This window comes from Nycticebus coucang, chromosome 19, assembly GCF_027406575.1.
Source record: "Nycticebus coucang isolate mNycCou1 chromosome 19, mNycCou1.pri, whole genome shotgun sequence".
NCBI lineage: Eukaryota > Metazoa > Chordata > Mammalia > Primates > Lorisidae > Nycticebus > Nycticebus coucang.
The window spans coordinates 12074114-12146202 of NC_069798.1; the positions used below are offsets into that span (position 1 = coordinate 12074114).

The window sequence follows — 72089 nt, forward strand, 5'->3', positions numbered from 1 at the left end:
AGGGCTGCAAGCTGTTATGATTATGTATAAAAATCATATAAACATATTATTATGTTATGATTATGATTACCTTATGGTGTAAGGGTCACAGAGGACGCAGGTAACAATTTGAGATGAGTCATCTCATGACTTAGTTACCAAGACAAAGAGGTAGTGTATTGGGACTGCCAACCATAAGGCCCTTCTCCCCTAGTCTAGAGGTAGACAAACATGACCCAGCTGAGCCAGATTTCTCCCTGCAAGTCAGATCTTGAGGGGTGACCTCACGACTAAAATCAACCTGTAAGCTGCAGCTGACCAGTGTGCTCTGAGGAGCTGTCCCTGGGTTCCCACATTCCAGACTGCTGAGCTACCTGGTTCCTGCCCTGCTCAGGCAAGGTTGCCCAGCTTCCCCTTTGATTTGGTGAGTTGGACAGTATTCCGAGCTCAACGGCCCCATAGAAGGCAGGAGCCAGTGGAGACCTAGACACACTGACTTTCTTACCCTATTTGCTCACACTCACCCCCACATTTCCTTCTTTCTTTCTTTTTTTTTCTTTTCTTTTCTTTCTTCTTTTTTTTTTTTTTGAGATAGAGTCTCACTTTGTCACCCTTGGTAGAGTGCCAGGGTGTCACAGCTCACAGCAACTTCAAACTCTTGGGCTCAAGTGATTCTCCTGCCTCAGCCTCCCAAGTAGCTGGGACTACAAGCTCCCACCATAATGCTTGGTTTTTAGAGATAAGGTCTTGCTCTGGCTTAGGCTGGTCTCAAACTCATGAGCTCAGGCGATCCACCCACCTCAGCCTCCCAGAGTGCTGGGATTACAGGTGTGAACCACTGTGCCTGGCTCCCCCCACCCACCCTTTTTTGAACACTCTTCTCTCCCACCTCCACACTTTGCGTGTGTGTGCGTGTATAGTTACATATATATGTTTTTAATTAACTGATGTATTTTTAGGAAAGGAAGGGAAAAGAGAGTGAGGGAGAAAGAAAGGAAAAGAGGAAAGGATGGGAGGAAATAGAAAATGGGTGAGATGCAGTATATCCAGCTCAGAAGTTTCTGTTCTAGGGGTCAGAGAGGACCCATCATCTATCCTAGAAAGAATTGCAGTAAATCCAGCTCAGAAAGTAAGTGGACCAGCCCCACCCCCAACTCCTAGAGCCTGCTCTTGTGCACTCACTAAATACTAAATCCTGCCTTGGGTTACACTTGAGTGTGTGTCTGTCTGTCTTGTGCCCCCTGCTGGGGAGGAAGCTCCTTTGGGACATGATTTTGTCCAATTTCTCCTCCATAGTACCTGGGTCTTGTCCCTTAACTTAGTAGAGGCTAAAAAGATATCTGTCACTTGACTGACATAACTAGAAGTAAAGGGTCCTCAAAATTCAGAGGTAAGGGGAGAGGTAGAAAATCTGGTAATATCTAGCTTATTGCATATTCATGGTGACCTACCAAGAAGGCTCCTTATGAATGACAACTTAGAATTAAAATTCAATTATTCTTTAAGATTGGTCATACACATGTTACCAACATTTTGTATCTTGCTTTTTTGACCAAATATCACAACAGGAAGCGGTTCAATGTGGTGATTACAAGTAAGAAAAAATTAGTTCACATTCTGGCTCTACCTCCTACTTAAGTAGTTCATTTGACCTTGGATCCTGAGCCTCAGGTTCTTTTTCCATAAAATTATGGTAACAATATCTCACAGACGAGTTTATAGTAAAGTTCTTGTTTGGCAAGGACTTTGCCTGGTTTGCAAGTTATTATTTAAATTTTATAAATATTTTTAATGGGTTCACTGAATGTACTGTATACACTTAGCCATAATCTACTGGTTATAGTTCTTGTTTCTAAACATTAAGATTTTTTTTTTTTAATTTTTACTATTTTAAGTAATTTTGCAAATATAGATCTTGGAGGGGGAACTTTTTTTTTTTTTTTGTAGAGACAGAGTCTCACTGTACCGCCCTCCGGTAGAGTGCCGTGGCGTCACACGGCTCACAGCAACCTCTAACTCTTGGGCTTATGCGATTCTCTTGCCTCAGCCTCCTGAGCAGCTGGGACTACAGGCCACAACGCCCAGCTATTTTTTTGTTGCATTTTGGCCGGGGCTGGGTTTGAACCTGCCACCTTCGGCATATGGGGCCGGCGCCCTACTCACTGAGCCACAGGCGCCGCCCCTGGAGGGGGAACTTTTAATCAATTTAGATTTATTCCTTAGGATTGATTCCAGAAGTGGAATTACTATATCATAAAGAAATTTTATGGCTGTTCATATGCATAATCAAATCGCTTTCAAACACAAAACTAGTTCACATTGCCATCAATATAGTAACATAAGAATTCCTATTTCATAATAGTATTGAGTACCTTGGATACTTTTCCTCCCAGTCTTGAGATACTTTACTGAGAAGAATGTGTTCCAACTCCATCCAGGTAAACATAAAAGATATAAAGTCTCCATGTTTTCTAAATGGCTGAATAGTATTATGAAACCAGTATATAAACACACACTCATACAAATGAGAAAACACAAACACAGTCTAGCCGGGGGAGGAGTTAGAAGGGGAGGGGAAGTGAGGAGGGAGATGGATGGCAGGAGGGAGTTCATTTGGTGAGATCTCACTTAATGTGCACAATGCAAAGATATATTTCAAAGTAACTTGGAGTAAATTTTAAATGGTCACTTACAAAAAATGAGTGAAGTGATGGCTATGTTAATCACGTTGATTTAAGCATTCCACATTATATATCAAATCACATTATACTCCATAAATGTATACTATTATGATTTTAATTAAAAATTAAGAAAGAATTCCTATTTCATTGCATTTCTATCAGGACATTGTGGGGACTTTTTAATTTGCAAATCAGAAAATGATACCTTGTTTGTTTTCATGTCTTTAATTATTAATGAAGTTGAACATTCTTCCTAGGTTATAAAAACTAGTTTTGTTTTTTTCCTTTTAGGAATCATCTATTACTATCCACAAAGCCCTCCTAATCAGGCACTCTGCTTACCAGTTTTTAAAATGTTTCTTAATATGAAGTAGAGCTTTCGCCACTAAGTAGCCAATGACGTTAGAACTCTCAGCACTTTCTTCCAAAGGGCTCTTAAGTGTGAAATTAGAAGAAGGCAGGATGCTTGTTGTTTCATTTTGTTTGGAAAAATTATCTTCACGAACACTTGGAACGACCTAGAGAAGAAGGATTATACAGTCAAAGATTTCCTAAGTCCCAGTACACGTTCACTGGTAATTGAATACCACATTAGTCAGGATAGGCTAAGTTATGCTGAGATAACAGATTAGCCCTAATATTCCAGGGGCTTCAAACAACAAAAATTTATTTCTCACTCATGTTCCAGGCCCATTATAAGGACTCCATACAAGTAGACGCTCCCAACAACCTCGGTTGACAGAGGCACATAATCGCATGGTTATAGCAGATAACTTATGGTTTGCTTTGTACCCTCTGCAGAGAAAGAGAACAGATGCACACACAGGTTCTTCACTATCTCAGTCCAGAAATCCCCTTGTCATTTTTTCCCACATTGCATTGGCCAGAATTTGCCACGTGACAACACTTCGCTACAGGGGAGCTGGAAAATGTGGATGAACAAGTAGAATGTGGGTGAGCACTATTCAGTTTTGTGTGGGGAGTGGGAAATGCTCAGGGAGCGACTCCCAACCACGTCTCCTCCCTTAACAACATTCTTTCCAAGTCCTGTAGCCCATGCATACTTTCCTTGTTATCGGCCAGCACAGTTCTTCCTCTTCAAGGTTGATCTGTACACGTGTTAAGATTTATACATCCTTGTCATAAATAAAGCTGTTTCCACGTTTCAGACACTGGCTGCAGCCATCAGCTGCGTCAGTCGTCCGCACCCCATCCTCTCTCTCGTCTCGTGTGTGTTTTATTCTCCTGTGTGTCCCTCTTCTTCATTTTCTACCTTTCCACTCAGGTCAACTCTCCCTCCTCACACCAGGTCGTGACAGGTCCCTCTCTCCTGCTGGTACGAGATGGTTTTGTACTGAGTTTTTCTAGGAAATTTACAATTTATGGTTGTATGTGTGACTTTAGCAAGAACTAATCGTGTGAAATGCAAGTTGGCTGCTCTTAATGAATTCTCAAGTGTAAATATCTATTCTTTGATTTTGGCCATTTATTTATTTATTTATTTTTTTTTTTTGATTTTTGATTTTTTTGATTTTGGCCATTTAAACACAACTGAGCTGGGTGGGTGCGATGGCTCATGCCTAGGATCCTAGCACTCTGAGAGACCGAGGCAGGTGGATTGCTTGAGCTCTTGAGTTTGAGAACAGGCTGGGCAAGAGTGAGACCCCATCACTACTAAAAATAGAAAAACTGAGGAAAGAGGATCACTTGAGCTCAATAGTTGGAGGTTGCTGTGAGCTATGACAGCACAGCACTCTACCCAGGGTGACAGCTTGAGACTTTATCTAAATAAATAAAAACAACTGAGCTGGCATATGACTTGATGTGATTTTAAGAGAACTATTTTGGGAATAAATCCCCTTATCAAACAACAACAACAACAAAACAACTAAAGCCAAAACATTAGGAGGCCAGATTAAAACTGGAAATTCTACAATTCTAGCTGATAAAGGAATAGCTAGAATAACCTTTTTCCTTCTCTTTTAGTGAATATAACACATGTAACTGTATAATGCATTTACGTCTAGTTTAATACAGTAATTTAAACCAAACACCCATGTAACTACAACTAGGGGCCACAACTTGCTAGAATTTGTGTATTTCTTTTCCTTTCTTTCTTTTTTTTTTTTTTTTTTTTTTTGAGACAGAGTCTCAAGCTGTTGCCCTGGGTAGAGTGCCATGACATCACAGCTCACAGCAACCTCCAACTCCTGGGCTCAAGCAATTCTCCTGCCTCCGCCTCCCAAGTACAGGCGCCCGCCACAATGCCCGGCTATTTTTTGGTTGCAGCGGCCATCATTGTTTGGAGGGCTCGGGCTGGATTCAAACCCACCAGCTCAGGAGTATGTGGCTGGCGCCTTAGCTGCTTGAACCACAGGCACCGAGCCAATTTGTGTATTTCTTACACAAGACTCCCCTTCAGTACATGCTCTTTTACAGGTTTGCATTACATGATGAAATAATAGCCACTTTGAGAAAAATAATTTTTACAGGTAGTTCAGCCAAGTGGTTAAGTCTGCTGATTCTGGAGAAAGGGTGCTTACATTTGAGTTGTGGTTCTAACCACTTACTAGCTGCTTGAACTCAGCTAGTTGCTTAAACTCCTTTGTTCCTCATTTGAAAGAATAGGAAAATATTTCTATTTACCTTATAGGGTCACTAAGGGGATTAAATGATCAGATGTATGAAAAAAGTTTTTAAAACATTGCCTGACATATAGTAAATTCTTTTTAGTAATGATTATTATAAAAATGTATAATGGGAAACCATAATTTTATTTCATATGGAGGATTTTTTGTTTGTTTATTTGTTTGTCTGAGACAGAGTCTCACTTTGTGGGTAGAGTGTTGTGGCATCATAGCTCACAGCAACTTCTAACTCTTGGACTCAAGCCATTCTCTTCCCTCAGTCTCCTGAGTAGTAGCTGGGACTGCAAGTGCCCCCCACAACACCCGGCTATTTTTAGAGACGGGGTCTCACTCTTGCTGAGGCTGGTCTAAAACCTGTGAGCTCAGGCAATCCACCCTCCACGGCCTCCCAGACTGCTGGGATTACAGGTGCGAGCTACCACTCCGGGCCTCACATGGAGGTTTTTATATAGAGGTGCCTTTGTTAAGAACATAAAGAATTTTAGATAGATCTGTTAGTGTTACTCAGAGATGCTAAAACAGAAGTAAATGGAAGCATAGAATGGTAAATAATGATAATGATAAAAACTATTATATATCCGCTGTAGCTTTCTAAAGTTTAAAAGCACTGCTAAAATTTTTCTTAAAATTTTATTCTTCACCAGGCGCAGTGGCCCACGCCTGTAATCCTAGCACTGTAGGAGGCTGAGGAGGGAGAATTTCTTGAGCTCAGGAGTTGGAGACTTGCCTGAGCAAGAGTGAGACCCTGATTCCTAAAAAAACGGAAAAACCCAGCTGGGTGCTGTGGCGAGTGCCTATAATCCCAGTGGCTTCCGGAGGCCGAGGCAGCAGGATGCCCACAGCCTGAGCCTGAGGTTGCAGGGAGCTATGACGCCACTGCACTCTGCTCAGGGCGTAGGGTGGGACTCTGTCTCAAAAAAAAAAACAAAAGCAAAGAAATAAAAATTTAAAAAAAGCAAGAAAATAAAAAAATTTATTCTTCAAGAAAAGAATTTTTCATTAAACTAAGTCTATATATGAGGATGATGAAATATATTGAATTATTTTACCCTCCTAGAATATGATCTAATGAAGTAATACACTTGGAATCAGAAAGCCAGCAAAGACTCGAACAGGGGCTTTCAAAACCCCTTGGCTATGGTCTACAGTAGCAAACATATTTTATATCACGACTCAAAACACCATGGACATGACATGCGTTTATCTTATTAAATACAATGCATGCTACCATTTTCTCTTCTAGTCTGTCCTGTTCTATTTTCGGGTGTTTATTGATTTGTTTTTTAACGTGCTTATGACCTTCTAAACTTAATTCTCAAACCATGCAAAAATTTTCAACTTTGTAATTTGGAAAGGAGCAAAATGATGGAATATCATAGGTCAAATTCCCTGGAAGCAGAGCCTGAGATTCTGACATAAGTGATTTATAAGGGAATCCTCTCAGGGGAAACTTTTAAGGGAATGAGGAAAGGAAACTAGAGAAGAGAAAGAAATGTAACCAGGATGTGGCTTCAGATGACCCTTAGCCTCAGCTGAGGAGCTGAGGAGCCTGGGGAGCTCTGGAGCACAAGTGCCTAGGGGCAATCCCTCAGAGAGGGTTGCAGGGATAAGCGGTTAGCACCAGCAACAACCTGGCAGGGGCTGGTAAGAGGGATCCCCAGGGGTCTGGGCAGGGCACCAACATCACATGATGTGCTGAATATGGCATCCTCCATTGCTCTGCCAGTAGTTTCTGTATCTGGGCCTGTTTTCCTCTTTAGGAATCACTACCCTGGTACCTTTGTCTATGATTGTAATGTCTCTCTCTCTCACTCAGGAGCACATCTCAGGAAAGAAAGTCACTGTTCATCGTTAGACAAAAAGAGTAATCGGGTGGTGCCCATGGCTCAAGGAGTAGGGAGCCAGCCCCGTTTGCTGAGGGTGGTGGGTTCAAGCTCAGCTCCGGCCAAAAACTACAACAGCAAAAAGAGTAATTGAACGTGGAAGTCATGATGTAGGTGCAATTTAAGATAACAGTATGTCTTTATGTGAAGATTCATGTATAAATATGCTTAATTCTCATGATTACTCATCAGCTTTATTGTGTCAAAAAATGAATAAGACTTATAACTGACAAGTCTCTCGTTTTGTATAAGGAACCTATACTATCTACCACTTAACAGACATACATTTTAAGATAGTTATTACTGTTCCCACTTTACAGGTGGAAAAACTGAGTCCTGGAATAGCTAAGGAACTTTCCCAAGCTTACTTAGCTGGCAAGTTTTGGAATCAAAAATTGAACTCAAATTACTTTACCTATAAGTCTTCTCTCTTAAAAACTAAGAAAGGAGTTTGGCCAGATTTCTTCAAGGTTACTTCTGTCAGGTATAGCCCTATAACTACAAGCAGAATTAGCAATCTCTGGATTAGAAAGTACTTTATGTTTTAAATTGATTTTATATATAGTTTATTTTTTCTAAAGACCATGACCTACATTAAGTAAATGAATACATTCATTCAGCCTGAATACAATCACAATAGAAATATGGAAACCACCCCACAGCTTGTTTTCAAATTCAGATGTAGGGGAAAAGAATCCCTATTCAATAAAAATGGTGCTGGGAGAACTGGATAACTACATGTAAAAGACTGAAACTGGACTTGCACCTCTTACCACTTACAAAAACTGATTCAAGATGAATAAAAGATTTAAATATAAGACATGAAATAATAAAAATCCTACAAAAAAGCATGGGAAACACTCTAGATGATGTTGGCCTAGGCAAAGATTTTATGAAGACGACTTCCATGGCAATTGCAACAATGACAAAAATAAACAAATTGGACTTAATTAAATTGAAAAGCTTCTGTACAGCTAAGGAAACCAAAGCAAACAGACAACCTTCAGAATGGGAAAAGATATTTGCATATTATGATTGGACAAAAGCTTGATAACTAGGATCTACAGATAATTTAATCAACAAAAAAAGTCCCAACAATCCCATATATCACTGAGCAAGAGATATGACTACAGCCTTCTCTAAAGAAGACAGACGAATGGCTAACAAACATGAAAAAATGCTCATCATCCCTAATCATCAGAGAAATGCAAATCAAAACCACTCTGAGGTATCACCTAACTCCAGTGAGAATGGCCCACATCACAGAGTCTCAAAGCTGTAGATGCTGGTGTGGATGTGGAGAGAAGGCAACACTTTTGCCCTGCTGGTGGGACTGCAAACTAATACAAGGAAGGAAGTATGGAGACTCCACAAAGAACTCCAATTAGACCTCCTGTTTGATCCTGCAAGCCCATTACTGGGCATTTACCCAGCAGAAAAAAATTCTTTGTTCATAAGGACATTTGCACTAGACTGTTTATTGCAGCTCAATTTACAATCGCCAAAATGTGGAAACAGCCTAAATGCCCACCAACCCAGGAATGCATTAACAAGCTGTGGTATATGTACACCATGGAATACTATTCAGCCATTTCAAAAGATGGAGACTTCGTATCTTTTGTATTAACCTGGGTGGAGGTGGAAGACATTCTTGTCAGTAAAGCATCACAAGAAGGGAGAAGCAAGAATCCAATGTAGTCAATGCTAATATGAAGGCAGCACATGAGCTAATACAAGGGGTAGGGTAGGGGAGTGAGGCAGTGCGGAGAGGGGAGGAGAAAGGGGGATGGGGGACACAAGAATAAGAGGGACTTTATCTAACAAAGGCAATCAGTGTAACCTAATTCTTTGTACCCTCAATGAATCCCATACAATAAAAAAAGACTCAGTTACAAAAAACAAATTCAGATGTAATTTCTTCTGTTAAGGAATTAATTCTTCCTTAACAGAAGAATCAAAGTATGCACAGATAATCTCCAGATCTTCCTGTGGGTCTCTCCCTCACCTTGATTGAATTAAAGATGATCTCAGTTTCTGGGATTTGGTTTGCCAGTTCAGACACCCAACCAAATTGCCATCTCATCCTCTCCATCAGATAGGTGGTGTCCTCCAAGTGCTGCTGGGTCATCCGCAGGACCTCGGTGTATTGCTGACTGGATACATTGACCAACCTGAGGGCCTCTTCTAATTCTGTGTATAGTTCAGGTACATCAGGACAGTCTAAGAAATAGAAGGGGACACAGTGAAGAAAATGTCCATGAATGGTGGGACTGCAAACTAGTACAACCTTTCTGGAAGGAAGTATGGAGAAACCTCAAAGCACTCAAGCTAGACCTCCCATTTGATCCTGCAACCCCATTACTGGGCATCTACCCAGAAGGAAAAAAATCCTTTTATCATAAGGACACTTGTACTAGACTGTTTATTGCAGCTCAATTTACAATCGCCAAAATGTGGAAACAGCCTAAATGCCCACCAACCCAGGAATGGATTAACAAGCTGTGGTATATGTATACCATGGAATACTATTCAGCCATTAAAAAAAATGGAGACTTTACATCCTTCGTATTAACCTGGATGGAAGTGGAAGACATTATTCTTAGTAAAGCATCACAAGAATGGAGAAGCATGAATCCTATGTACTCAATTTTGATATGAGGACAATTAATGACAATTATGGTTATGGGGGGGGAAGCAGAAAGAGGGAAGGAGGGATGGGGGTGGGGCCTTAGTGTGTGTCACACTTTATGGGAGCAAGACATGATTGCAAGAGGGACTTTACCTAACAATTGCAATCAGTGTAACCTGGCTTATTGTACCCTCAATGAATCCCCAACAATAAAAAAAAAAAAAAAAAAAGAAAAAATTCCTTATTGATAAAAAGCAAAAAAAAAAAAAAAGAAAAAAGAAAATGTCCATGAAACCTAGAGGTGGGGAGCAAGGGCTTAAATCTCAGCCTTTGCACTTTCTATTTTCCCCTTTGCCTATGAGAGTTCCTAATTTGTCACTGTTGTTCTGGAGTAATGACTAATATTGCCATGATCAGTTTCAAACAAGACCTAGTTTAATTAATTAAATGTTTTACATAACAGAAACTGGGCTGGAGACAGAACTTCTTGTTATGGACTCCAGGCACCTACCACCTATTCGTAGTATTAAAAATAAAAAACCAGATGAAGGACGGCGCCTGTGGCTCAGTGAGTAGGGCGCCGGCCCCATACTCCGAGAGTGGCGGGTTCAAGCCCATCCCCAGCCGAACTGCAACAACAATAAAATAGCCGGGCATTGTGGCAGGCGCCTATAGTCCCAGCTGTTCGGGAGGCTGAGGCAAGAGAATCACGTAAGCCCAAGAGCTGGAGGTTGCTGTGAGCCGTGTGACACCACGGCACTCTACAGAGGGCAGTAAAGCAAGACTCTGTCTCTACAAAAAACAAAACAAACCAGATGAAGCCCCTACCTTGCACCTTTCACTTCACATCTCCTTTATCCTCTCAAAAGGAAACTACTATTTTGAATTTGATGTATATGTCCAGTACCAGTCACTAGTACAAGAAAAAAGGAAAAGAACCACACTCTGTTTTGGAATATTTAATATTATATTTAAAAAATATGAGATTGTAACCGTAGCTATGTGCTTAGTATTAGGTGAAAGTAAATCAAATGTCAATTGAAGAGACAAAATTATTGTATGATAAAATGTACAAGGTTTGTTTGTAAGAACAAAACTTTGGAAACCAATGTACTTCAGCTAGAGAATGGATAAATTGTGATATGCTTACACAGACCAACATATACCAGTGAATTAATGAACTAGAAGAGCATGTATTCACCTGGCTAAACTCTCAAACTACAGAGTGAAAAACGAAGTTGCAAAAGAATACATGAGCAATAACATTTATATTATTAAGAAAAATTATCCAGAATTTGGAGAGAAAGCAAAAGAATGGCTGTATATCTTTCAACGTCATACTAAATCATTGCCTAAGATTTAGGCCCCTCCAAAGATCACTTACTTCTGTAGGGAAATGGTCCTTTCCTGGCCTTACTATTTACTGTTGATTAGGGCCAGATCCTAAGAAGTTATATATAAATTACAGTTGCAAATGTTTTTTGTTCAGTAGAGATGTAAATTATTTTGGTTTGATAGAGAAGATAACTGCAAAAGTTACAGTTTTTAATTAGTTTATTCACTAGTTTTGTAACTAATTTTGTCATCTTATTTTGGCATTCTGTCTGTCCTTGACTATAAATCCTCTAGTCTTTCATATATTCCTTTTGCCCAGCTCTAATGCCCTTCTTGTCCCTTCATTAATAAGTTAAATTAATTTTTGACATGTGCACATTTTATGTTCATATGAATCATGTTTTTAACTTTAAAAATTATAATTTGGCAATAGAAAAACATGTACAACATTTGCTCTGTATGGCTGGCATACACATATACTATTATATATGTATCGACGACATATGCAAAAATATTACATATGTGTAGTGTCAATTTTGACATCAGCTTTGTCACCTTACTCTTTGTCTAAAATGGAATCTTATACATGAACCAATGTATATAATGTCTGACGCAACAGTAATGATTAAGTATGCACATTTTTAATGTTTTTGTCATGATAAGCCTAAAATCATTGCAAACATAAAATTGTAATAATAGTAATTTAAATTTGCCTTTAGATACTTGACTTGAGGACTAAGAAAGTAAACATATTGATTTGTGAACACAAAGGGAAATGCCTCAGGAAAGATTCCTGGTGGATAGTTGAAAATATCTGGAGAATAAGGAGATCTAATACAGTTTCCTTCTTTGGCTCAGAAACTATTTTCAAACCAAACAAGGTAAATAAATTTCATTGGAGGTTGTACATCATTATTTTTGCAAATAAAATTAGGCACAACTTAAGGCCCTAGAGCCATTTTGGTGGTCAATTTTTCTCCAAATGACCCAATTTTCTTTTGTTCTTTATAGTTTCAAATTTGCATATAACATGAGCTAGCAATGTGTAATTTTAATGCTAAAAGTACTATTTCTGAAAACAATGATGTAGAAGTATAGGAGTTTCCATTTATGAGTATAGATAAATTATATCTGTATACTTATTTGCAAATGATTTTTAAATAATCCAGAAAAAAACTAAAAAAACCCATAAATTTATACCTTGGGGAATCACCTTAACGGGTACATACCAATGGAGGGGGGGAAGTTCAGAGTTATGATCTTTGAGTCATTCCCCCCCTTGGTATGCAGCCAATAACATGTACAAGAATTATAGATCAGTGGGTATGAGCTTGAGTTTGAGCTTTAGTCAGACTGATCCAGACTGAATTTCTGGTTGCAATCACCTGGGTGACCTTCAGCTGGTAATGAAGCTCTTGGAGTTTTGTCATATGTAAAGTGTGGGGAAAGGCTTACTGTTGTATGAAATGAAATATTATGCATGAACCAATTTATATAATGTCTCTAATCAGCTAAATCTGTTGCAAATCGCTCACTGTTAGAGGATGGAGGAGAGACAGCCTGTGCTCTTTGCTCTTTCTGTAAATCCTACTCCAGTGGTTGTGACTTTGAGGGATTTAAGGGTAAAAAGCTATTATTTTGCAGCTAACAAATTATAATCTGATCTTTTCTGAACTTTTTTTTTTTTTTTTGCAGTTTTTGGCCAGGGCTGGGTTTGAACTTACCACCTCCAGCATATGGGGCCAGCACCCTACTCCTTTGAGCCACAGGTGCTGCCCCCTGAACTTAATTTGTAGAATAATTTTGTTAGAATTCAAAGATTATCTTAGGTCCTTTATTTACAGATCTCTCAGCTGAGGCCTAGACGGCCAAGAAGACTTGCATCAAATCACAAGCTAGTGTGTTAGGATAATTATTGATATATTAATTTGTGTTCTTCCAACGGTATCTAGCAACCTCCTACTTCAAGCCATTAGCTACACTTTCTAAATTTGTATCCCCTAGGGTTTTAGTGAGATAAAGTGCAGAAGCATAGGAATTAAAAGCTCTTATTGTATTTTGTAAGAAAATTTACCAAATGACCCGGGTGAAGTAGGAGGAATAACTATAGTCAGGAGAAGGAAAGGGGGATGAGGGGAGAGATGAGGAAAAGGAGGGTGATTTCCTGGGGAAGGAAGGAGAAAGGTCACTCTTGGCCAACACTAGGAGGGACAGGGTTCTTGGGGCTTATGAAGAGAAGCCACTTTCCCTATTTAAATATAAATTAGATGATTAACCTGCCAATGAGAAAGAACACATGCCCCTTGCAAAACAAGATCTCACTTGGCTGAAGGTAGATTTACACACTGGAAAGATTTCCCTCATTGGTGAGTTTTTTTCCCCCTTGTAGTGAGAAGGGAGGAGTGGCCCTCCTTTGCCCATTGTTTCCCTCTTTTGCACATGTTGATGAGTTTTAAAAAATTTTTGGTCTTTAATTAATAAAATATTTCAGAGAAACAATTAGAGAATATAAGAAAGCGAAAAAATAACGTACTTTGCGATAATAAAAATGTACAAGCCTACACTGAACGCTGCCTGATGGAGACTAGTACGCGAAAAAAGTAGAAGAAAGGCTGGGGAATCCATCATGCTGGTAAAAGGGAGATTTTTGTCTTCTGTCCAGATTGCCACTGAAACCTTGAGAAAATAGTGGTTATTTACCTTCAGATAGGTAATCCTGACATTTTTGGCATCTTTCATGAAATTTGAAACATTCTGACGAATTCTGGCCAAGCTCCCCACACAATCTTCTGTCCTGTGCAGGTAACATCAAGTCTCCCTGGTCAGGGCCTGCAGGAAATGCAACATTTCCAGGTTAGGTCATTAGAGTTTGCACTTGAATGAAGTGGAGGTAATGTCACTGCTTTTTCTCACCAGTGTTTTCAAAATCTTTTGCCTGTTATTCAAACATAGGAGTGCTTATTTGTGCAACCATTTCCTAGGACAATTTGACATCTATGAATATTAAAAATTGCACATTTCCTTGACTCCAGGAATGTCGATACTAGGAATTAGTACACCACACACGGTCATATTAATGCACGTCATTTTATTTTCTAGAAGGAATCATGAAGATTATTAATAGCAACTATCTTTTGGAAGAGGAACTTGATGGGGTGGGAGAAGGTTGCTTTCATTTATTTTTTTTCCTTTACATATGTTAATTATTTTAAAGTTACTGGTCTTATTTTTATCATTAATATTTTTGATGTCAGTAGTGTTAAGTAAATAGGTGATTGTAATCCTTTTTTAGAGATTTCTCTCTATTAAAAAGAAACCTCTAATAATTATTTTAAATTTTTATTTTTGGCGGCACCTGCGGCTCAAAGGAGTAGGGCTCCGGCCCCATATGTCGGAGGTGGCAGGTTCAAACCCAGCCCCGGCCAAAAACTGCAAACAAAAAAATATATATAAATAATAATAATAAAAATAAAAATTTGACTTTCTTTTTTTTTTTTTTTGCAGTTTTTGGCAGGGGCTGGGTTTGAACCTGCCACCTCCGACATATGGAGCCAGCGCCCTACTCCTTTGAACCACAGGCACTGCCTGTTAAATTTATATTTTTTATAAATAAATAAATTTTTTATAAATTTTATTGAGATAGAGTCTCACTTTGTCGCCCTTGGTGGAGTGCTGTGGCATCATAGCTCACAGCAACCTCAAACTCTTGAGTTCAAATGATCCTCTTGCCTCAGCCTCCCAAGTAGCTGGGATTACAGGTGCGTCACAATGCCTGGCTATTTATTTTTTTGAGACTGGGTCTTGCTCTTGTTCAGACTGGTCTATGAACTCCTGAGCTTGGCGTGAGCTACTGCACATGGCCTTATTTTATATCTTTAATGTTATACTTGGGAAGTGCACTGGAGTTCCAAAGACATTAGAAATGTCTACTTTTTAATCTGAGTGATCAATATTTATGTTATTACTATTCTTTTTTACATTTCATATATGAGGTCAGACAATTAAGTTTGCGAACTCATCCTAGAAAAAGTGCTTTGAAAGATGGACGAGGGGCTAGCGTCAGTGCATAGCTTCCCAAGGGGAGTCCTTAGAAAGTGCCTATAGTGATATTCAGCAACAAAGTATTTAACATTTTATCTAGAATGAGTTCATGAACTTAATTGTCCAACAATTATGTATTTTTATACATAATAAATACTATGTTATGAACATGGGTCAAAGATTAAAGAAAATGCCTTAAAGCAAATCACATTTTGAGGACCCTATTTTTTTTAAGATTTTCTTTTCTTTTTTGCAGTTTCTGGCTGGGGCTGGGTTTGAACCCGCCACCTCTGGCATATGGGGCCGGTGCCCTACTCCTTTGAGCCACAGGCGCTGCCCCAGCACTCTGTTTTTTTCTAGGAGAAATAACTATACGCATAAAAAGAGAAGTTCATCCAAAAGAAAACTGGTAGTTCTCAGTGTAGTCTCTGACATTAGGAAAAAATTTACTGCTGATTTACAATCTGATAATTTCTATTATATTAAATCCTCAACATACAAAAATGAAATATTTTATTTTGAGATAAACTGTGAAGTCCATTGTTCAAAAACAATGAAGCACTGTTAGCAGGTCTGATATGTAAGGCAGCATCTCCTTTGGTGACTGGAACTTCAGTTCTTCCCAGCTGCCTTCCTGGACCCTCCTCTCTGCCCCACATAACTCCTTGTGACGGGTTCCACTGTAGAATTCATCCCAGATTTATGCAGTGTTTGACTTCTTTTTCTTTTTTTTTGCAGTTTTTGGCCGGGGCTGGGTTTGAACCTGCCACCTCTGCTATATGGGGCTGGTGCCCTACTCCTTTGAGCCACAGGCACCACGCCTGTAGTGTTTGCTTTCTTATCTTTCTTATTAGACTCTGAGCCACTAAGAGACTCAGTGTTGTCATTTCAATTTTGTCATTATTCTGTACCTTCTTCTGACATTTCACTTAGGATATGGTGATGGAATGGTCCACTAATCTGCCTTTTTCCTTTCTCTAGACTGAGCTCCCAGCAGTCAGGGTCTGTGTCATAATCATTGTTATATTCTCAGCATCTAGATTAACACCTGGTCAGCATGGCAAATTCCAGGTGGTTATGACACCAGTTCCCCATCCTGCATCTGTGGCATAATCTATCACTTCACTCAGACAAGCCAAGGCAGAACCTCAGCACCCTTCCAGGCAGCCACTTTAATTGTGTTAAATCTCCCGCTGTCCCCACTTGCCTATCTGTTTCACCTGTGGGAAAATTAAGGGCAGTAAACACTCCCTAAGGCAGGAGGAGGACCACATTTCCTGGCATTCAGCACTGTATGAAGCCACAGTAGAACCTGATCTCATCTGTTCTTTCCAGGGATTTATAAGACAAGTGAAGTCAATCACGAGTGCTATTCAGGAATTAAGGTCTTTCTAGACCAAGGTAGGGAAGAATTTCTTCCACGTGGAGACTACAATGAAAGCACACTCAATAAAATAAAAAATAACATTAAATATGAAGGTATTTCAGACTTTTTATCATTGCTCATTCTTCAGTTTTAGCATTTTTCTAATTTTGGCTCTTAGCACTGTCATGACCAGCAAGGCCCATCCACGAAGGCTGATGAACGCACAAAACGGACTCAGTAAACAGAAGTTGTGACGGACAAGAAGGGCGTGTTAGTTTCCTATTGCTTACTCTAACAGACTGCCATCAATTTATTGGTTTGAAACAACACAAATTCATTGTTTTACAGTCTTCTAGGGCAGAAGTCTGAAGTAGGTCTCACTGCAGACACCTGAAATCAAGATACCTTCAAATCAAGGTGTCGGCAGACCTGGTGTTTTGTGGAGATTCTAGAACAACCTTCCTAATGACGTGACCCTTTCATACAGTTCCTTATGTTGTGGTGACCCCCAAGCATAAAATTATCTTCCCTCCCTCCCTCCTTCCCTTCCTTCCTTCCTTCCTTCCTTCCTTCCTTCCTTCCTTCATTCGTTCCTGTCTTTCTTGAGTCTCACTCTGTTGCCCCAGGCTAGAGTGCTCCATGGCCCCAGCCTAGCTCACAGCAACTTCAAACTCCTGGGTTCAAGCCATCCTACTGCCTCAGCCTTCCAAGTGGCTGGGACCACTGGCACCCACCACCATGACCCACTCATTTTTCGATTTTTAGTAGAGCTGGAGGTCTCATTTTTGTTCAGACTTGATCTTGAACTCAAAGAGTCCCCTGCCTCAGCCTCCCAGAATGCTAGGATTACAGGCATGAGCCACTGTGACTGGCGAGGAGAATTCTTTTCCATTCCATTCCCAGCTTCTAGAGACCACCTACATTCCTTGACACGTGGTGCCTCCCTCTCCCTTCAAGGCCAGTAAAGTAGGGCCAAATCCTTCTCTCGCGGCAGTCTCTATTGATTCCTTTCTGCCTCTGTCGTCCACTTTACGGACCCTTATGATTACATTGAAACCACTCCAATAATCTAGTATCATCTCCCTATTACGAAGTCAGTGGATTAGCAACCTCAATTTCACCTACAACCTTACCTTCTCTTTGTCAGGTAACATAAATTCACAGGTCGTGGGGATCAGAGTGTGGGTATCTTTGGGTAGTCTTTATTTTGCCCACCTACCCACAAAGGGAAATACACAAAATGTCAACTCATTAGGCAGATTTTCCAGGGGCTTATTCCTCACTGACCACCTGTTCAGACAAGGAATGGAAACCACAGACAAATGCCCTATAGCCTCTGCCTGACTATTCTTGACAAATAGTCCACATTTGCTTGTATGGGAGCAGAGTGCTTCCTTGTACCCTCGGGCTAGGTAAGAGATACTGGAGAAAGGAGTGTAATAGTGTGATATATGCTTTGTTCGCTGTTTTTCTTTCTTTCTTTCTTTCTTTCTTTTTTTTTTTTAATATTTTCATTTACAAGGGATCTTGGCCATCTAGATTATCAGTGAGGTGGACACAGTGTGGAGGGGAAAGATGTGTTTGAGAAACTGAGAGTCGGAGCTGGTCCTGGCTGTGTGCCTGAGGACGAAGCTGAAGCAGATGGCAGAAACCCATGTTCTTGGTTGGTGGGTGGAAGGGAGTTGAGTGGCTGGGAAATTATTTACAATTTCAATCATTACCAGTCCCAGGCCCATCCAAATGTTAATCATGTGTGTAAAGTTGCTACACAGTATGAAGGAGGGGCACCATTTTGTTCTAATGAACACATTCTGAGTATTATTCCAAGACAATTGATATCTACATATTTAAAAGATCAGGCAAAAATTATCTGATACCACGGCAGCATGGCTAGAGTCAGTCTTACTGGCCTGATGCTTCTCCTGAATATATTTGATGATTTTGGAACCTCAGGAGGGAATATCAGACAAACCACCTGACTTATAAGAAAAGTCTACAGGACCCTAAAATAGAACCCACCAATTCCAGTAACGATGGCTCTTCTCTGTTCATGGAACAACGAGTCCGGACGGATATAGTGTACTGCTTCCTGGCTTCAGTTTCTGAAACATGTGAGGTAAGCCCCTCCCCTCTGGAGGCCAGTTGTGCAATGTCATGGCAATTTTGAGAACCTGATTTAGTTGTTGCCAGCTACAGATGATATAACTGGAGAATAGTCAACTGGAAGAAGCTCATTTTATTTTTTATCTCAGAAGTGATCAGCCTTTTACCTGGCTTAGTGGTCAATAACCAAGGAAAGGCACTTCATCCACACCGACAGCTCTCATTTCTGAAATGCTGTGTCTAGGATACTCCATAGAAGCCCAAAGATATATCTCCTACCTTAAAACATAAAGCCTCATTGCTTTACCAATATGGAATATTATAAGGCATGATTAGTATCGACAGAAGGTAATTCTTATGTAATATTTCTGTAGTTTCAGGTTCATGCATAAACTTTCTGAGTTAAAAAACAACAGTGATACAGAGAAGGGTATAGAGGTGCTAAATTGCTCTGGTTATGTGTGAAGCTAAGCTTCTTCACAAACTATGAGTTGAAGATTCAAGACCCATTTTTAAAGAAACCCCCTCAAGTTCAGGCAGGGTAGACCTGAATATCTACATAGCAATACAGGAAGGAATTGTGTTTTTCAAATTCTCACTATAATAGCATTCTTTTCTTTTGAGCTCTGAAAATTTGTTCCAAAAAGAGACAACAGCACTAGAGTTTTCAACAATGATGGGAGAGGAATGCTGTTTGGCAGACTTCAAAGCTTCTTGTAAGAGGCTCTGAAACTTTGATTATCCATAAATTGTCACTTTAAGAAACGCTATGGAATGACTCAGAAAGCAGCTACCATTTCCGAAGCTAAACACAACTTGACTTTAGTATAGATATCTAAGTAAAAGTAATCTTTCAATACTTGCCTTTGTCCTGTTTTGGTAAATCTTCTATTGCATTCAGTGTCTCAGTAATTGTTTCGCCGACACTTTCATAAATAGAGAGACTGAAATTATAGAACAGCTGGAAGAAGTTGGGAAGGTCCCAATTTTGCACAAAATCCTCCTTTTTTGTTGGCTCTTTGGATAAAGCCGGAGAAAAGTAAGACTCTATTACATCTGTATCTGACATGAAATATGATTGAAAAGCTTGGTCAAATTCTTGCTGCATCTGTTTGAAGACATTAAGACTCCTGTTAAAGAGAGATTTCACGTCCACAGTCAGCTGGCTGAACATGTCCTCCAAGTGGGTTAGCTGTGAGTCTTCCTCCAGGAACTGTTCACTGATGGGGAGATCTGTTTCATCATCTTCATGGAAGGGAAATAGAAACTGATATATCTTCCTGAAAAACTGTTCAATCTGTGGGGTGGGGAGCAGAAATAAAATAAATATTTATTTTCTTTCTGGATCATTTCTTATTGCAAATTTTAAAGTCAACTTACAGTAGTCATTTCAAATCAAGAACAATCCTGGGCAAGTAGGCATGGGTGATTAATTTTAAAATAATATAAATATTAACACTCTTGTACCTGGATTTGACTTTGTGGATCTGAAATTCTTTCTCGTTTACATTTGCCCATCAACAGCCTGAAAAGGTCAAGTTTTCATATTGTTGGCAAGTTATAGCCAGATGTGCTGGTGACAGCTGGCAATCCATTTTTTATATGGCACCATGGACACTGCCTAAAAACTATGAAGAAGACTCTTTTCACCTCCATCTTGGTTCTTTTTTAAAAAATATTTTTGAAAGACAGAGTCTCACTCTTTTGCCCAACTAGAGTGCCAGTGGCATCGGTCTAGCTCACTGCAACCTCAAACTCCTGGGTTCAAGTGATCCGGCTGCCTCGGCCTCCTGAGTACCTGGGACAATGCCCAGCTATTTTTTTCTATTTTTAGTAGAGACAGTGTCTTTCTCTTCCTTGGGTTAGTCTCAAACTCCTAAGCTCAAGAAATCCTCCCACCTTGGCCTCCCAGCATGCTAGGATTACAGGGGTGAGCCACCTTATCTGGCCTCTATAAATAATTTTTAGAGGAATGTCATTAGTGTCTTTACACTTTCCTCTTTCCCATCTCATTAATTAGTCTATGGACAGGAAACACATCTATGTTCAACTTACATGCCCAGTACAGCTTAATATGTTACTTAGGAAGGGTTACATGGTGATCAAAGCCCTCCTTGGTTATAGTCCAAGGAATGAAGCTTTAATTGCAGAATTTCTGGAATCACTCAGTGGAAGAAAATATTCCAGCAGCCATACTATGCTCTGCTTCATCTATGTGGCGATAGGTCTGGGAAGAGCAGAGGTGGCCTTATGTGGTAGTGATATGGATATGTCGAGTGTTACCAACTACTGAACATTGCTGCTCTATCATCATCCCTGTGCTTTTAAAAGAATTCTCCAGGAATTTTTAGAGGACTCATGCCTCTCTCAGAAAATGATCTGGATGGATTAATTGCCTCTCCCTCCACCAGCTTCTGTTTACTTGACTAAATCCGCAAAGACACTTTAAAGCCCCTGGAAAATTTTATAAGATCACACAAGTGGCCCAGATGAGAACAGCCCCCACATCTCCAGACTTCCAGCTGGCACACATTCCACCATATACTGGTGTATAAAAGAGTGACAGTGGCTCTAAAAATAGAGCAGATGCGATTAACCGTGGAGGCAAATTCACTTGGCACATCCATTACCACAGTGGCTGCTCCCTTTGTAATTGTGTATGGCTATTGCCAAGCCAGGCGCACACTCTAATTAGTGCCTGCTCTCACTAGGAGAGTGAAATTCCACTAATTCTTTTAACTCAGCTCACGTCTTGAAAGAAGAGAGAAATCCAGGCCAATTGGAGCCTTTTGTGGGGCACAGCTCATCCTATCGAGGTCATGACCATCTGTGATTTCTTCTGCCCAGAAGATAGCCAAAGGGGACAAAAAGAAAGCATGCCAGTCCCACAGGATGTACCTGGTTCTGGAAGAAGTGGGCACGAAGGGGTTGTGTCTGTGTGTGTGGGTGTACGTGCACGGGGGTATATGTGTGCATGGGTGTACGCACACATGTGTGCATGCTACATACGAGAGCAAGCACAGTGAAGGAGAGATTCAGGAGGCAGAGAATGTCTTCAAATATTTGGCCTCCAGGGTAAAAACTTAAAGCAGACTGAAATCAAAGACTACAATACTATGGTTCAAAATACAACTCCGTCAATGTTTATTGGATGCCTACAATGCTCAAATGAGGACAAGTAAGAAATGATGCCTGCCCTCAAAGCGCTTACAGTCTAGTCGGAACATGGTCATGAATAACAAATATAAGACAGAGAGTCAGGCTATTTCTAAGAGAGGTACGTAGAGCATCATTAAAAGGAAGGATAAACACTGAATGGATGTTCTAACTTATAAAGTACATATACTCAGGTGATGGTACATACGCATTAGTGGCAAATTCTAGAATGCAAAAGGCCAGTATTCTGTTGGCCTATCTACATGCATTCCAAATATTAATATAAATTAATAAAAAGTGAGCTATAGTAGGTGCCTTAAGAACTATGAAATCTTCATCTCTATTTTTCTCTTACCGTATTTTTCACAGAGGACCTACTAGGTTGGCAGTTCGTATAAAATCTCATGCAGTCGCTTTCTAGGCACGACCTGCATTCATCCCAGGAATCTGCCAAAGACACGTGGCAGAGCCTTTCTTCTTTTTCCAGGTGTTCTTGAACTTCATTCATAAGTTTCAAGGCCTCCTAATTAAAAGTAGAAACAGACGTCCCATTTCCATTTCGTGATTCATGCATGCCTTAATTGATTTCACCCTCTGAGATGCATGTATTCTGAACTCATTCAGAGCCCGGGCAGCTGGCAGATTTCCGCTAATGCTTTCTGTTTGATTAAGCACACTGATTGATCCCTAGCGGAGACTGTGAATCTTACTCATCTGTTCATTCTTTCAACAAATATGTATTGGGTGTTTGCTGTGAGTCCACAATGAAGACTCTGTCCCTACATGGGGAAAAATGGTGATTTTATTGTTTACGTGTCTGTCTTCACATTTAGTCCATGAAGGATTGGAAGGTGGGCTTTAAAGTTCAAAAAGCTGACACATTTTATTTCTTCCATTTATGCTAATTGCTATATGTTCTCAAACATTATAAGAAAGTACAATTCTTGTACATCCAATCAAATTTTCCCATTGAGTTATATTCTAATTGCAGAGATGCCGTCTTTGGATCATCTTTGGATTATCTTTGGACAGTCTTCATTTATCTTGTCCATATCCTGAGTACTCTGCCCTGGGGTGTTTGCTGAACTTGGCCAGGTCCTGCCTGGGGGATAAGGAACCTAGCCACAGTGGCACTTGCCTGTAGGGGCCTCAGCCTTCTCCTGGAATTCCCCACAGGCCGGCACCAGACATATCAGGTCTTTCCTCTTGTGCCCCTGCCTGACCCCTGGTCTCCCTGCAAATGTGGACTTCTGAAGCCCAGCCCCTTCCATGTCTGAGATACAGTTCAGGAAGAGTGAAGGAGTGTAATGGATGTGTCCATAAGACAACCTCAGAGCTAAAAGGACTCCTTTAAATAAAAACACATCAAGGAGAAGAGTTTCTGTACTTAAAACCACTTATTATGCATTTTTAGCCAAAGGAAAAGGGGGGAAAAAACCCTTTCTTGGCATATTAAGCCCAAAGAATTACTCAGGCACTGACAATCTTCCACATCTCTGCTGGCTGGGAGTTTTCAGCTGCCCTCATTGTAACGTTCTGGTGCTAAGCCAGGTAGCATTTGCTACAGACCACACATGAAAAAACTGGCAGGGCCCCAGCCTGCCAAAATGCACATTGTGACCCAGACAGGATTGTGTGTGTGTGTGTGCTTGAGCTTTGCAGAACAGTGTTGCAATCCTACATCTTCTTAAGGATGGTTGTTTCACCATGACAGGCAACAATGCCTCTGGGACTTAGCCCATCAGTCCCAATTCTAAATATTACACTCATTGTCCTCCTAAACTCATATCCTAATACTCTCAATTCCAAGCTACACTCACCGAGTACCCCTGGGCAAATTACTCAGAATGTCTAAGCCTCACTCTCCTCATTGCCAAGTAGGAATAATAGGACCTACTTCTCAAGATTTTTACATTAAATATGTAAGCAAGGTGCCTCGCTGTTGTTATAGTTAGTATGCTCAGACTTCCTTCCATTCATCTCCCAGAAGCATAACAAAAACCATTTACCAAATCAACATCCCAAGTTTTGGAAGTGAAATGTTGCCATAGAGGAAGTGGGTCTCTGGTTTAAGAATGTCCTCTTCATTCCTCCCATCTCCCACTAAATATTCCACCCACCCACAGAACCCAGGCTTGAAACTCTATTCCTGTAAATCACAGCTTATCAAAAGTGCCAGATAACCTCGGTGGGGAAGCATATCACCCTTAGCTACTGTAGGGCTTCCTATTTTAGGAATGTAAGTTTCAGGTGTTCTCACTTAAATAGTAACAGGGAGGGGATGAGAAAGGGGACAGTGAGGGCTCTGGGTCACCGGAGGATGGAGATGCCCAGGACCAGGAGACATGGTGGCGCCAGCACCCTGTCTGCCAATCATAATTTGTCTAATCTGACCTAGTTTTAAAGTAATTTTAGGGAGGGCGACTTAGGGCTAAACAGGTTTCTTATTAATTAACTTTCTAATTGAGTGACCCAAACTTGAAAGTACAGTTTCTCAAGTTTTTATACAATAAGTATGTTTTTAAGTATAAAGAAAAATCCTGCTGGTTCCTGGAATTCTTCAGAGCCAGAATGAACCCAACATTTGTTCACTTGACCTGCTCTGAACTGGAATATCCTTTTTACAGTTTTTTATCCTATTTCCCTTGCCAGGAGACTCCAGAAACTGAGAAAAACAGAAAGTTAGGGAGCCCTCCCGCAGAGGTCTGCTGACTTTCTCCCAGTTGGTTCCTTACAGTCTTGGAGGAGCATATGAATTAGTGCCTCAAATTCCAGTTTTCTTCACTGTAAAGTGAAAGTAATAGTTTACCAGATGCTTGAAGCATTCCGTGTGACAATGCATTCTGTAAAGGCTCTGTGTGTATTAACCGCATCTCCCGTTGGGATTCCCAGATGGCCAGGCTGGCAAGCCCACGAGGGAAGAACCCAGCTGAGGGGTTCTGCGTTTTTCTGATGAGGAGCTGCTTTAGATGTCCTCAAAATCTTTTGATTGTTGCCCCAAACCGGGGAGTGTTTGCAGCTGCTGGTCAGGCAACCTCCTTCCCTTGCCAGGAACCCTGCCTGACCCAGGGTGGTAGGTGTGGTAGTGACATCGACAAGTCTGGTGACAGGCTGACACACCGTTTTGGGAACAGCCTGTCATACCACCCTGGTCCAGTTGCATAATGGATTCCCAGAGGCCATGATAGGCAGAAGTGATGCAAGCAGCTATCTGGAATTTGGTGTCCCCAACTTGAGGCATATAGGCATAGGTACTATGTGTAGGTTGGAAATATTAGAACTTCTTTTTTTTTTTTTTTTTTTTGTAGAGACAGAGTCTCACTTTACCACCTTCAGTAGAGTGCCATGATGTCACAGGACTCACAGCAACCTCTAGCTCTTGGCCTTCCACGATTCTCCTGCCTCAGCCTCCCGAGCAGCTGGGACTACAGGCGCCCGCCACAACGCCCGGCTATTTTTTGGTTGCAGTTCAGCTGGGGCTGGGTTTGAACCCGCCACCCTTGGTATATGGGGCTGGTGCCCTACTCACTGAGCCACGGGCGCTGCTTTGTTTTTTATTTTCATTAAAAAGTTATCTGGCGGGCAATGGAGCATTATTTAATCTGTGTAGACTTTCGGTTTTTGCAAGACAAAAAGATTTTTGAAGATAGGTTACGGGACATTGTGAATGTATTTAACACTAATGAATAGTCCACTTAAAAATGGTTAAGATGGTAACTTTTATGTCATGTGTATTTTATCACAATTTAACGTTTTTTAAAAGATAAAAATAAAAAGTAATTTACCATCAACATGAAAATTTAAAATGTTTTCCAAATTGTTCTTTTTTCTTGATAGTTTTTGTTTCCTCTTTAATTTTAGGGTAATGTTAGAAAACAATTCTTTGATAAAATTTAATTGTTTTGAGTGTTGTGTTAGTTGTTAATGTTATTAAACTACGAGCTGTGTAATGTCTATGGTTTAGAAATTTAACGAACTTTATACTGTAGCATGGGAATAATATTTAATATCTATCCAAGGACATTTGAATACTCCACTGATAAAATGCATAGTTTGAGCTACTGCTATCAAGCTATTTGAATTTAAAAGCATGGATTAGGCTGATGTATGATTATTATTATTATTTTTGAGACAGTGTCACTTTGTTCCCCTGGGCAGAGTGTTCTGGCTTCATAGCACCCAGCAACTTCAGACTCTTGGGCTAAAGTGATCCTCTTGCCTGAGCCTCCCTAGTAGTTGGGACTATAGGTGCCCACCACAATGCGTGGCTATTTTTAGAAATGAGGTCTCGCTCTGGCTTAGGCTGGTCTCGCGCTCCTGAGCTTGGGCAATCCACCTGCCTCAGCCACCCCGAGTGCTGGGAGCGACTGCACCCGGCCTAGGCTGATGTATTATTTAATATCTACCTATACTTGCTTCAGGCGCTTAAGTTAGACATGTTTTGAATGTAGCCAACAGCAGGTGGGATTTGGGGGAAAAGAAGCCCCCTCCACATTCCAGAAGCATTCATTGGCCCATGGCTCCTCCTCTGCCTACAGCCAATTGCAATGAAATACCTTTTAAAAGGATTCAGGGAGACTCATAGATGTTATTATCTAGTTTTAATTAATCTTCACTAAATGGACAGGAGCTTAAAAGATTCTTAAAAAAAAACCCAGCAGATTAAAAACATAGGAATAATTTAAGTTCAAGTGGACAAAAAGCAAATGGCAGAGCTGACAGTTTGTCATGAGCTCTTTATTTGCCATGTGAAAGAGTGGAACTAGATGATCTAATAAGAGTTGGCAAATCCGCTAGAAGTTTCAAAATGTCTAGAAGATTATTAGAAATATGGATTTACCTGTAGTTCCAGCTACTCGGGAGGCGGAGGCAAGAGAATTGCTTAAGCCCAAGAGTTTGAGGTTGTTGTGAGCTGTGATGCCAAGACTCTACTGAGGGCGAAATAGTGAGACTCTGTCTCAAAAAAAAAAAGAAATATGGATTTATATCTATCCTGGCTAACGATGAGTCTCATCCTAAATGTATATTGTGCCTTGAGATAGTAATAATAGCAATTCATGTATCTAATTTATAAACAAATTAATAAGCATTTACTTAACGATAATGCTAACCATTTTTCGAGCGCTCATTTTTTTCCCTTATAGTGTTGAGAGATCAAAAGCTTTGTGAAGCCAGAAAAGTGACCTAGAAGATGGGAGTCTGAGAAGCTGAACTGAGGCAGCGCAGCTAATGCTGAGCTTCCCCATGATTATCTAGTTAAGGTTTCACTATGATTGTAAGATGCTTATCTCAGGTGAGGAGGCAGTCACCCAGAGACGATAGATGTTGTGATATTGGTAAAGGTTGCTTCGATAATGTTTTCTCTGATAATTCTCTTAGATATTTTGTTAAGTGAAAATCACCTTTAAACATTTTGCATTGTTAGAATGAAGACTGCTTTGCTGTTTCTTCTTATCAGATAAAGTTAACATTTTCTAGGTTGGTTTCCTTGTATTTCATTATAAAAATTACTAGCATTGTAACTGAGGCAACACAGAATTGAGAGGTTACTCTTGCTGTTCTCCAGAATTACTGGCCTTCTGATAAAGAAAGCTTGTCTCTGCATATTGGCTGACAGTGACAGGCAGCTGGACCCTCTCCATCCAGTAACATTTGGAAATCACTAATCCAGCCCCAAACTCCCTGAATACTTCTGATCCAACATGCTAACTCAGGAAGGATTAAGAATAAAGTATTTTTGAGAAAGCAGAACATGTCAGAGATGAATCCTCCAAATTCTTGGGTTTGGAGTCCTGCAGAGGCCTATTGTACAAGTAACATTTCTTCGAAGCAATGTGAAGTTTCCTTCAAACTTTTCCTCTAATAAAAGCAGCTCTCCAGAAAATATATTATTAGGGAAAAGAAGTAATTCATCAACTGTAGTAACAAGTACAGGTTTTACGATTCAGATCCGTTTGAGAATAGAGATTACTTTGAATGACTGTACCTGCTTTTCTTCTCTGCATTTCTTCAGGGTTTTCATTAGATTGGAATGTTCCTCCTCTTTCTTTCCCATCACAATTTTCATTTGCTTACTACCGATCAAGGCCTTTTTCACCTCTTCACCTACATTTATCTCCCCAGCCTCAGAAAAACCTAAAAGACACGTTACAGTTTTTATCTGTGATGTCTGACTGGATTACAGAACAATGAGCTCACCGATATTTCATATCCCCTAAACAGAGGCTTAATTGTTTTTATAGCCTCATATTCTGCAAGCAGATCAGAATGAATTGGCTGTCAGCTGCTGTGTGAACAGTCCCTTCTGTTCCTCACTTCCCAGCTCCTAAATAAGCAGAGTTCACTTAATCTCATTCTTGCCATTTTCCTCCAGTCCTGTTTTCAGATATGTTTTTTTCTTTAGACTCAAGTGTGTTTATATTAGAGACAATTTTGCATTGTCTTCACAAACCATTCATTATAAATGCCTGCCTGGGAATCTCAAATATACCGAACGGTTCCTATTTCTTTCAGCTTTAATTACCTTTCAAGGAAACATCAAACCTATAAAGTATCTCATATAATATGAGATGCCTTAATAACTCAGTGGGTGTCTGTCATATAGCTTTCTTTTTTTTTTTTTTATTGTTGGGGATTCATTGAGGGTACAATAAGCCAGGTTACACTGATTGCATTTGTTAGGTAAACCTTTCTTTCTTTTTTTTTTTTTTTTGGAAACAGAGTTTCACTTTGTCACCCTTGGTAGAGTGCCATGGCATCATAGATCACAGCAACCTCAAACTCTTGGGCTCAAGCAATTCTCTTGTCTCAGCCTCCCAAATAGCTGGGACTACAGGTGCTCACCACAACGCCCGGCTATTTTAAAGATGAGCCAGCTCTGGCTCAGGCTGGTGTGCAATCTTGAGCTCAGGCAATCCACCTGCCTCGGCCTCCCAGAATGCTAGAATTATAGGTCTGAGCCACTGTGCCTGGCCCCCATATACCTTTCTTTTTTCTATTTTTTAAGAGCTAGCTGGAGTATAGTAGTAGCAGGATCATAGGTTGCTGTAACCACAAACTCCTGGGTTCAAGTGATCCTCCCGCCTCAACATTTAGAGTAACTGGGACTATGGGCACATGCCACCATGCCCAATTACTTCTTAAATTTTTTGTAGTGATGGGGTCTTGCTATGTTGTGCAGGCTGGTCTCAATTGAACCTGCCATGGCCTCCTGAAGTGCTACGATTATAGGTGTGAATCACCACGCCTGGCCTTGTACACCTTTAATATAAAAAAAATCATTCTTATTCTCTCTTCACAATAGCCAATGTGGCCTCCTAAGTTTACTCTTGTCTCTGGATTTAACTATAGCTCCCAAGTGAGGTCCATTTTTGCTAAGTTGTCTTCTAAGTGTTAGGTACCCAAAACACATATCACCAAAAGTCACAAGTGAATGGCCACAGAACAATCAGATTTAATGAAATTATTTATAACCTTTTTTCCCCACTAACTTAAGAATAATTGCACAAATTACTCTAATTGTTCAAATTTTTCAAAGGCTAGAAAAGTATTTCACTGTTCGTTAAAGCCTCCCTGAGACATTGACCATCTGGCCAATCCCAAACAAAATGCAGTCGAAAAGCTGGCACGTTTTATCTACGGCAAAGCAAACATCTGGAAATGTGAATGCTTGCAGAAACTTGATTGGAATTTTCTATTTTTATCCAGATGTTTGGCATCATGACGACCTGATTTAAATGCCTGCGGAATGTGTTACCAGGAAACGTCGTGAATGTGGTTCTCTCTCAACTGCACCTCACTGTACACGCCAGCGGGAGATGCCAATGTGTAAACAGGACAAGGGACAGATAAGAAACCCACATACTCTTCAGGTTGCCACCGATCGCTGTTTTATCCTTCCACGTAGGTGCACAGTGACAATCTTTCAACCATAGCAGATAGACAGTAAACACCAGGAGTGGTGGCTTCATGTTCCTGCTGTTACTGCAAAGGAAAAATAAACCCACATCAACTGCCTCCCCTTAGGTTCGTCTCTGTCAGCATCAATTAAAAACACATGGGGCTCCAAAGCATTTTTACTGTCAATTTTTCTTTATGACTTTAGACACTTATGCGAGTGGGCCTGAGATATAAGGAAGCTTGAAATCTAAGTTAAGACAAACAAACAAACCCGGGCTTCTGTTTAGTTTACATTCTTGTCAGCGGTTAAATAAGCTTGCCATCTGAAGGCAAGTACTTGAAATTCAAGGTGATGGATAACATGGATCACAGCCCTATAGAATCCAAACTCCATTTTATTTCCTGTCAATAGTAAACATCTCTAAATACAGAATTAATTAAGACATGTGAGAGGCAATTTTTTTTCCTCCAAAATTCTTAGTACTCAAGAGAGCTTTTACCTACAGTGACTCACTACTTGTTTTTTTGTGAGTGCAAAAACAGCTTCACATGTTTCTCATATGCCTTATAAAACCCACACATATTTTTTTCTTCTCAGATAAATTTCTTTTCAAATTCAATTTGATATATGTTAGTCAAAAACACCCCAAATACAAAGGTTTAAAACGTGACTAAGAAAAGTTAAATAAATGACAGCAATTGTATACTTTAATAAAGTTAAATCTATAAAATAAGCTAGATGATCTTAACTTCCCCCCAAGGAGATATTTATTTGCTTTATGTATATTTGCTATTAACCCCCCCCCCCAGGAATCTCTGTTATTTAGCCAACATTTAGAATATCTTTGTAACACTATAACAAATTAACAGCTGAACTAGTACTTGTACAGTTCCCACATTTCATATATATCATTTCAACTAACGCCTCTTTGGCTTAATGCCCTACTTACCAAATGAAACTTTTAAATATTTACCACTAACTTTGCAATATCCCCAGTGAAGTTGCTAACAGCTTCTGGAAGAACCTTCACTTTTCCCTGCTTTAATTTTCATCCGTGTCAGGGATTTAGCTTTGTTCTATTAATTTGATGACACAGTTCCTAATCCTATTAACCCAACATTTTGAGATTAAGAGTGTGGTCTAAAATTTGGTAGGGTTTAAGCAAGAAACACTAGAGGGCAGACTGTGTACGTGATCAGGAATAATGACCTGGGGCTGCCTTATTTTACATAAATATGTTTTGATCAGACCATTAAAGCAGTGGTTCTCAACCTTCCTAATGCCATGACCCTTTAATACATTTCCTCATATTGTGGTGACCCCCAACCATAAAATTATTAAATAAATTTTATGGTTAATTAAATAATTTTATGCTTGGGGAGCCACCACAACATGAGGAAATGTATTAAAGGGTCTCGGCATTAGGAAGGTTGAGAACCACTGCATTAAAGGCTCAACACTTAAAAACATTTTTTTCCACGTAAAAGATTTATATTTCTATGTATATTTGAAGTACTATCAGAAGCAACGTGAAAGTGAGTAAACTTTCAGGTAAAACATTTTTTTTTTTTTTTTTTTGTAGAGACAGAGTGTCACTGTACTGCCCTCGGGTAGAGTGCCGTGGCGTCACATGGCTCACAGCAACCTCTAACTCTTGGGCTTACGCGATTCTCTTGCCTCAGCCTCCTGAGCAGCTGGGACTACAGGTGCCCGCCACAATGCCCAGCTATTTTTTTTTGTTGTTGCAGTTTGTCCGGGGCTGGGTTTGAACCCGCCACCCTTGGCATATGGGGCTGGCGCCCTACTCACTGAGCCACAGGCACCGCCCACAGGTAAAACATTTTAAAGAGTTATTTTTTTTTTTTTACATTAGTTGATTGGCATTTTTTACTATATGAAGTGATATAACTAGGTAAAGTGATAAAATCTATTATACAAGTCATGCAATAAGTGAGTATTTCAGGCCCACTACAATTTGTAATTGATTAGCTGAACTGAAATGTTGTCCCTAAATGCTTTAGAAACAACTTACAGAGCTGTTAGTCACCATGGCCAGCTCTAGAATCGACAGAGATGGGTCTCTCTCTGGTTACTGAAATCTCGCGATCACTGTGGTCCTGTTTGTAAGTTTTGAGAGGTTAGACAATCAATACTTAGTATGTGGTTAGTGCTTTTTTCTGAGAGTCAGACCTTGACAATTCTGAATTTCAGGCTCCCTTAAAAGTTGGTCCCTGTCTCTGAGCAACATGTAGGCCAGAGAGTCTCTGCCCTGCTCAGGAACAGAGAAAGAGTAATTCCAGGACACACATGCAGGGTCCAGCCCACAGTCCATTTCAGCTGTCTTCACTGCCCACTACTTCTCTGTTTTAGTTGGAAACCTCTTAGCTCTGTTGGAAAACAGAGCAGCTCAAAGCAAAACTTGAACTATTAGTATTATTAATATTATTAATATTATTATTTTAAATAGCCTAATGTCAGTTTTGAGCAACTGCAATCCACACCTCTAAACAGATGTGTCCTATCTGGGGGGATGACTGGCCAGAGTAGAAAGCAGCCTTTGGGGTATTTTTCTCAAGGAGAGAAGAGCAGCATTCTGGAAAAGTCAGTAGTGAGAAATTATCCAGCTCTACTCCAGCTCCATCATTAGTTTGCTGCTGTCTGAGCTGGGGCTCTTTGAAGTCATGGTTGACATCCGTACATTCTTTTTCAACGAACACAGATTTCATTGTAAAGGGAACCAGTTTTTAGGAAGTCCAGTGGCTCACCCTCTAGGAGCAGATTTTTTTCCTTAATTCATGTTTCTCCTTTAAGTGCAATTTCTGAGGACAGAATTTTATTGCTAGGTCTTGAAGCTTCCAAAGAGTTTCTTCCTCTAATTACTTCATCTGTTTTCACAGTTGCCATTTTGTTCTTAAGAATAAGTAATTACTTCATGCGAATCTGGTCCCTTTCATAAGTATGACATCATTATGCTTAAGATTTAAGTGGATTATAAAACATTATAGAGAACTGGTTGGTAATTAGGGAGACCTAGAAATGAGGTCATCTTAATTAATAAAGTGGCAAGAGGAGGAGTGTGATAGCAATTGAGGAATCAGACAGATGGGCTTCGAAATGTCCAGTTTATTGTTGTTGAGCTCAGATTTAGCAAGAGTGTCTTAGATAGGTGACCATAACATACTCAGGAGTATGTCACCCATGAGTTACATTTGCCCACTCTGCCATTGGCATAGCCGGACAATGTCTAGGGTTCCAAATGGGATTCTTGGCTGGCAGCAGAGCAGGAAACCTGCACCACTCATGCTGTGTCCTCTGTGGGGCCAACTCCAGGATACAATGTCAATGGTCCCAAAGGTCGTGCAACCTAGGAGTCCTGCATGTGACCTATGGACAAGTTAGGATTTGCTGTCTTGTAAGGTCGGGAAGGGAGGGAAAGAGAAAATCCCTAGTGAGTTCTCCACAACTGAGATCCACAGACCAATAACATGAATCAAATAACACTTGTGCTTTGCAGGGTGAGAAATGGAAAGGTGAGAGCCCAGGAGGGTTACCCTGGTGGAGGAAATCCCTCCACAGTAGCAAAAGGCGGTCCTCCTCCCCCAACCCACGGGGGGAAAAAGTTGAGGAGAATGTTCATAAGAGAAGTAAAATAAAGGACAAGTGCATAAAGATCTAAATAAATTACTCACGTAGATGATAATAGTAAGCAATTCATTTCGTCAGATATATTCCCTCCCTCTTTGCCTCCTCCCTTCCGATCTTTCTTTCTTCCCTCCCTCCCTTTCTTCTTCCTTCCTCCCTTCTTCCCTTCCTGCTTTTATTCCTTCTTTCCTTATCCTCATTCATTCAGCAATTTATTTAATAAGCTTAAAGGAGATGATTTACAATAATAAACAAAATTTTAGAAGTGGAGTGTAAATTCTCATTTAAAAATTGCTCCCTGCTCAGATAAAGGTTGGATAACTCACTTGCTGGGAAGGTCCAATGGAAAGAGCTCACTGATATAAGGGATCAAGTTCCATCAAAACCCCTACCACACTGTTGTCTCATGGTCCTGTGCCCTCAGACCTCAACGTCCTCATCTATAAATGAGAGCGTGGGAAGGAATAATCTCAGCCGTAACTTTCAGCTGACATTCTGTGATTATCAATCACTTATTCTTGCCAAGGTCCAATAGCTGGAGTGTACTGAGATGAAGGGACCTGTAAAGTATGAAATCAAAGCTACGTTTATCTCTTTTATAGAGTTGCTGACCAGGTCAAACTAGTGAATATAAATGAAAAAGTTTTATTGAGCCATGGAGTGCAAGGCAGTTGTAAGGTACACCGATGACCTCTTTAAAAAATTCAGACTAAACTAAAATTATTATTTTAGGCTCATATAACATAGGTAGCAAAAGTAGGCATGGAATCCAGACTTTGAAATCTTTCATGAAAAAGATCCTCATGGCGAAGATAGAATTTATCTGTTTAAGCCCGCAGCCCACAAATCTAATTATTGATCAGGAGGCATGTAAATATCAAATACATTCTAATCTCCGTTACACTCAGCATCGTGACTCTCTTGCTTCCATCAGGTTCTGCTCTCCGAATAGTTTATTCAGCAAATATATCCAGGGTTTATTGATGTTTCACGCACTGAGGATGCACTGGCCTTTCTAGGTATTTATGTTGCATTCCAACAGGAAGGGACCGAATGATACACAGATAAACACATAAATGAAAATGTACGAAAGAATGAAAACTGTTATAAAGAAAATTGAATGGGAGTAATGTGATAGTGACTTCTGGGGGAGGGTTTGCTTTAGAACATGTGGCCAGGAGAGGCCTCCCTGACGAGAGGACTTCCAGTATGATCCCTGAAAGCAGAACCAGCTACATACTTTGCAAGGGCCCATGGCAGAATGAAATTGCAGGCCCAGCATTGGAAAATGACCAAGAATTTCAAGACAGCAACAGCAAAGCATTAAACCGAGGAATGAACCCTTCTGAGGGAGGGGTGCAGGCAGCACATGCATGAAGCCGGCCCCACCTGAAAGATGAGGAGCTGCCCTTCTCCCGGGCTCTGAGGAAGAGCGTTCCTTGGCAGACAGTAGAGCAAGTGCAAGTGTAGGAGACGGAAAAGAGGCCAACGTGGCAGAGTGCGGTGGGAGGGGAACTGGAATGTCAGGTGAAGAGGCAGAAAAGACAGACCATGTGGGAGGACAGGGTAAGGGATGGAAATGTTTATTTTACAGTGAGGTGGGATCAGCCTCAATCCTCTTTTGTACCGCCTTTCATTGACTGCTGTTACCCAGAACCACAGAGAGGCAAGGCCAACCTTCTGCTGGCCGTCTCTTTGTTGGTGTGACCCATAGCGATTCCAGGGTCAACAGCTCCTAATCCAGCTTTTTCTCCTCAAGCTCGCTCTGCCATAGCTCCCTGTCACCAGATCTAGACATCTGGGAATCATCCCAGACTTCTCTCTTTCCTTCAATCCAGTGGCCAACCCAACCTGACCGCCAGATGTGTTGCATCTGGGCCATGCAACATACAGGCTCATGGGAGTCAGTAGCTTCAGAAGTGCTGAGCTTTGTTATTGATACGGAGTAGGCTAAAGCATGTCAAAATTGGTAGATTAAACAACTGGAATGATACGTAATCAAAAATCACGTTTTTCTTGAAATTCTGGCTACATTCCTATGACCCTGCCAAATGTGTTTTGACTTTTAATCTCCATGACAACAGGAAAAGTAAAACATCGTAAACATTTGATGGTAACTGTAGCCCGTCCAGAAGACCTGTGGAGGAAGGACTCCCACTATCAGTTGTACAGTGACATTTAAGTCTCACCTTCTGATCCATAGCCAGCTAAGTAAATGCAAATCAAATTAACTGAAAATGCACACGGGAGCATATAAGCAATGTCCGAACACATCACTTGACTTGTGAAATTTATCCTAAGCAAATCAGATTTTCTTTTCAGGTTGAATATTCCTAATACAAAAATCAGAAGCGCTCCACAGTCTGAAACTTTCTGTGCACTAATAACAGGGCACCATCGAACCGAAAAACCCACACCTGACTGCATGGGTTGGATCACGGTCAAAACCAAGCCCACAACACACAGTTTTTTCAGTGTCCCCAAGGGGAAAAAAGATCTCCCAGCCCTCTTCAGCTGCAGCGTAACTTTTCTGCATGTGCCAGATACAAGTGTCATATTTTTTACTCTTACCTGCTTATGTGTGAATAAGTGTAAGAAAATGACTGCTGATCAGTAGCTTGTAAAAGCAGAGTCAGAAATGATGGGTGATGCTACACGACTCCACCTCGGTGGCTGAGATAATGACACTTCAAATTTCTTTCTTTCTTTTTTTTGCAGTTTTTGGCCAGGGCTGGGTTTGAACCCGCCACCTCTGGCATATGGGGCTGGTGCCCTACTCCTTTGAGCCACAGGTGCCACCAGACACTTTGCTTTCTGATGGGTCAGTGTACACAAACTTTGTTTCATGCATGATATTATTAAAAATATGGTATAAAATTTTTCATACCACGTGTATAAATGTGTATAGGAAACATAAATTAATTTCATATTTAGACTTGAGTCCTATCCCCATGATATCTCATTAGATATATGCAAAAATCAGAAAAAAAAAATCTAGAATCTGAAATATTCCTGGTCTCAGGCTTTTCAGGTAAGGGATACCAACCCATACATACAGGAAAAGAATTCTGCGTACTGACTGTAGATTTTTGGAAGATGAAGACAACAGACTTAGATTATTATAATGGCCAAAGAAATTATATGTATGTAATTGTATGCATGTTTATAATTTATATCCGTAACTAGATCAGAGGCCTTATGAAAGCTCTTTGGTCATTGCCAGATTTTCATCTGAAAGGCAGTAAGAGACGTGTTAGGTTAACAGGGACAGATAACTCTTCATCTTCTACAAAGCTTTCTTTTTTACTTTTAGTTTAGTTGAGGGTATCAACAAAGCTTTAATATTGGGCCACTTGGTAGACAAAATGTCATGGAAGTTTTTTGTTTGTTCATTTCATCAAAATTATGAATTCATATGACTTTCTTATAGTAGGTAAAAATGAGTATGGGTCTACATTAAGAAACAAAACAAGGATGGGTGCAGTGGCTCACACCTGTAATCCTAGCACTCTGGGAAGCCGAGGTATGTGGATTGCTTGAGCTCAAGAGTTCAAGACTATCACCTAAGTCCCAGAGCTGGAGGTTGCTGTGAGCTGTGATGCCACAGCACTCTACTGAGGGTGACAAAGTGAAACTCTGTCTCTAAAAAAAAAGAGTTCAAGACCAGACTGAGCAATAGTGAGGCCCTGTCTCTAAAAATAGCCAGGTATTGTGGTGCTGCCTGTAGTCCCAGCTACTTAGGAGGCTGAAGCAAGAGGATTGCTTGAGCCCAAGAGTTTGAGGTTGCTGTGAGCTATGACACTCTACCCAGGTGCAAAAAAGAAACAAAAAAACTGAAACAAACAAAATATCTCCTTGATCACCAAGATCAAATAATATTTAGGTGACTTTTGTATCACCTACTTTGGCCTGTGGATTTGGTGGGATCGTAGAATAAAATTCATCAAGTAAGGTTCAGATGAAGATGGGGCTACTTACTAGCTACGAGAGGGCAAGGGAAGGAAACGATGATTCTGGAGCCCACTGACAGCCAGAGCCAGGCCTTGGGGGGAAAACCAGGAAACCAGCAGGCCCAGGCCTGCTGTTGCTGACTCCAGGGTCAGCCTCCCCAGGCCACAGAGCAAAACACAGAGTGAGGCCCGGGGCAGTCATGAACAGAATACTCAGCACAGCCTCACCCTGTTTTGGTCTGGCACTTGAGCAGTTGTTCCCTGGTCTTTACCAGTGTTTTCTAGGTAAAGAGACTGCAGTCCACCATTCTGAACTACGCAATTGGTAAACTATTTAAATGCACACAAAATTTCAAGGACTAGATATTGCTGTTGACTTGCATTCGTTTTTTCCTTACATATAATTATTTTTCACAGACGAAGAAGCAATTGGATGAAGCCCACAAATAGTACAAAAGAAGTTTTAGGAGACCTACTAAAATGATTACGCATCGTCTATTAACATTGCAAAGTAGTGGGACTGAAGGTGAGCTGGCCTTGCCATGGTGGGGGTTGGATGGGGGAAGGATGAGGAGAGATGCCCAAGAATATCCCTGCTCTAAACACTCTGGGAGCAAACATACCTCAGGTTAATTTATTTTTGTTTCTCTGTGTGTGTTGTTTCATTTTTTATTATAATGTTTTTTCTTTTAATCTCTAAACCTTTGATAAGATGTTTTTCATTTGAGAAAAGACTCCAAAAGCCTTTTGGCTATATAAAAAGAAGGCCTGTGGTTAGTCTGGTGCGAGCCCAAGGGAAGAAGCCAAAGGTGTAGAGTCCTGTGATGTTGACTGGTGTTTGGGCTTCTCCTCCTCCAGGGGTGTGGATGAGGAAGAGAAGGGAGGAATGAGGGGGTTGGTGGGGAGAGTGACCAGAGGCTTAGAGTTGTGGGCCCTGGGACTTTGGAAAGACGTGTCATGAAGAAAGGACTCAGATTTGAGAGGAAGCTGGATTCCTGCACTGTGGATGGTGGTCTGAGGCCTAACAGGTCCATAGGTTCCCTCAGAGAGAAGGTGGTGATATCAGACATTTTCTCCTGTTTTGTCCTGTTTCCCCCCTAGAGTCAAGCCCAGGGTGGGGAGTTGGAAGTGGTCTGAGCACACTCTGGGGCTGGGGAGAGCGGGATGGTGGCCTTTCTTCTTCCCCTTCTGGGTCTGTTCAATGGTAGTAGCACCATTCCACGGGAGGACCCTGAGGTAGGAGCATTCAGGAAGCAGTTCACAGACAGAGGTGCCAAATGCCAGCCGGGGAAGGGGACTGTTCTTCCAACAACCCCATCAGCAAGGTTAGGACTTGAATTATTCTTATTTGCATATTAAAGGCCAGTGTGATCCCAGAAGGCAGAAAACCTAGGAAACATTTGGGTTCCGTTTAAATTCATTAAAACGTAGAATAAGAAAGAAATTAAAAAGACCGTATGGTGGAATTATTCTTAGGTAGCTGATATAAATATCTTGTGCATTTTCCAGATATGTGTCCTCCGTCATTTTCATTTTTCACTTTCCATGACTGCACAGAATATTCTTTCTTCAAATTTATCTTCCATCCTCCTATCAGAGTGACTATTTTAAACCAATGCTGCTTCTTTCTTTTTTTTTTTTTTTTAGACAAAGTCTCACTCTGGGTAGAGTGCCACAGCAACGTTAAACTCTTGAGCACAAGTAATCCTCTTGCCTCAGCCTCCCAAGTTGCTAGGACTACAGGCACCTGCCCACAATGCCCATCTGGTTTTTCTATCTTTAGTAGAGACAGAGTCTTGCTCTTGCTCAGGCTGGTCTCAAACTCCTGAGCTCAGGCAATCCACCTGCCTCAGCCTCCCAGCATGCTAAGATTACAGGCATGAGCCACTATGCCTGGCTAAACCAATGATTCTTAGACTCTACTATGCAAATAAATAAACCACCTAGGATCTTGTTAAAGTGCAGATTCTGACTCAGTTTGTCTTGGAGGCTTGTGATTCTGCATTTCTGGCAAGTTCCCAGTGGATAGCAATGCCGCTGGTCCGGGACCACACTTTGATTTTTCTCACAGTATACCCATATTTACATCCATTCAGCTGATTCTTATTGTCCACAGAATTAGATTCAGTCAGAGCATGTAACTACTTGCTCACAAGTCTCTAATGACTCCCTCAGAATAAAGTCCAAAAGCTCTATGATGGCCCACAAGGCCCTTCAAGACCTTCCCCACCCTGACCCTCCCTGACCTCATCTGTTGTTACTCTGTACTTTTCCACCCCCATCTCTAACTTAACTGGTCTTACTAATGCCCATGGAATATTCCAGAAGTGATATTACCATGATGGGGCCTTTGCATTGGCTGATGCCTGAAATGTTCCTTCTCTAGATATCTTCATTCTTAACTCCCTCAATTCCTTCAACTGTGTGCACCAATTATCTTTTCTTTTTTTTTTTGCAGTTTTTTTTGGCCAAGGCCGGTTTGAACCCACCACCTCTGGTATATGGGGCTGGTGCCCTACACCTTTGAGCCACAGGCGCTGCCCCTCACAAATTATCTTTTCAACATAGTCTTTCCAATGAGGCCTATTCCTTTCCTTAAAATCGCAGCATGCTTTGCCCCAACCCATTCCTAGTCTCTCTTGTGCTCTCCACTGATTCTTTTACTGCAATGCTTGTCACCTCCTAACATACTACATAATGTATTTGTGTGTTGTTATCTATTGCTTATCATTTGTATTTTCCAAACGGCAGCTATCTGTATTTTGCACAGATTGTCTAATACATCTCAGGGGCCTAGAATAGTGTTTGGCACACGGTGTGTGTAATGATCAATTGCTTACCATACTTACAGGCCTATAGCTGGCTTATTTCTCTGCACGATCTCCCACTATCTCCTTCCACACACTGTGTGCTCCAGATGCCCCAAACTGCTAACCGTTGCATGACTGCACCATGGTTTATTTTCCCTCCATGCCGTACACTCTTGCTTCCAGGTCTTTCTCCTCCTCGTTACCTATCCCTCAGTGTTCAGCATTTCCTTGTCTCCATTCTCTGGCCACCATTTATCGCACCCTTCTACTTGTGTGTACCTCGACATTGCACTTAACTTTTTTATTTCAATAGTTTGCTTTCCCATTGAATCAGTTGTGGTCTGCTCAGGAAACTTAAGGACACTCAGAGGAAAATAATTTTAGGAAGAGACTATCTTCAGAAGTGGTCAGAATTACGAAATCACTTATTAGATACAGGAGTCCACTGGGTGCTGGAGCCTTAGAGAAGGAAATTACAATCGCAGAGGCACTGCCAGAGCTGTCCTGCCAAACTGAGACCTCCCGTTGGCTGAACTCAATCAGAAGCCACAGAGCATGTGGGTCTGTGATGCAGCTCGCAGAGGTCAATCCTTGGGGCACGGAGTAGGGCAGAGAAAGGTGGAGGATAGATCTGGTGGCACACAAGAGATCACCTTGCACGAATGTTTATCTCCTACTAAACACAACGTTTCTGAGAGCGGGACCATTTCTCATTCATCCTTGTAGCCCCAGCACCTAGCACAGGATTTAACCCAGAGTAAGCACTGAATAAATCTTTGTTGGCAGCAAACTACAATGTTAGAGTAGATATTACATTTAATTTAGTATTTAGATAGAAGTCAGGAAGGCAAGTAAGCTGCTTATTATCTATCTTTGGCCATTTTTTATTCACGTTCAACAAATTTATTTTCTTTTTGTGAGATGAGGTCTTGCTCTGGAGTGCAGTTACATAATTATAGCTCATTTCAGCCTAGAACTCCTGGGCTTAAGCAATTTTCTTGCCTCACCCTCCTGAGCAATTTTTTTGCCTCGCTCTCCTGAGCTATAACTATAGGCATGCACCATCTCTGGCTAATTTTGTTTGTTTTGTTTTGCAGAGAATGGGGTCCTCACTAAGTTGCCCAGGCTGGTCTCAAACTTCTGGGTTTAAGCAGTCATCACACCTTGGCCTCTCAAAGTGTTGAAATTACAGGTATGAGCCACTGTGCCCAGCCCACAACTGTTTTGATATGTTTTTTGGTATATCTAATCGAGATGACAACATTATGACCAGGACAGAATTAACAGAAAAGTTTAATTTGGATCATCCTGTCTTGCTGCGTCCAGGCTAATAGCTCCAGAAGCCATGGAAACCTGGAAATAGAAGTATCCATATGGGGCTACCAGCACAAGATACAAAGCGTGAGAACCACAAAATATTTCAATTAGTGATGATTGCCTAGCAGTTGAACAACATCATCTCCAGTCACTGGTGCATAGTAGGCAATTAATCAAAGCTTTTGACTATCTAGAGTCAGTAAGCCAGGCAGATTTTTTGAGGCATGAAATAATCTAGATACTTTCATGAGACAGATGATGTCATTGAGTAGGGTGACCAACCGACTGGGTTTGCCTGAGACTGTCCTGATTTTATCACCGGTAATCCTCAGCCAGATAAACTCTCAGTCTCTGGGAAACAAGGACAACAGCTGGTCACCCTATGATTAGGGTCAATTTCAGAACGTAGATTTGAAGTCAGGCACCGTGGCTCACACCTATAATCCTAGTACTCTGGGAGGCCAAGGCAGGAGGATAGCTGAAGCTTGGGAGTTCAAGACCAGCCTGAGCAAGAGCAAAAGCCTGTCTCTACTAACAATAAAAACATTAGCCCAACATGATGGCAGGGGATCATAGTTCCAGCTACTCAGGAGGCTGAAGCAGGAGGATCACTTGAGTCCAGGAGTTTGACGTTGCTGTGAGTGATGTTGACTTCATGGCACTGTAGCCTGGGCAACTGAGGGAGAGTGTCTCAAAATAAAAATGTAGATTTTAATTCTTTATAATAATAGCCTCACTGAGAAGTATTATTCAAAGATGGTTAAGCCATGAAAGCTCTTTGACAGTTACCTTGAGTTTTATAAAACTTAGAACCTTCTCTACCTGGGATCTGATAACTTCACAGATGAACCAATGAAGAAGTCCTCTAAGATAGACCCTTCATTACCAGTTTTTTCTTAACTCCAAATCTTATAAAACTACTTAATGTAGTTCCTCATATACAAAATCAAAACATACTCTAGCATACTTCTAGAAATAACAAACCTGTCTTTCCACTAATTTCTTCAGCTTTCTGAACCTATTGCCAAATACCTTGTCGGCCTTCTCATCTGTGAACTTCAAGTCCCTTTTCCTCATATTCTACAAGAGAAATATACAGACACAACAATTGCACCACTGATCATTTTATTTTATTTTTTATTTTTATTTTTATTAAATCATAGCTGTGTACATTAATGTGATCGTGGGGCACCATACCTGGTTTCATAGACCGTTTGACACATTTTCATCACACTGGTTAACATAGCCTTCCTGGCATTTTCTTAGTTATTGTGCTAAGACATTTACATTCCACATTTACTAAGTTTCAAATATACCCTTGTAAGATGCATCGGAGGTGTAATCCCGCCAATCTCCCTCCCTCTGCCCACCTCCCCCCTCCCTCCCCTCCCTTTCCCCCTTCCCCCTATTCTTAGGTTGTAACTGGGTTACCGCTTTCATGTGAAAGCCATAAATTAGTTTCATAGTAGGGCTGAGTACATTGGATACTTTTTCTTCCATTCTTGAGATACTTTACTAAGAAGAATATGTTCCAGCTCCATCCATGTAAACATGAAAGAGGTAAAGTCTCCATCTTTCTTTAAGGCTGCATAATATTTCATGGTGTGCATATACCACAATTTATTAATCCATTCGTGGATCAGTGGGCACTTGGGCTTTTCCCATGACTTAGCAATTATGAATAGGGCTGCAATAAACATTCTGGTACAAATACCCACTGATCATTTTAAATCTCTGCATATATTAAGCAAGAAAATTGTTGAGAAAAATATAAGATGTTTTGCAGTGGCCAGGTGTGGTGGCTCATACCTGTAATCCTAGTACTCCGGGAGGCCGCGGCTGGTGGATCCCATGAACGCAGGACACAGGAGTTTGAGACAAGCCTAAGCAAAAGCAAGACCCCATCTCTAATAAAAATAGCTGGGGCTTGTAGCAGGCACTGTAGTCCCAGCTACTGCAAAGGCTGAGGCAGGAGGATCACTTGAATCCAATAGTTTGAGGTCGATGCTATGGAACTCTACCCAGCACAAGAGAGTGAAGCTCTGTCTCAATTAAAAAAAAAAAAAGACTTTTTACAGCACGTCTTTATCATCAAACTTTTGCCTGAACTATGGAAAGTTGATCAATAAAACTGCCTGGTTCTTCAACCAGATAAACTCCTTTTATAGCAAGAAACATGACATAGAGACTGATTTGTGTTTTCTTTATGTTAGCCAGGAAATATTTACCTAGTATATAATATTTAGAATTTCTGAGAGATTCTAGAAAAAAACTGAAGAATAGATTGTGTGAATCTTGGTAGGAAAGACTAAAGCCATTGAAGCAAATAAAAAATAAAATCCAACTACTGAGTTCGGTGACAACATGAAAGTGATAACCCACCAAACAACAGTCCCCCAGACCAACCCGTCCCCCAAATTAAGATTCATCTATCAATGTGATATTAAAGAAAATAATTTAGTTAATACTTATGATTAAAATAATTATGTATTTTATATTTATGTCAGTTATTAATATTTTTAATGATTAAAAATAAATTTTGGTGGTACAAATACATGATTAAAATAAATTATTTGACCTTTTCTTTTAAATTTTTGTTTTGGGTGTTGCTGTGTTGCCCAGGCTAGCCTTGAATGAGTGGGCTGCAGTGACCCTCCCACCTCAGCCTTTCAAGTAGCTAGGACACATGCCCCCTCACCTAGCTCATTTTAATTATTTGAAAATCAACTATTTGTAAAATTTTTAAAAAATTCCTATACATTTTAAATCACCATCACTCAAAAGAAAAAAAAAAACTACTAGTAACAAGAGCTGCCTTTTTTGAGCACCTTGCTCTGTATCAGGTACCATGTTGGACATTTTACATTTAGGCTCATTTAATCCTTCAGCCCTATGACATGAGTATCACCAACCCTGTTTTATACATAAATAAAACAAGGAATCAGAGATGTTAAGTGATTTGCCCTATATCACAAAGCTGTTAAAGGGAGAAATCCAGAATTCTATCTAATCCAAAGTTATTCTTCCTACTATAGCCCATGATTACCTTAAAAGCAAAAATGCTTAAAGAACTGTAAAAATACTATTCTGGAAACTATATTAATTTGCCACTCTCTATATAATTTCTTTATATTTTGCTAATCAAAAGTGAAGTCAATAAGAAATTTTATGTGGCATTATAATATCCAGTATTGTGCTTTTTTTGTATATGGTAGAGTATTTGAACTATTAGCACTCGCTGAATGGTACTTGCTAATCATCGTGCTTATTTTGCTAATTTGCTCATATATTTCAATTTCTGACAAAGTTGCCAAAAGCTGTTAAAAGAGAACAATGGACATATTTTTCAAGTTTAATAAATCAGAACAACATGGGCATATGCTAAAAATTAATTTGGGATCATTTACATACATGGCATTTTGAAAAAAAAGGAGGTGCTTTTTTTTAAGCATCGAAGAAGGAATGTAATCTATTTCTTGCGGGGGCATAGGAGAGGATTTCATAATTCTCACACATGGCTCTGTGGCTTTGTTTTCAAATTCTTGAAAGTGCAGAAATTCTTTTAATTTAAAGGTGAGCCCATGGAAAATCTGGACCAGCTGTAGAAAGCCATCCAAGAAGGCAGTGCCACAGCCACTTTTTCAGTTGTGACACCACCCCAGGGAGATCTGACCCTCACTCACCACTGTTCTGAATTATCAGAGAGAGGTATGTCCGTACCCACTGCCACCAGCAAGAAGACGCCATGGAATTAATTGTTTCATAGCTGAGACTGCCTAAAGGAAGTTGAGTACAAAGAGCAACTCGGCAACCTTTAGACTCAAGAGAGGCTCTGTCCAAGAAAGGAAGACTCAGAAAGTGTCTCAGTTCAGTTCACTGGATAGTAAGACTTGGGAAAACAGCCGTACCTTGTGCATATTGGAGGGACCTGGAGAAACAGATCATCGTGACTTTCTTCAAGGTCACACAAAGTTTAAGCGATTTTTACTGGCCCGCATTCCGACGTGTCCTTTTCTATGGGTTCATGTCCCATGGTAGTTCATCATTCCGTATTTATGGCATTTTTATTAGGTAACACCAGCTCATCTCTTCCTGGTAATTGTGCTGCAGCATAGTTTTAGAAATTCTCCCACGCTTGGCTGTCGGGAACTGAGGGGTTGCATCAGTGTTGAGTTTGAAAATCTTGTTTTTTGCCTGAGACAGGTAAATAGCTTTATTAGTATTTCTGTTTGCAATGTCCAGAGAAAAGTTCCAGGGAGAGAAAAACAGATAACAGCACCGTGCTGTCCAGTGGAAAGATCCGTATGTTGAAAGTAGGCTAAGCTTAGAGTAATCGGCTTAATGTAGCTGCGAATAGTGGAGACAGCTCTTCACTTCATTAACCTCCGTTAACCAGGGCCTAACAAGACTGGATAGAAGTCAGGGGGCCCATCATGGTTTCCCGAATGTTGAATTTATCAAGTTGGGCTGAGAATTCCAGGAACATTGGAATTCTCATTGTCAGAGTGATTCTTTTTTGGATTTTTTTTTTTTTTTTTTTGCCAGCGGTTCAGTAGGGGGGATGGCTTATCTCTGTGTATTTACCTTCTCCTCCTGGCTGTTTTGAAAAAGTAAAGGAATGGATTGCAATAGCCCAGGAGATTGCCTGAGTTTTGCTGGCATCCTCTAAAGCTGCCAACAGTATTTCCACTCTCCCTGGAAAGAACAGGGAGTGGCCTTGCTCCGCCCACGCCGGACAGACTGGGCTTTGGTGGAGCGGCCCTTGCTTGCCTTGAGAGCGGAGTTCTCTGGCTCCAGGAGAGGAGAAATGGGCCAGAGAGGTGAGGGGAGAAATCTCTGTGTCCTGAAGGATGTTGTCCCCCACCTGTCATTCACGAGATGTGCTAGGGTCCTGCCACCCTATAGGCACCTGTGCCACCGGTTGGAAGTCAGAGCAGATAGCTCAGGGTGTTTGCAAGCCCCAGGGTGGGAAACCCACCACGCGTTAGGGCACCGGCAGGTAGAGTGGGCGGGGCCTACGGGGAGCGCTCCGCCCGCAGGTAGCGGAGTGGGCGGGGTCTGCGGAGAATCTGCTCGCTCTGGAGTGAGCAGAGAGAGACCGTCCCACTCAGCTAAATGCAGATCTTTTGTCAGGAAGGGAGGTGGGCTTATTGTGGCAAAACATCCATTTCTTCCAAAAGAAGCCAGAAATATAGATGCATATATGAAATTCCTGACTTTTCGAGGTTGGCCACCTAACCCAATAAACAAAAACAAGCAAAAAACCCCCAAAACATTGCTGGGGCACAGGTATTATACACACCGACTTGTGCCCCCTAGATAAAACAAGAGAGGAAAACAGCAGTTGGTGCTTATGTGCCGAGTGAAAGGTACCTCTGAGCACTCGCTTCCCTGGCTCAGGTGCTGGGCTTAACGTGTGGGTTTGCGGATGGATTTCAGCCTCCACGTGCTGGCTGGCTGGGGCCTTCACATGGTGCTGCGATGGAGCTTCCAAGTGCTTCTGTATATGCCAGATTCTTCTCCCCAAAGTTATTATGGACACATAATAGTTGTATATATTTATAGGATACATGTGATGTTTTGATACAGGCTTACAATGTGAATTAATCAAAGTAGGGTAATTGGGGTGTCCCTTGTACGTGCCAGATTTTGTTCCTGGACCCCAGGTCTACAAACTCTGAAACATGGAAGAGGTGGCTAGCCAGCCGGAAGCCAATACAAATTGCAAGTCTGTTTTTGCTAAGGGGCCATAACATTTAAAAATACTTTTTCCCCTGCTGGGTCCCAAACCTTCTCCCCAGTAGTCCTGGATGGTGACTGTTGGATCACCAGGCAGGTATATTTTGGTGAATGTTTTTCTGAAATTATTGGACTCTTATGTGTGAGAAGACTACTTCCCCTTTTGGGAGTAGATTACACCTATTATTATTTTTAATATCTTCCCTTTATTGGCCTGCTATGTGCTGGACTCCTTTGTATGAATTCTTTCTAATTTTGGCAACATCCTGACAGGGTAATATTTCACAGACAAAGGCACTGAGGCTCTAGAAGTCATTTTTCCCACGACCAGCTGGGAAATGGTTGTGTGGACCTTCACTAAGAAGCTGAGGACTTTTTTACGTCTACCTGAGATGGCAAAGTCTTTGTCTTTTCTCCATAATGTCACCTATTTTCCATAATGTCACCTAATGAAGGTCTATGCTATCTGAGAACTTAATGCATGAGAGTCTCTACATGGAGCCTTCTCTCGCCCCTTTTTATGTCTTAATAAATGCAAGAACAGTTCCCTTACAGTAAAGAATACACCTGTGCAGTATATAACTTTGAAAATAGCAACATCATCAGATGCACATGTTAAGTAAATGTGGTTCCTTCAAAATGCTGGGTAGCTTTGGTGGTTATAAACTTATTCCAATGCTGCTGCTGCCAGCCACCACCTTTGTGAAGCTCCTCTTTTGAAAGTGCCTTCAAAGTCAGTTCACAAACCGCTCAAAGAATTAGGTTCATCGTTTAGGTGGCATTTTACTGTTTTAAACCACAAATGACAAATAATACTACCCAGCTTTTCCAGACATTTGACTACAAACAACTTGATGCTATTTCATAAAAGTAAGCCCAGTGTCAGTGGAGAAAGATTTGTCTCTTGAGCAAGTTCAGAAGAATGTACTAGAGATTTTCAAGTTGTCTCCAAAAGAAGAGTTCTAAAAATGTTCTGAGACCAGCAGCATTATTTGTTAAGTAACTTTTGAAGAGGATATTTATTGAACTTGATGCGTCTGACATGTTGGCTAAGTTAAAGAAAGAATTATGATAGTGGACAGTATATTGTTTGTTTTTGTTTGTTTGTTTGTTTGTTTTGATACAGAATTTCATTCTATTGCTAAAGCTGGAGTGCAATGGCATAATCACAGCTCACTGCAGCCTCCAATTCCTTTACTCAAGCTATCCTCTCACCTCAGCCTCCTAAGTAGCTAGAACTATAAGCATGCACCACTATGTCCCACTAATTTTTTCTACTTTTTTGTAGAAATGGGGGTCACACTCCTACTGAGGCTGGTATGGAATTCCTGTCATCAAGCAAACCTCTGCCTTGGCCTCCCAATCTGCTCAGTTTACAGACATGAGCCACCTGGTTCAGCCCAGTATATTGGTTTTGAACTTGGACCCTGGAACCAGACAGATGAGGTTCAGATGCTTCCTCTAGCACTCTCTAGCTATGTAACCTTGTACAAATTACTTAATTTATCCATGCATTAGTTTGCTCTTTTGTAAAATGGAGATAATAGAATATGTAGATGCTCCTAGACAGTGCATAGTATGGAGTAAGTGCTATTGAAAGTACTATTGTTTAAATCACATATATTACCACCTTGAATTATAGATCTATTAGGTGAGATACCTAATAAGGCAGACAAATTTTCTGTAAGTAGCCATTATCAACATAGTAATAAAATGTTCTTATGAAGGAAAAGTAATTTCTATGGTTGTTAACATCAAAATGAAATCCGAGACTAAAGACTCTTTATCTAAATACATTCCATTTCATTTTATATTCTTTGAAACACATACTGAAATGGAGTTCCCTGAGGGCATGGCACCGCAACATCAATGCCTAAAATACCTGTGACATTTTGACAAAATATTTATCCAACCCATGGATAAACCCTGAACCCCTAATGACAGGCACATAATCTTTATGCAGCACAGTCCATCTTTGGGCAAGTTTGGTTGTTGAAAAGTTTTCCTGATACTAAGCTGAAATCTCTTTCCCTTACTATTCTCTCTCATAGAAACCCCTGGAGCCTTATGGAACAAGTCCTATTTCTTTGGAGGTCATATTCCTCCAAAGTATTTTCTTTTCTGGAGAAACGACCTTAGTTTCTTCAAATCCTTTCTCTTCAGACATGGTTTTATATCCTCTCCCCATATTTATCTCATTCCTGTTAGCAGACCTTTATTTCCCCAACTCCTTTTCAGATATACCCAGAAGTGAGCACAAACCTCCAGATTACAGAGTCAGGTCTCCTTCCTCACTCAGTGAATAGCATTTACATGAATATGGCCTAGAAGCACATTTATTTTGATCTAATTTGAGTTTTTATTTTGACAGCACATTGTACACTTACAAAAATAGCAAAAGAAAAGAACCAGTAGTGCAGAATCTGATATCCAGTGAAGATATCCTTCAAGAATAAAAGGGGAAATGAAAACACTCTCAGAGAAAGAAAACTAAGAGAATTTGTCACTAACGTATCTATTCTAAAATAATAGTTAGGGAAGTTCCTTAAACAAAACTAAAATGATAAAAGAAGGAACTATGGGACATGAAGAAGAAAGAAATAACTTGGTAGGCAAAAATATGGGTAAATACAAAAAGCTTTCCTTCTCCTTTTGAGTTTCCTAAATTATTTGATGGCTAAAGCAAAAATTATAACATTAATCTCACTCTAAATTGATGTAGAAGATATATTTAAAGATATATTTAAGAGATCATATTATAAATGGAGTAAAGGGAGGAAAGGTTTTATATATTTCACTTGATAAAATGATGAAACGAGCATACTGTGTAAGTTATGTATACATAATGAATCACTTAGAGTACCACTAAAAACCTGCGCAAAGAACTGCACCCAAAAACAGAATAGTAAATAAAAAATAATGGTTAATAAAAATGGAATGATAGGGCCAGGTGCAGTGGCTCACGCCCGTAATCCTAGCACTCTGGGAGGCCAAGGTGGGTGCATGGCCTGAGCTCACAGGTTTGAGACCAGCTTGAGTCAGAGCAAGACCTCATCTCTAAATATAGCTGGGCATGGCAGTGCCTGTGGCTCAAAGGAGTAGGGCGCTGGCCCCATATGCCAGAGGTGGTAGGTTCAAACCCAGCCCCAGCCAAAAACTGCAAAAAAAAAAAAAAAAGAAAAGAAAAAGAAAAAGAAAAGGGCAGCACCTGTGGCTCAAGGAGTAGGGCGCTGGTCCCATATGTCGGAGGTGGTGGGTTCAAACCCAGCCCTGGCCAAAAAAAAAAAAGCTGGGCATTGTGGTGGTTGTCTGTAGTCCCAGCTACTTGGGAGACTGAGGCAAGAGAATTGCTTGAGCCCAAAGAGTATGAGGTTGCTCTGGGCTATGACACTGCAACACTCTACCAAGGGAGACAAAGTGAGACTCTGTCTCAAAAAAGGAAAAAAGTGTTCATGTAGCCAATATGAAGACAGGAAAAAGAAAAGAGAAATGAAAAATGAAGAGAGCAAAGAAAGCAAAAAATAAAATAGCCGATTTAAGCCTTTACATATAAATATTTACATTAAATACATACGGTCTAAGTTCACCAATTGAAAGACAAATCGACAGAATGGATTAAAAATATGACCTACTAATAATGTCTACAAGAAACTCACTTCAAGTATAATGATACAGACAAGTTGAAAGTAAAAGGATAGAAAAAGATGTATTGTGTAAACATCAATCAAAGGAAAGCAGAGTAGCTATATTTATATCAGAATAACATAGATGTCAGAACAATTAAAATTGCCAGGGGATAAAAGACACATTATATAATGATAAAGAAGCCAATTCACCAAGAAGAGGTAGCAATCATAAATGTGTATGCACCAAACAACAGAGCTTCACAGTGTTTGAAGGAAAAACCACTAGAACTGAAAGAAGAAACAGACAAAGCTACAATTGTAATTGAAGGCGTCAATACTTTCTTCTCAATAATGGATAGACTAATTAGAAAATCAGCAAGGTTATAAAAAAAATTCAACAACACCATCAACCAATAGAATCTACCATCTTTTATAGAATGCTCCACCCAACAGCAAAATACACTTTCTTTTCAAGAGCCCATGGGATATATAGACTAAGATAAACCACCTCCCAGCCATGTAACAAACCTCAAGAAATATGAAAGCACTGCAATTACACAGAGCATGTGGTCTAACTGCAACAGAATCAAGCTGGAAATCAAAAACAGAAAGACAAGAGGAAAGTCTAAACACTTGGAAAATAAACAACACACATCTAAATAACAGAAGAAATGAAGATCAAAGAAATGGTATGCATAGAATTTTAAAAACTATATTGAACTGAATAAAAATTTAAAAGCAACATGTCAAACTTTGTGAGACATAGATGAAGCAGTAGGGAGAGGTAAATTTACAATGTTAAGCACAGGCTGGGGCATGGCTCATACCTGTAGTCCTAGTACTCCAGGAAACCCAGGCTGGAGGATCCTTTGAGCTCAGAAGTTTGAGACCAGCTTGAGCAAGAGCAAGACCCGTATTTACTAAAAATAGAAAAAATGAATTTTATACCTCACATAAAATGTATTAATTCCTCATAAACTACAAACTATTACAACTCATCCAATAGGAAATAGATTACCTGAATAGCCTATTATATTAAGGAAATTGAGTGTGTAATTTAAAACTCCCCCTAAAAAAAATCTCCAGGCTCATACAGTTTCACTGGAAAATTCTAGAAAACTTTTAAAGAAGAATTAACACCGATTATCCATGGTCTTTTCCATAAATTACAAGTAGGAATACATCTTAATTCATTTTATGATGCTAATATTACCTTAATACCAAAACCAGACAAAAACATCATAAGAAAAGAAAACTATGGATCCAAATCCCTCATGAACATAAATATAAAAATCCTTAGCAAAATGTTAGCAAATAGAATTCAGCAATATAAAAAATGTTTTACATCATTACCAAGTGGAGTTTATTCCAGGACTGCAGGCTGTTTTAATAATGGAAAATCAATCAATGTAACCCATCATAGTAACTAAGGAAGAAAAAAAAAATCACATAATCATATCAATCCATGTAAAAATATTTAACAAAATTCAGCACCCATTCATGATAGAACTCTCAGAAAAACAGGTATAGAGGACAACTTCCTCGACTGGATAAACAAGATTTACCAAAAAATCTGCAGCTAACATTATTGTCAATGGTAAAAGACTAAATACTTCCCCTAAGATCAGCAACAACACTCTTATTCAACATAGTCTTAGAAATTCCAGCTTGTGTGATAAGGCAAGAAAAAAACTAAATAAATATAGTCTAGAAAAAAAGAGACCAAACTGTCCTTATGTGCAGATGACATGGTTGTGTACATAGACTATCCAAAAGTATCTATAAAACCTCCTAGAACTAATAAGTGAATTCCACAAGGTAGCAGAAAACAAGGTATACATGTAAAAATCAATTATACTTCTATATATGCGGTGTACAATTGCTATGTGGAATTGGTGACTGAAATTAAAATAACAATTTAGTTTGGGTCTAACACATAAAGAGCTTGGAAATTGTCACTTCTGTCCTTAAAACAAGAAGAAAACTGAACAAGCTGGAAATCAACAACTCTTCTTACATCCACCAGAGAACTGAGGTCATGGGACAAACTACTTTCCCCAAAACTAGAGAGAATGACGGGCAGAGACAGAGAATCACAGATTACTGGGAGCAGAAGCCCAGGAGGAGAAACCTGTAGCCAAAGCCAGTGTCGGTAGAAACACTTCAATTATAACTGACAATTTTTTAAACACTCAGTGTAGACTAGCTTGAAAGTTAAAAAATATCCAGGTTACCCTGTGTGGGGATGCCCTCACACTTCCCGGAGTTTTACCTTCAGGAGTCCCATCAGATTCTTGGGGTGAAGATCAAGAAAAATCCCCCTTTGAATTACTCCCAAAGCTCTTTATTCTCCTTAACAAGGCCTGACCACGGAGAAACCATTTACCAGTGCAGTGCTCAACAGATTGGGGTTTTACCAAAGCCTAACCCACCCGAGCAAATGGATATACCTAACTCCAGGATACTCTAGTGTGGGGGAAGGGAAAGGGAAATATGGAAATATTCAACTCATGCTAAGGACTGAGATCTAACCGAGGGACTGCTGAGCACTTACTCTCATACCCCCACCTTCTCACCACATGAAGAGGGCTCTTGTACAGTAAAAGGATTGCAGATAAAAGAACTGCAAGCCTCATACCCATACAACAGAGGAGATAACAAGAACACCAAAAGAAATTTAACCTCTGATGCCAAATACACAGTAAACACAAAACACAGCCTAACTCCAAGCCAGATGAATATAAAACATCAGATTAAAGGTCTGTTTATCTCAGTTACTTTTATCTGATGCATCTTATCTGGCTTTCAACAAAAAATTATAAGGCATGTTCAAAAGGCAAAAACACAGTCCAAGGAGATAAATCAAGCGTACAGAACTAAACTTGGATATCACCGAGGTTTTAGAATTATCAGGCCAGGAATTTAATAATCATGATTATGATTGATTAATATGCTGAGGGCTATAATGGAAAAAGTGAAAAAACATGAAAGAAAAGATGTATTTATAAGCAAATATGGAAACTCTAAGAAAGAATTAAAAGGAAAGTCTAGAAATAAAAAGCACTGTAACAGGCCAGGCACAGTGGCTTACACCTGTGATCCTAGCACTCTGGGAGACCGAGGTGGGTGGATTGGTTGAGCTCAGGAGTTTGAGACCAGCCTAAGCAAGAACTAGACTCTGCCTCTTCTAAAATTGAAAAATTAGCTAGGCATCGTGGTGGGCACCCGTAGTCCCAGCTACCTGGGAGGCTGAGGCAGGAGGATCACTTGAACCTTGGCATCTGAGGTTTCTGTGAGCTAGGATGACACCACAGCACTCTAGCCTAGGCAGAGCAAGACTCTGTCTCAAAAACAAGAATACAAAAATACAAAAAACAAAACAAAACAGTGCAACAGAATGAAGATGTCTTTGATGAGATCATTAACAGATGAACACAGCCAGAGGAAGAATCAATGAGCTTGAAGACATATTAATAGAAATTTCCAAAAGCTGAATGCAAAGAGAATGAATAGAGAAGGCAGAATGTGCAAGGACTGTGGAATAATTACAAAAGTTACAACGTATGTGCGAGGGAATACCAGAGCATGAAGAACAAGACAAAGGAACACAAAAAGTGGGCAAAGGACGTGAATAGATATTTCTCAAAAGAAGACACATCAATGGCCAACAGGTATATGAAAAAGTACTCGACATCACTGATCATCAGGAAAATGCAAAGCAAAACCACAATGAGATATCATTTTATCCCAGTTAGAATGGCTATTAGTAAAAAGACAAAAAAAGAGGGTGGCACCTGTGGCTCAAAGGAGTTGGGCACTGGCCCCATCTGCCGGAGGTGGCAGGTTCAAACCCAGCCAAGGCCAAAAACTGCAAAAAAAAAGAGAAATGTTGGTAGCAATATGGTGAAAAGGGACGTCTGGGATTAATACACTGGGAATGTAAATTAGGATAGCCACTACAGAAAACAGCATGGAGATTTCTCAAAACACTAAAAATAGATTCACCATTAATACACCATTCCACCACTCGGTGTTTATTTAAAGGAAAAGAAATCAGTATGTCAAAGGGATACCTGCATCCCATGTTTATTACAGCACCGTTCACAAGAGCAAAGTTACAGGATCAACCTATGTCCATCAACGGATGAAAGGATAAACAAAATGTGGTGTATGAGTATGTACACAATGGAATACTAGTCAGCCATAAAAAGAACGAAATTATGTCATTTGCAATAACATGGATGGAACTTACGTTAAGTGAAATAAGCCAGGCACAGATGGACAAAAATTACATGTTCACATTCATATGTGAGAGATGAAAAAGTTGATCTCTTTAGGGAAAGAGTTGAATGATGGATACTAGAGGTTGGGAAAGGTGTGTGGGTTGGGAGAGGGATGAAGAGAGATAGGGTAGTGGGGGCAAACATACAGTTAGATGGAAGGAATAAGTTCTAATGTCAGATAGCTGAGTAAGGTGACTATAGCTAACAACGATGTGTATTTCAAAATACCCGGAAGACTTGAAATGTTCCCAACACATAGAAATGATAAACACTTGAAGAAATGGATACATTAAAGATCCTGACTTGATCATTACACATTATATATATGTAACAAAATATCACATTTGCCCCATAAATACGCATAAATATTATGTATTGATAAAGAGTTGGCATAATACAAAAAAGGCAAAGGAACAAAAAAAAAATAGTGGAAGTAATAAGGGCTGAAAATTTTCCAAAATTAATAGCAGAAACCGTACCACAGGTCCAGGAAGTTTAGACCATACCAGACAGGATAATTACCCGTAAATCTACACATAGTTACATCATATTCGAACTGTAGAAAATCAAAGACAAAGAGAAATTCGTAAAGGGAGCCAGAGGTGTGGACACACATTACCTGTAGAGAAACAAGGATAAGAATTACATTAAACTTCTCTTCAGAAACCATGCAAGCAAGAAGAGAGAGGAATGGAATATTTTAAGTGTTGAAAGAAAAACAATATTTACAATTTTGCATCCAGCGAAATTATCCTTTAAAAGCGAAGAAGAAACAGACTTTTTCAGACAAGCAAAAGTTAGGGAATTTGTCACTAGTAAACCTGCCTTGAAAAAATGTTTTATAAGAAATTCTTCAAGAGAAAAGAAAAATTATGTATGTCAAACACTCAGATCTAGGTCAGGCAGGGTGGCTCGCATCTGTAATTCTAGCATTCTGGGACGCTCAGGTGAGAGGATCCCTTGAGTTCAGGAGTTCGAGACTAGCTTGAGCAAAAGTGAGACCCCTCTATCTCTACAAAAAATAGAAAAATTAGCTGGGCATTGTGGTGGGCAACTATAATACCAGCTTCTCTGGAGGCTGAGACAGGAGGACGGCTTGAACCCAGGAGTTTGAGGTTGCTGTGACCTAGGCTGATACCACAGCACTCTAATTTATGCAACAGAAGGAGACCTTGACTCAAAAAAAAAAAAAAGTTGAGAAAAGGAAAAGAAAAGAAACTCAGATCTATGTATCTACATAAAGAAGTGTTAGAGATGGAGTAAAGATAAAATAAAATCTCTTGTTTTTTCTTTCTTTCTTTTTTTCTAAGACAGAGTCTCACTACATTGCCCTCAGTAGAGTGCTCTAGCATCACAGCTCACAGCAACCTCAAACTCTTGGGCTTACGTCTCAGCCTCCCAAGTAGCTAGGACTACAGGTGCCCAGCACAATGCCTGGCTATTTTTTTGTTGTAGTTGTCATTGTTGTTTAGCAGGTCTGGGACAGATTAGAACCCACCAGCCCCAGTGTATATGGCCGGCACCCTAACCACTGAGTTATGGGTGCCAAGCTAAATCTCTTATTTTTTCTTAGTTTTAATTGCTCTAACACCGAGGCCCCCAAACCCTGGCCTGTTAGGAGCTGCCCCTCAATCCCCCCACCCAACACACACCATCAGTGGAAAAATTGTCTTCCATAAAACTTAGGAACTGGGGCTGCCCAGCAGGAAGTGGTGAGCAGTATGGGATCCAGGGAAGTAGCTTCACCTGTACTTACAGCTGCCCCTCATTGCTCGCATCACTGCCTGAGCTCCACCCTCCCCACCACTTCCCCCACCTCACTGACCCCCATCTGTGGAAAAACTTTCTTCCATGAAATTGGTCCCTGTCACCAAAAAAGGTTGGGGACTGATGCTCTAACAGATAACAATTTGTTCAAAACAATAGTAACAACAAGGTGTTCAGTGATTATAACCATCCTAGTGTGGGCACAACTGGCACGTGAATGGAGCTGTCCCTGCATGTGAGCCCAACAGGAAGGCTCTTAGTCCCCAAGGATGATGAATGCAGAACCTTATGTCCCTCCAGGAAATCAACCAGCCTCTTGGTGTCAAATGGTCTTCACTAGATCCCTTCTGTCCTGGCAAGAGAAGTGACTCGTCTTGATTGGACTTGACACTTATTTCAGTCATGGACTTGTGTTTCCTGCTTCCAGAACTTCAGCCAGCACCTTGTCTGAGTATTTATTCTATTGACACAAGATAAAATGTAACATGACGTTGAACCAAAGGACCCACTTTACAGGCGAGCGTGACGTATGCAGCACGTCACCAGGCATAAGACCATGAAACCCACTGATCCTGCACTGTGCTCATAGAGCTATGGAAAACCCTGTTGAACACGTCCCTGAGGGCCCAGCTTTGACATGATAGCCAGTGAGGATGGTGTGCCAGCACTCCAGGAGGCAGCATTTATCAATGACCGTTCTACGGTGGGAGATCTCATAGGTAGAACACAGGAGTCCAGAAACCCAGGGGTGGAAGTGGTTCTTACCAGAACTCCAGTCATCTGCTCTTTAATTTGTGTGCTTTCCATGCCCACAAGTTCGGACTCAGTGCATTTAGATATTTTGTCCCCAGAGTGGCAATACTCCCACCAGTGGGCACAATGAGATTCCTATTAAATTTCAAGCGGTGTCCTACCCAATCATGATGGGTTTCTCATGTTTGAGAGAGCAACAGTCAGGAAAAGAAATTACCACCTGTGATCACATGCAAAATAAGGAGAGGTGGGGCTGCTGGAAGGGCATGGGAAGAGCGTGTCTCTCTGTACCCCTTCATTCAAGTTTGAGGGTAAAGGGGATATGTGCAGCAGCTGCAGCCTGAGAAGGCATGCTGCCGGGCTTCATGTGACATTTGCAGCACATCACCGGGCATAAGGCTGAGGCTCTGGGTCATTCCACCTGGTCAGCTGCCTGTGTCAGCAGAGGTGCCAGCTCACGGGGAAGGGGAATCTAGATCGGATAATCATGGGAGTTGATGAGCACCGTTTGTGTCCTGGAGACCAGCTACGGTGGCAGAGGCTGTAGTTTGTCCCTCTAACTTTCCTTTCAGAAGTTACCCTCAGGAAGCAGGTTCATTAGGTTCCTGAATTAGGTTCTCCCAGAATTTCGTTACAAAGCTGGTGGATCTAAGAGGTGCAAGGGGTGGATTGTGGTGGAAGCTGGGGAGCACTGCCCAGATTCTGCTGCACACACCACAGTCTCCTGGCACTGCACTTTAGAACCAAAGCACTCATGCTCCCCAAGTGCTGGGAGTGTGGACACCTGGCCCTTTGTAGGTGGCTTCACCTTCTGATTGCCAAAGAGTGTCAAAGGTCATTTCCCTTTCTGGGGACAGCTCATTCCCAGTGACTGTCAGTCTGTGAAAAGTTTTAAAGGCTCAACTTCCTTGTCCCAATTTGGGACATCTTGGGGCCAGCCATCCTAGCTTCAGACCTCCCCAAGGATCAGCTGCGACTTTAGTCATAACTTGGTCATAGCTCAGCTGCTTCCTCGTTTCTTCCCTCCGCCACCCAGATGAGCTGAGAAGCACCTCAAATTAATTCCTGCACACTTGTCTGCTTCCCACAGAAACCCACCTGCCACAAGCTTGAGAGTTGGACCTATCCTTTCCTATAGCTTCTTATTTTAAATATAACAAAGATATCCTTAAGCGGGAAAAGTTCCCTTTAATATCCTCTGCTTATTTGGGGCACTAACTTTCCTAATAATTTATGAGTACAAACTTGATATTGTCATATTTTCACCCTTAATCCTATGATCTGCTTTTGATCTGTCACATAGACCACTGGAAAGCCCTTCCATGAGGTCCCTACATACCCCAGGGGGTTCTTTAATGTTTCCTGCTTCTTCACTGGGACCAGTTTTGATAGCTCCGTGCAAATTACATTGGTAGTTCTTCCCAACCTTTCTTGCTGTGTTTCTTCGCGCCAGTTTAAGCTTGGGCTAGTTGATTCTCCTCTGCATTCTTGCCCAGCTCCTTCTCCAGAGCATGAACCAAATCGAGAAGCAGAAGAATGCACCATTAAGTACATTAAAAAGTTGAGTGGATTGGGCGGTAAAGTGAGACTCTGTCTCTACAAAAAAAAATCAAGAAATATCCTGGAGCCCCTTTTCCTTGTTTGGGATGGACTTTTGCCCTTAGGGCACCCCTTTGAGACTATGATGCAGACCCCATGGTGTGTGGCCAGCCTGACCCTGGGCTTCGGCTCGGGTTCCTGGATTTCTTTTCTATCCTCTGCTGGGCCAGGAGCCAAGCCTCAGTCAAGTCCAGTTGGCTGACACTGCTTCTCCGAGTTTCTGCCAACTTTCTTTGTTTCTGGTATTTCTACTTTAATTCACATGTCAATCCTTGGGCCAAGAATGGCTAACAGGATGCCAGAAACTCTTGCTTCCCCAAATGCCCCCCTCCTCCCCTTGCCATCATGCAGATGCTTGCCCACATTGCACCTGTTCCTACTACAAGGGCACCTGAGTCCACACTAATACCTGAACCTTCTTTATATCTGCAGCGTGGCTGAGTTCCCCTGCCCTGTGCCAGCCACCTTGGTAAAATCCTCTCTCACGGCAAATGCTTACGTACCCGTCACTTCAGCTAGGACCACTGCTTTGACAAATTAGTCCCTGTTAACGGGAATTATGCCCACAGTTGTAGTTTCCATGATTACATCCACCACCCCCCAGGGATAAAATTGCTGGCAAAGCAAGTGAAAATTTGTCCAGAATTTGAGCACTTAAATATGACTTTATATGATGATTTAATTCAGGTTTTGTTGTAACCAAAATACCTGGCCTCTCTGGTAGTTTTGTTGCTCATTGTCAAAACATTAGTCAGCCTCTATCTCAGTAGATAGATTTATATTATGTTCTCACGATTACAATATTTAAATTTTCTCTAACTTCAGGTTTGTAGATATTCAAAACAGAAACTCAAAAGAGATTCAATATGTTTTTATTTCAAAGCAAGGAAAGCTTAAATTATAACAGAAAACCAGTGGTATTAGCACATACACAAGCCATAGTGAAATAGTTACTGGGATTTAAAACAGAGAATGTCGTATATGCCAGATGCTCTGACATCAATGACATAACAGAGGTGAGAAAAATCAAGTACCAAGAGCCCAGATGTTCTAAGAATTAGCAGAGAGATAATGGTTTGTAATTAAGCAGTAATAAGATGACTAAGGTTATGTTTTGGAAAACATGTTAAAATGTTAGTTGATTTTTATAATACTAAGGTATTTGTTACAATTTCCTAAACTAAGATCTTACATTAGTAAATATTTACCAAATTTAGTTAGCACAAGCTCTTAAGCAAGTTTTACTTTGCTTGGCCCAATTATAAATTTATTTTTATTCTGTAGCCCAAGTATACATATTGGCCTTGGGTAACTCCCAGTAGATAATTGGCACACAAATGATGAAAGATTTGCCTGTATGAAGCAAGAGAATAGTCTACATTGTACAATTTACCACCACCTAAGGCGAATCTAAACTTTGGAACAATATCTGTCTTGAGCTCAGTAAGTTTGTAAATGGCACACTGCTTTCCTTCAAGCAAACAGGTTATGGAGACCTGCTGGCAGATCCCACTTCATCAGGCTGGAGAAATGACTGGAATTTAAGGAATAATATATAAAGCAAAAAAAAAAAAAAAAAAAAAATTAGGGACCAAAGAAGTGACAGGGACAGCTTCTTTCTCCCAAGAAGCTGTCCTGCGTCCAGTTTAATGGCTGTCACTGCAAGACCGATGCGTGGCAAACGGTTGGGTGGACTCAAGTTTCAGGGTCCTTGGTGTAACTTTCCGGGCTCCGGGTCTGCTCTTGAGAATTAAAAGCCAAAAAACTCACGGTACGGGCATCTTTCATGTTCTGTAATTGAGTTAGAGAGTTTCAAATAAGTCTAGGCAAATGAAGGGGGTTAGAAAAGGGACAGATGGCCGTTGTCCTCGAAGTTCAGGTCTCCCAAACAGGAAGCAGGGGCACCCAGCGAGCTGCTTTCACTGCCTGACTTCAGTAAAGGTTGGTCTTCTTCATGATCCGCAGGAACTCCTCCTCATTCACCTCGCCGTCCCCGTCCCGGTCCGCCTCGTCGATCATCTCCTGCAGCTCCTCGTCCGTGAGGTTCTCGCCCAGCTCGTTGGCCACCCGCTTCAGGTTCTTGAACGAGATCTTCCCGGTTTCGTCGTCATCGAAGAGCTTGAAAGCCTTCAGGATTTCTTCTTTGGTGTCCTTCTCGGCCATCTTCTGCGTCATCACGGCCAGGAAGTCGTTGAAGCTGATCTTGCCGGTGCCCTCCTTGTCCACGTCCGAGATCATCTTCTTCAGCTCCTCCTTGCGCGGTTCGAAGCCCAGCGCCCTCATGGCCACCTTCAGCTCCTTCACGTCGATGGTCCCGCTGCCGTCCGAGTCGAAGAGGTCAAACGCTTCCCGGACCTCTTGCTTCTGCTCCTCCGTGAGTTCGGGCTTAGGACCCCCCTTTCTTTTCTGGCTGGTGGAGGCCGCGTTTGGCTTTTTAAAGCTGGACGCCATCGTCCCGCCGCGCAGTCCAGTAACGGCGCTGCCGCTGCCGCCGCCGCGCATGCGCGCGGGCGCCCCCTCTCGGAGCCCAAGGTCACGGCCACTGGCGGCCGCTCCTAGCAGCTGGCGCTGGGTCCCTGACCTTTTCCGCCAGCACACCTGCGAGATTGTATTTACCCTAAAACCCACAGTTCCCTCAGGCTATTGCCCACTTTCCACGAGGTGCTGCCTGAGCTGGCAAGACAGACCAAGCCTCGTTTGTCTTCTGTAATTCCCAGGCGCTCGCTATCCTTTCAGGCTCTTTGTTAGCAGCCATAAGGGCGGTTTTACAGGTTTTTTTTTTTAAAGGGTCTTCCTTTCCCCTTTCTTGCACTGATGAAAAAGCCCTTTTGACCTGGCGCAGTGGCTCACGCCTGTAATCCTAGCACCCTGGGAGGCCGAGATGGGTGGATTGCCCGAGTTCAGGCGTTGGAAACCAAGACTGGCCTGAGCAAGAGCTAGACCTGATCTCTACTAAAAACAGGAAAACCATGGGCGGCACCTGTTGCTCAAAGGAGTAGGGCGCTGGCTCCATATGCAGGAGGTGGTGGGTTCAAACCCAGCCCAGGCCAAAAACTGCAAAAAAAAAAAAAAAAAAAATTGGAAAACCAGTGGAGCGTTGTGGCAGGCGCCTAAAGTCCCAGCAGACCCCGGAGGCTGCGGCAAGAGGCCTTGAATCCAAGAGTTTGAGGTTGTTGTGGCTGAGGTTACCTAAGGGTATATTTAGGATAATCAAGCTTGAGTTTGATCACTTGACATTAAATGTGGGGAAAGAGAAGGAAGAGAGAATATTAAAAGTCACAGCATGTGTTCAACTTGATGTAAATGGGAAACATAATGGAAAAAGTTATGTAGAATACTTCTAGAAGTTTGCCTCCTGATACTACATTCAACAATAATAAATTTTTTTTCTGGCATGTTCTCAAATACGAAATGTGATACCCAAATGTCTGATTTACTGTTCTGTGTTTCAAATTCTACATACTCAGTGTAATTGCAATTGACTAATGGTTGTAATTTCACACACTAGGCGTTTGATTTGGAGGGAGGGAAGTTGAAATACTGCGTTCTGGTATCCTGCCGGTTTTGCTGTTGTTGTCACCTTAAACCCTAGCGGCTTGTTACTCTCACTGTGTACGGTCCTATGGGGGCTGTGCTGAATGGGACTCGCCTTGTTCTGCTAGCCCTCTTGTGGCTGCAGACACAGGAAGAGATAATACAGGGCATGCTGGGACCCAGAATTGCCTTCTGGGAACAAAGGGGTCCTCCTGTAAACCAAAGAGTAAGAGAAAAATGGAAAAGAAAGCAAAAAAGTTAACAAATAAGCCCATAAAGGAATTGCCTTTAAAATTGCTATGTATTTCTCTGAACAGTTAACAAAAGAACTTTTACTTTTTAGCCTTCTTTCTTCCCCAAATCTTAATTTATCACTGTTGGATCAGTGATAACAGATGGCACTTTGAGGAGTTTTGTTCAAGAGTTATTATTATATCCTTAGATATAATAGACAGTGCTTAACACACAGTTAAATAGATGAATACACATTCATCGGATAAACACATGACAATTAATGTTGATCCTAAAATACCTCTTGAAACATCAACATAAAACAAAGTGGTCTCCAAATAACTATGGTTTTGCCAACTGTTTTCCTCAAAGAGTGACAAGATATTGTTTACACAGCTGGACACAGGTTTTCTAAAGGCCAAAGAAACTTACCTGGGACCTCTCACCACCCAGCACTTGTTGCAGACAGTATCAGCTCACAGTAAACTTCGGCAGGCAAATGCTACAGCTGCTGGCCTTCCAATGCTGCCAGTCCTCCTGCCCTGCTTTCTTCCTGGGATCTTATCCCGATTCCATACCATATTATCTTTGTGACCTTGAGAAAGTCACTTCCAGACTTATTGGAATCATCTCCGAGGTAAGCATCATAATAAACCTTCCTAATGCGTGTTCAGTTAGAGTATACATAACAGCTCCAGGACAGTGCTCCAGTGGGGAACACTGTCCCAGTTGGGGCCATATAGGTCTGGGTAATTGTGAGTTGCATCTGATTTTTTCCCAGACATTATACGTTTTTTTCTGGCATCCACCCCTCTTCCCAAATTCAAGCCAAGCTATGCTATGTTGGGAAAAGCTGAAGGATAGACGCTTCCTTATATAGAGCTACATTTGGGCCAAGCTGAGCTCAAAGCAAAACCATTGTCAGAGTTTCCAGATGTGTGCGATCAACAGTCACAACACAGGGCCACCAAGAGCTCCCTTTGTAGAAACAGTGCCCTCAGTCAGAGTCAGCTCTTGGTGGGAAGTTACTGTATGTTAATAATCCAAACCCTGCCTGGGAGGAAACTTACATTTATTGCATGCCTAGCATATCGGGCTTGGTGCTCACATTTGTTGTCTTGTCTATTCCTTGAAATACTTTCCCATTTTGTGGATGAAAAAAATGAGGCAAAGACGAGATCGGTAACACTTATCTGATTGTACACAGCCAATAGATGGTGACTTGGGCATTTAAACCATGGCCGTTTTAAGTCCAGTGTTGAGGCTTTGTGCATCACTGCACCATGCTGCTTCTCCAAAAGTTGAGGTTATTACAAAAACATAGTATCACTGGGAAGATATGCTACTAATTTTCTTCCCTACTCCTGATAATCATTAAGCTTCTTACCTAGAGAGATTTAATTTGCCCCATTCTGGGACAAGTCTCTGAGAGAAAGTGCTATATGCTTGATATTGACATTTGTTCTTCCATTCTGCTTCACTCCATTCCCTGCTTTCAACTCCAGGTACAAGCTAGCAGGAGGCCATCTGGCAAAAAGCCCTTGGTTGGTCTTAGCGAGAGTCTGTGCAAGGCATGTGAAAATCCCATAATTACTAAAGGTCATTTTTCAAATTCTGGTAAGACTGACATAAAGTAAATGAGATAGCCTGGAAAATCAGTGAATATGAGTGGATTTCGTTTGTTTTGGGGTTCTTTTGGCATGCAAAATTTTTGTGCCACAATGTCCTAGGTAATATGCAAAATCCATTGTTGGTTATTATCTGAGCAGGGTTATTATCTGAGAGAAGTAGAGGAGAGGGTTGTTTAAGTCTGGTCATGGAGACTTAACAGCAGGAATGGGAGAAAAAAAGAAATATTGGAATTCCACAGCAGGATCTTGAGTCAGTTGAGACCAAGAGAAAGCACCCACCAATTTGCTTATGCTGATTATGTGGTTTTCCATTTGGCTTGCATGGCATGAAAAAGGTGAGGTTCAGAAGGCTTTTAAAATTTAAGTTGTACTCAGCAAATTCAACAAATTCCAGGTGCCACCCAAGGCAGAAAACATGCATAATGTAATTAACTTCTTTACTGCTCCTTATTTACTTTCCAAGGAATGCAGAACAGAGAAAATGCAAATGCTTGACACTGCTCCTATATACACAGAACAACTGTGCTGGGGCAGTGGAGGCAGGACCCCAAAACCAACACTAAAAGAGCTACTCTACTTATTCTGAAATATGCAGAGCCATTTACAAGAAATAGACTCAGCGGCAAAAGTTTTACAATCCCACTGGTGGTCTCTGAATGGGAATTTGAAGTCAAGTCCAGTGATTCAACCCAGGCCTTTTTGGCAAATCTAGGAACAGTCTTAAGTGTCCAGCCAAAGACTACATGATTTCTTATTCCATGAACCCCAGAAATAAAGAAATTCTTCTTCCCAGATATAAAAGCAGGCTGTTTTATAGAAAAATTTGCCAGAATTTCACACCGTTTCTCAAACTTTCACTCAAATATTCTTAATAGCAAAGGGGAGTTAAAATGATCTCATGGGATTCAGGGAAATATATGGAAGAAGACTTCAACAAGCATGAAATGTCCTTGTAATCTCGTGTTTCATCTTTTAAAAAAAAATCAGTTTTGGGCAGTGCCTCTGGCTCAGTGGGTAGGCGCTGGCCCCATATACTGAGGGTGGCAGGTTCAAACCCAGCCCTGGCCAAACTGCAACAAAAAAATAGCCAGGCGTTGTGGCAGGCGCCTGTAGTCCCAGGTACTCGGGAGGCTGAGGCAAGAGAATTGCCCAGGCCCAGGACTTGGAGGTTACTGTGAGCTGTGTGAAGCCACGGCACTCTACCGAGGGCAATAAAGTGAGACTCTGTCTCTACAATAAAAAAAAAAAATCAGTTTGCTTTCTTGTTACATAATACATTTGCTGGTTCTGTTATGGTTTACCATTGAGCAAGTCTGATTTCCTTAAAAATAATATGCACCATACTTAGATTGTGACTTTAAATGTACTCTGGGGACATAACCAGGCATTCCAGAACCTTCTGTGTTTTAGCAAACACAAATGTGGGATTTGGTATGCTCAATAAAATAAATATCCACAATGCTTCTCCCCCCACCAGCCAACCAAGATCCCCTCCACTTATACATCACTTGGGTTTGGGAGTCAGAGAAGGGAAAGGAAGGAAAAGCATGAGGAGGAGAGGAAGGAAGATGAATGAATCTTGGAACATTTTGAACTTGTTAGGTGGAATAAAATTAAAGCATCCAGTGAGATAATGACTACCATCTCCCTTTTCTTCCCAGAGCCCAAATCAACCCCAATTAATCATTGCCTGGATGAAAACAAACAGGATTTTCGTTGATATAAACTCAAAACAGAAGCTCATGGGATTTGAGATGTGGCAGTAGTCAGCAGAGGGCCCACCAGGTGCAGGGATCTAACAGAAAATGCAGGCCCAGCAGGCCCAGGAGTGGCTTAGTCAGATTTTTAAAATATCTCATAGTCTGAGCTGTTGGTTACTGTTTGATCCACCTTCTTTCATTCTCCAAGGGCCCTGGAACTTCAGCCTCTGAAGCTGTTAACTAAGGAGAATTTTCTGCTCATGAGGGGTGGAAAGGTCAGAAGCCCACAGAAGTGTTAGGTAACACAATGAGCCAAGTGGGCTGCCCGGGAAGGGTGTATTTAGGGATTAGCCCTGACCTGCAGACTTTGTGCCCTTTAAAAAGACATTGGAATTCAAATAAAAAATAATAAAAATGATAACTCTGCAGGTCTAAGAAAGCAGGTCAGGCAGAACGTGGTTTACGGGCCCTTGCAACAGCCATCTCTTCTGCTGGGATTCAAGTAGTAATGGTGCTTCTCAAAGTAAACGACAGACACAGAGGGAAAATGGCATTTGTGTCTAGTTCCTTTAGAACAACATAAAGACTTTTATTTATTTGTTTATTTTTGAGACAGAGCCTCAAGCTGTCGCCCTGGGTAGAGTGCTGTGGTGTCACAGCTCACAGCAACCTCCAACTCCTGGGCTCAAGCGATTCTCCTACCTGTGCCACCCAAGTAGTTGGGACTACACGCGCTGCCACAACACCTGGCTATTTTTTGTTGCAGCCATCGTTGTTGTTTGGCGGTCCCGGGCCGGATTTGAACCCACCGGCTCAGGTGTATGTGGCTGGTGCCTTAGCTGCTTGAGCCACAGGTGCTGAGCCAACATAAAGGCTTTTACTGAAGAACAGATAACACCCGAGGACCAGTCCATGGGGGAAAGTGTATTACTGCAGGTGTAGCAATCAACCTATTTGATTTTTTCCTCAAAAACAATTTGGAAGGAGGGGAGCCCACTCTGCCCACCTTGTCTCTGTGGATCAGGACCTCTTTGGGGCTGGAGGACCCTGTGATTGTCAGCAAAGTTGATCTAGGTCAGGCTTAGCGGCCATCTATGAAATGCAGGGCACCGCGCAGTGAAGGAACAGAACAGCTGGGGCCTAGGACTCTCTCCCACACACTCCAAAACAGCCTGTTTTCAGAAGTCTGCTCCCAGCTCAGCAGAGAAGCCAAACGAAAGTGATAGGAGATGACAGAGGGAACTTGTATGAAGAAAAGATTTGCATTTTAAAAATTCCGAGAAGTGGATTTTGGAGAAAAATCAATTCTCTGACTGAAATATACATTTACAAACAAGCTTCTGAACTGAATTAGAGTCCTACTGCATTTCAAAGTTTAGCAGTTGTGTCAGCAAACAAAACATCAAAGGAAACCAACAGGGCATTTTAGTCTCTGAAGCAGCAACTAGAAATCCCTTTCTCAACAAGTAGTCATATTACAGGCCCCTCCCGCTAAGCCTCCAAGTAGGAACCCGGGCCATGAAGGAGGAGGAGATGATGTCCCAGTAGCCGACCATCCCCACGGAGGTTTTTCGTTTAGATGTTGGGTCGGCGTCTTGAAATTCAGTGGGGTCACCACCCAGAATTGTTTCCTTTATGTTCTGCGCTGACGGTTACATATCTCCAAAGTCCTGTCCACATTCCTTTGGTTTCTGGATCATTCTTATCTGAAATCCTTGTTTGTTCTTTTTTCCATGTCACACCAGTCAGGGCTTCTTTTGCCCGGAATGCCAAGCAGAGGACAAAGCTTACAATGGAAACTGGGCCATTCGGTTACAGTATTGTATTGTTTTCAATTACACCTCATGCAAAGAAAGTGTCCTCCTGCCAGGGCGCGTTCAGATCCCATGGCATTAGTGTGAGTCCACAGTTAATTTTAAAGCTCCCCACGTCTTCTAAGGACAGATTTCATACAGGCACTTTGAAAGTAATAGATAACAGATGGGAATAAAGTAAGGGGGAAAGAGGAAGCTAGTTTGCTCCCAAATATAAACTCACACATCAACTCATCTGTCAACCTGGGTTGAACAATGGGGGATACGTATTTCTTTGCAGACCTGTTTTTGTGAGCTTATCAAAATCGTGAGTATTTGGTGAATTCTTAGAAAATGATAGACATTATTTAGCCTCTTTTTTTGTCTTTAAAATGGTGAGAATCTTAATCTCCTGACAGAGTCAAATTTTAGGAAGTAAAGCGTAAGCTTTGTTTTGTACGCTTATGTACGATTTCAAATAAATAGTACATAAAGAGGCACCCTAGAATTTATGATTCACAAAGGATTCATTTAGAATATGCAAAAATAAATCATTTAAATTTAGCATGAGAGCACTCCAGAAATTTACCAGACTAGGATTCACATCTAGATAAACAGGATAAGATTAAGAATGTGTTCAGAAATTGTGTTCCTGGCCTTAGAGAAAAGCAGCTCACAGGCAGAGATGCGTCTTCCCTGACTCTGGTTATTTCATCCCTGTCAGAACCCACTACGGCCCCAATGAAGAGAAGGCAGAGAGATATTGCAGCTATGAGGCACATTTTAATCTGACGGGCTGTGCACGTTGTGCAGGTGGTGTGTAATATGAGGTAGGGCTTTACCATTAGGTACACAGGGCAGCAGTGTGGTGGGGTGGTCGGTGTGGGCCCGAAGCCCTGAGTGCATGCCTTTGAACACCAGCCCCACTAGATACTTGGCCAAGGGCAAGCTAAGCTTCACACTCTTATAAAGTGGCTTGAAGCATAATTAGTTCGCACGGCTGCAGTGGTAATGAAATGAGATAACCCATGTAAACTGTCTAATACTACGCCTGGCCCACAGTAAATACTCAGTTAATGGAGACCTTTATGGGTTACAAAGCACTTCCATACACACATAATCTCCTATAACATCTCAAAAAGTCTGTGATGTAGATTTTATTTTTCCCATGTGATCAAGGAAGCTCTTGAGGTCAGACACGTTCCACTACTTTCCTGACATAATAGACAACACCAGTCTTTTGACCTTAACACCCATGCTCTTTTTTTCTTTTCTTTTCTTTTTTTTTGAGACAGAGTCTTACTATGTTACCCTCGGTAGAGTGCCATGGTGTCACAGCTCACAGCAACCTCAAACTCTTGGGCTTAAGTGATTCTCTTGCCTCAGCCACCCATGTAGCTGGGACTATAGGCACCCACCACAATGCCCGCCTATTTTTTTGTTGCACTTGTTAAGCTGGCCCAGACCGGGTTTGAACCTGCCACCCTAAGTGTATGTGGCTGGCACCATAACCACTGTGCTACAGGCACCGAGCCCCATGCTTTCTTTCAGGCCCTTCCTTCTGGCATGAGGTAGGTGAACTACTTATTTTAGACATTCTGGAGTCCCAGAGCATATAGGATTTTAAAGTTTTATGTATCAGATTTAGCATCATTGGTAAAGCATGTGATTGTGAGCCAAACATGCCTGTGTTCAAATTCCAGTTCTGTCGTTTTGAGGGATGCCCCTTTGGTCTAGTACCCAATCTTCGCATCTGCAGTCTTCCCTTCCAGTCAGTATGAGCACTTTGAAGAAGAGCAGTTGGCATATTCCTTTATGCATCCTATTCAAGGCTCTGTTGAGTTTAGTTACTAATTAGCTAGAAAGTTTAATTACTCAGTGAGGGTGTATTTATTGTTCTATAAAGTACATCAATTCTCCGTAATAACTGGTGTGTACAGTGATATAAAATAATCATATTTGTTAAAATTACCACCTTCACATTGCTTCAGCTTACAATACAATTTGCTAATACAATTTGCAAATTTGCAATTTGCAAATACAATTTGCTAATATAATTTGTTACAATTTGCAACAGCATCTAGTTAATTCAATGATCCAGTAACAATTATTGGAACTGTTCTTTGGTATCGTGGACTGAGCTATATGGTGGTGAGATTTTCAGTGTGATTTTCATGTCGAGCATGGCTTTGCTAAGGCTCAGAGCTGATGCCCCCAAATATGGTACTTTGACATGCTAAACTGAAAAATAAGCCTCTCTGATCTCTTTCCATCCCCACACCACCTGTCTTTCATCCTCCCTCTCCCAAAGCATGGGATGAAGTTGTTTTCTGAGATTCCCACATCTGCTTAAAGTTCAAAACTGCCAAAAATGGAATCAATTACCTTTGGTTCCTCCCTTGAGTTTTCATTAGCTGAACCCATATTGCAGGAAGGAAGACTAAAGTTTGTCAACAAACCTGGACAGACTTGTGGCAAACCACTGTTCACTCTGTGGGCCCAACAGACTTTGTCCCAGACCATTGTACACATATGTTCTTGAAGCCATTGAATTCCCCTAAAAGTCATTTACTATCTGCCTAAGTCATCCATACTTCCCCATGTCCCTTGCCCCTAAGAAGCAGGATGTATAAGCATCTGTATCCCACTGGGATACTGAGCGATCACTCTGTGATTCTCCTCAGGCACACAGCAGCAATACATTTGTATAGTTTTTCTCTTACTAATCTGCTTTTTTGTCAATTAATTTTTCAGTGAACCTTCCAAGGGTGAAGGGGAAACTTTGCCCGTCTCTATGGCTTTTCTGTTTAATGACACCTAAAACTTTTATTCACTTGTCTAAACAAATCTCTCCAGTTTGATGTTTGTAATTTATGATTATCAGATCAGATTTACTTTTTCTTTTTTCTTTTTTTGAGACAGAGTCTCATTCTGTTGCCTTAGGTAGAGTGCTGGGGCATCCTCATAGCTCACAGCAACCTCAAATTCTTGGGCTCAGGCAATCCTCTTGTCTCTGCCACCTGAGTAGCTAGGACTACAGGAGCCCACCGGGATGCCCAGCTGTTTTTTCTAATTTTAGGAGAGACAGGGTCCCACTCTTGATCCGGCTGGTCTTGAACTCCTGAGTTCAAGCAATCCACCCGCCCTGGCTTCCTAGAGTGCTAGGATTACAGGTGTAAGCCACTGAGCCCAGCCATCAGATTTACTTTTTATTAGTTTCCAAAGTAACAGATGGAAAACAGATTTATTTATTTTATTAAGTAAAATAGATTTATTTCTCCCTCTTGTACAGACCAAACTCATGTGACTATTCAGATATCTCCAAATCCCCAGGGTGCAGAGATCATTCAATATTATTACCCCAGCCATCCTGGGTGGTTTGCCCTTGTCTGCATGGTCCAAGATGGCTCACACCATGTGCACCTTAGCTACATAGCAGTTGCAGCTACTCAGAAGGCTGAGGTAGCAGGATCTGTTTGAGCCCAGGAATTCGAGGCTACAGTGAGCTATGATTGAGCTCCTGCACTCCAGCCTGGGTAACAGAGTGAGACCTCGTTTCTTTTTTTTTTTTTTTTTTGTTATTTTATTTATTTATTTATTTTTTATTGTTGGGGATTCATTGAGGGTACAATAAGCCAGGTTACACTGATTGCAATTGTTAGGTAAAGTCCCTCTTGCAATCATGTCTTGCCCCCATAAAGTGTGACACACACCAAGGCGAGACCTCGTTTCTTAAATAAACAAACAAAAACAACAAAAAATGTCTGTCACCATGGATGGAATCTCTGCTTATGCTTCCTATACACACTCCTCTTATATAGACAAATTTGAACTTGCACAACTAAATACATCATGGGTAGACCAGGGGTTATGACTGCTGAACTACAACCCTGAGTTTTTGTCCACATTATTCCACCATTTTCTATGTGAACTTAGACAAGTTGCTTAAGTCTTCTGGGTCTAAATTTCCCTATTTGAGGCTTGGCACGTATA

At 41.1% G+C, this 72089-nt stretch overlaps 2 protein-coding genes across 2 annotated transcripts; both read right to left on the minus strand.

Moving 5' to 3' along the window:
* Window positions 1-2998: 2998 nt before the first annotated feature.
* Window positions 2999-29804, minus strand: CLUL1 (clusterin like 1). The gene is made up of 7 exons (XM_053571773.1): window positions 29686-29804; window positions 27808-27956; window positions 22177-22344; window positions 19530-19962; window positions 13856-13984; window positions 9197-9411; window positions 2999-3178 (listed from the first exon to the last, which is right to left on the minus strand). The coding sequence occupies exons 1-7, from the start codon at window positions 29789-29791 to the stop codon at window positions 2999-3001; spliced, it is 1380 nt and encodes a 459-aa protein (XP_053427748.1). The 5' UTR covers window positions 29792-29804.
* A 31075-nt stretch (window positions 29805-60879) lies between these two features.
* Window positions 60880-61659, minus strand: CETN1 (centrin 1). Its single transcript, XM_053571717.1, has one exon. It carries the CDS (start codon window positions 61656-61658, stop codon window positions 61140-61142), a length of 519 nt encoding a protein of 172 aa, XP_053427692.1. The 5' UTR covers window position 61659; the 3' UTR covers window positions 60880-61139.
* Window positions 61660-72089: the final 10430 nt, after the last annotated feature.

What these genes read in the sequence shown, in the direction of transcription:
- CETN1 (XM_053571717.1), bottom strand. Translation starts at nt 61,658, where the DNA reads ATGGCGTCCAGCTTTAAAAAGCCAAACGCGGCCTCCACCAGCCAGAAA.
- CLUL1 (XM_053571773.1), bottom strand. Translation starts at nt 29,791, where the DNA reads ATGAAGCCACCACTCCTGGTGTTTACTGTCTATCTGCTATGGTTGAAA. An exon ending in TTTACCAAAACAGGACAAAG is followed by an intron (nt 13,985 to 19,529) that starts GCAAGTATTGAA and finishes CATTTCCTGCAG; the next exon opens with GCCCTGACCAGGGAGACTTG. An exon ending in TCAGGATTACCTATCTGAAG is followed by an intron (nt 9,412 to 13,855) that starts GTAAATAACCAC and finishes TCTATTTCTTAG; the next exon opens with ACTGTCCTGATGTACCTGAA.